General features: G+C 48.4%; 2 protein-coding genes across 2 annotated transcripts; one reads left to right on the forward strand and one right to left on the reverse strand.

The window, feature by feature from the left end:
• The first annotated feature begins 12,314 nt into the window (after positions 1-12,314).
• On the forward strand, positions 12,315-33,007 carry LOC144598192 (di-N-acetylchitobiase-like). Its single transcript, XM_078408082.1, has 7 exons — positions 12,315-12,413; positions 17,377-17,575; positions 19,139-19,335; positions 20,366-20,378; positions 20,455-20,556; positions 24,036-24,193; positions 32,822-33,007. The coding sequence occupies exons 1-7, from the start codon at positions 12,315-12,317 to the stop codon at positions 33,005-33,007; spliced, it is 954 nt and encodes a 317-aa protein (XP_078264208.1).
• A 3,153-nt stretch (positions 33,008-36,160) lies between these two features.
• LOC144598012 (lysophosphatidic acid receptor 3-like) lies at positions 36,161-59,299 on the reverse strand. The gene is made up of 3 exons (XM_078407882.1): positions 59,212-59,299; positions 52,348-53,104; positions 36,161-36,537 (listed from the first exon to the last, which is right to left on the reverse strand). Exons 2-3 carry the CDS (start codon positions 53,081-53,083, stop codon positions 36,161-36,163), a joined length of 1,113 nt encoding a protein of 370 aa, XP_078264008.1. The 5' UTR covers positions 53,084-53,104; positions 59,212-59,299.
• Between the last annotated feature and the right edge of the window lie 12,790 nt (positions 59,300-72,089).

Consider the following 72,089-nt stretch of genomic DNA (forward strand, 5'->3'; position numbering starts at 1 on the left):
ATGTTTCTATGTCTACATCTGGAACTTACAAGAAACGTTTTTTAGTTTAACAATGAACAAATTAAAATCACGACCAGAAACAAGAAGTTTTCTCAAGCCTATCCCAACACACACATTGTAGACTGGTGTAAAACATCAGGAAATGTAGAAAAGTGCAGCATAGGAACAGGCCTATCTGGTCTACAATGTCTATGATGAATTCCTTTAATGTTTGGCCCTTTCACCAAAAAGTTACACTCTCTAGTCCTTGACATTTCCACTCTAGGAAAAAGATTCTGAATGTCTACACTATCTATGCCTCATAAATTTCTATACTTCTATCAAGTCTCCCTCCAACACCCCAGAGAAAACACTCCTAGTTTGTTCACGTTTCCCTTTGGCTACATATATATATATTCCTTTATTTGTCCCACACTGGGGAAATTTACCGTGTTACAGCAGCAAAGTGCATAGCAAGAGATCATTCATTATAAATAAAAGTAAAGGCAAGGATAAATTGTCATCAGTTGTACTGTTGACTCATCTGCTGGGAGCAGTGCTGGTTGTGCAGTCTCACAGCAGCGGGAAGGAAGGACCTCCTATATCTCTCCTTCACACACTTGGGGTGAAGGAGTCTGTCACTGAAGGAGCTACTCAGTGCAGTGACAGTGTCCTGCATGGGGTGGGAGTCGTTGTCCAGCAGCGATGTTAACTTTCCCATCATCCTCCTCTCTCCCACCACCTGCACTGAGTAGAGGGGGCAACCCAGGACAGAGCTGGCCTTCCTGACCAGCTTGTCAAGTATCCTCCCCTCCGCTGCTGAGATGCTGCTGCTCCAGCAGACCACTCCATAGAAAATGGCTGATGCAACCACCGTGTTGTAGAAGGTCCTTAGGAGTGCCCCCTGCACTCTAAAGGACCTGAGTGTCCTCAGCGGATAATGTCTGCTCTGGCCCTTTTTATAACGCATTGGTGTTTTCGGTCCAGTCCAGTTTATTGTTGAGGTAGACACCCAGGTACTTATAAGAGTCCACCCTCCCGATGTCCATTCCCTGGATGTTCACCGGTGTTGTGGGGACCTGGCTGCACCTGCGGAAATCCACCACCATCTCCCTGGTTTTCCCCGGGTTAATCCGGAGGCGGTTCCGCTGGCAGCAGTCCACAAACTCCTTGATCAGTTCTCTGTACGCCCTGTCATCGTCGCCTGTGATGAAGCCAACGATGGCAGAGTTGTCAGAGAACTTCTGTAGATAGCAGAATACTACCACACTAATTCAGGCATCATTCTGAGAAGTCTCCTCTGCACCCTCTAAAGCTTCCACATCAAAACTCTTTAGATTCTGGAGTAATTCCCGAGGACTGGAGGGTAGCTAATGTAACCCCACTTTTTAAAAAGGATGGGAGAGAGAAAACGGGGAATTATAGACCAGTTAGCCTAACATCGGTAGTGGGGAAAATGCTAGAGTCAGTTATTAAAGATGTGATAGCATCACATTTGGAAAGTGGTGAAATCATCCACAAAGTCAGCATGGATTTACCAAAGGCAAATCATGTCTGACGAATCTTATAGAATTTTTCGAGGATGTAACTAGTAGAGTGGATAAGGGAGAACCAGTCGATGTGTTATATCTGGACTTTCAGAAGGCCTTCGACAAGGTCCCATATAGGAGATTGGTGTACAAACTTAAAGCACACGGTATTGAGGGTTCAGTGTTGAGGTGGATAGAAAATTGGTTGGCGGACAGGAAGCAAAGAGTAGGAATAAACGGGTCCTTTTCGGAATGGCAGGTCAGCTGTCGCCGAGAAATTTCTATCTGGACAATTTTTCCGCTACGCGCCGAGATCCGCTACGATTTATTGAAGACTCCTCACGATCATGCCTGTGACACCCCAGCGAATGTTCGGTGACAGCCTAGTCACCGGCAGTCGCCTTAAAATCGCCTAAGTGGGACAGGCCCTTAACTACTTGTGTTGCCATCTTCAGGAAGTTGTGAACTCTGACCCCGATCCCTCTGGACATCAATGGTGTTAACAGTCTTGCCATTAACTATATCCTTTCCTCCTGCATTCAACCTCCAAACTGCATCTCGCTCTTGCTTGGATTAAATTCCTTCTGCAATTTCTCAATCCATTTCTGTAGGTGGTCGTTAGCCCACAATGTACTTTACCTCCATCCTTACTATTTGCAACTCCACTAATTTCAGTGTCATCTGCAAGTGTCCTAACTAACCCATCTATATTTACATTCATTTATATATATCAGAGCTCCCAGCACAGATACATAAGGAACTCCACCTCTCACAGACCTCAAACCACAATATTGCCCTTTCACCACAACATTCTGTTTTCTATGGGTGATCTAGTTCTGAATCCAAGTGGCTAAGTCTCTGTGGATCCCATGCCTCTTCATCTCTGGATCAGCTCCATGAGAGACTTTATCAAATGCCTTTCTAGATTCTATGTGGACAACATATATCTCCCTACCCTCATCGGTCACCTGTGTCACCTCCTCAAAAACTCAGTCTTGGTCATTAGACATGACTACCCACGGACAAAGCCCCGCTGAGGTTGCTGGACCACATGCAGACAGATGTTCAGGAGGTTCAGTGGAGAACTGTAGTGAAAATAGTTATCATATATGACAACTTGACTCTCATATGCGTGTGCATAACAGATAATGTCAGGGTCATATGAATGACATAACAACAGTTGTGATCTTCCTCCAGTCATAATGTTTCCAATCTGTTCCCTGATCAGCAAATGCAACGACCTGAAACAAAGGTAAAACTGAAAACTAGAAAGCCATTTGGAAAAATCAATTGTAGTTCAGCAATTGTAGTTGGGCTGAAAAAGAGAGTTGGGGATGGGACAAAGCCTGGCAAGTGATAGGTGGATGCAGGTGAAGGGATTTGATTAGCAGATTGAAGGCATAAGTCCAGAGATGAAAAGCAGACAACAGGGTGTCAGATAAGGTAAGAAATATAAAGCCAGACGGAAGAATGCAGGTAGAAGGGACAGAGGGGAGGGAGTGATGTGATTGTGGATGAAGTGTTTGAGTATGGAGATGAGGGGGGAAACCTGAAAGGGAGAGGGAGTAAGGGGATATGACTTGCAATTGGAGAATGCAATATTCATAGTTAGTCTTGTTGCTCTCATTTTACCCACTTAATGAGATTGCTCTGAATTATCCTGGAACTCATCCTTTATTTAAGCTGCGTTGTATTTTGCCACTTGATCCTAAATGCTTCTTTAAAGATTTGATGTTTAATTTAACATATTTTTGGTATTTAAGATGAACAAATAGATATGCAAGGAATGCAGGGATATGGATTACATGCAGGCAGGGGAGAACAGTTTAACGTGGCATCATGTTTGGCTCAGCTATGCAAAATGGCGGCGCTGCCCTAGCAGCTGCGGCTCACCTGCGGTCCATTTGTCTTTGTGTTTTTGTTGGTTTTTTTTGTCTGAATTGTAGTTGTGATGTGGTGTTTTTGTGTTTGTGTACTGTGTGTGTATGTGGGGGGGAGGGGGGGGAACTGTAACATTGTAAATAGATGTAAATAGATGTCCCTTCCGAACGGAGACCCGACCTTTGTTTTCTGGGCCGTGTCTCCGTTCCTGCTGCGGCCTACCATCGGCCCAACTCCTGGAGCTGGCGGCCTCCAGGGCTCTGGTTCGCAGAGCCCGCGGATCGGACTTACCATCACCGGAGCCGGCCGTCTTCGGAGGCTGCGGGAGCGGCTGCGGCTGCGGCTGCGACTCGCCTAGGCTCGGGCCGCGTGGATGCCGACATCGGGAGCTCCGGCAGCGGCAGTGGGTTCGCCCACCCCGGATCGCGGGGCATGGGGCGCGGACATTTCACCGTCCGGCGCGGCCTAAGATGGCCGCGGGATATTTCTCTGCTGGACGGGGGCTTCAATGTCGGGAGCCACGACCGCCCCGACGTGCAACAACAGCGGCAGCAGCAGCGTGTTCGCCCGCCCCGGATCGGACTTATCATCAGCGGAGCCGGCCGTCTTCGGAGGCTGCGGGAGCGGCTGCGACGCGACGCGCCTTGGGCTCGGCCCGCTGTGGACCGTCCGGCGCGGCCTGCAACCACAACAACCTGACTGCGGGCGAGGACAGCAGGAGAAGGGAAAGACATTGTGGCCTTCCATCACAGTGAGGAGAGAGAGGACTGGAGGAGACTCACTGTGATGGATGTTTCTTTGATGGATGTTTCTTTTTTTGTGTGTTTTTGGGGTTGGGTAATTTGAATGCCTATTTAATGCTTTTATTGTTGGACTGTGTTTTTGGGGGTTTTGGGGTTGTGTAATTTGAATGCATATTTAATGCTTTTATTGTTGGGCTGTGTTTTGGGGGTTTTGGGGTTGTGTAATTTGAATGCCTATTTAATGCTTTTATTGTTGGACTGTGTTTTGGGAGTTTTTTGGGGTTGTGTAATTTTAATGCTTATTTAATGCTTTTATTGTTGGACTGTGGGTGACTGAATTTCGTCCAATATTGGATGACAAATAAAGCTATCTTGAATCTTGAATCTTGAATCTTGAATCTTGTGGACAAAGTGCCCGTGGCTTAGCTGGTGGAGCTCCTGTGTCTAGTGCCAGACACCCAGGTTTGATCTGGAGTTTGCACCTTCTCCCGGTGACCCTGTGGGTTTCCTCCAGGTTTCTAGCTTAATTGGCCTCTTTAAATTACGCCCAATGTGTCGGGAGTGGGTGAGGGAATGGGATAACATTAAACCAGTGTGAAAGGGTGATCCTGCTGGACTGAAGGTCCTGTTTCCATGCTGTATCTGTTAAAACTAAAACTAAAAATTAAAATAACACAATGCTATATTCCAAACATTTCTGTGCAATGCAATTCGAGAAAGAACTTCCAGTCAATTTACTCTTTCCACGGGGGATTTCAATAACCAGCGGCTTCCACCTCGACTTGGTACTTGATGTCCTGTCCCTGAGGTTAACATCAAGTTGGGTTATCACATTGACATTCATCCAGCTACAGTCCAAAACCAGAGCCCATCCACAGTGTGATTGATCACAGCCAGGACCAGTGTCGGAGCCAAACTCCAGCACATTCTCTCTGCCTCAATTCGAGCAGGGACGGAAGTTAAAAAAAACATCGATGTTCTTCATTTATGGTGGCCCCCATGTCCCTGACGGATAACTCCTATCTCTCAGTGTAAGTGGGAACAACGAACGATTGATGCAAACTATGTGCCGGCAGTTGCAACATTGTAAGAAACATTCACCTCCCTGCTCTCTCTCTCTCTTGAGCAACATTGACTGTTAGTTTAGTTTAGTTTAATATAGTTTAGTTTAATTTAGTTTACTTTATCATTGTCACATGTACCGATGTACTGTGAAGAGCTTTTTCAGACTTCTGTCCTCACTCCAATATAGCCAACATTAATCACTGGGAAAAGACATAAAGTGCTGAAGTAACTCAGCAGTTCAGACAACATCTCCTAGTTTTCAGAGATACGGCGTGGAAACAGGCCCTTCGGCCCATTGAGTCCACGCCGACCAGCGATCCCCGCATATTAACACTTTATCCTACACACAGTGGGGACAATTTACATTTATACAAAGCCAATTAACCCACAAACCTGTACGTCATTGGAGTGTGGGAGGAAACCGAAGATTTTGGAGAAAACCCACGCGGTCATGGGGAGAACGTACAAACTCCGAACAGACAGTACCCAGAGTCAGGATTAAACCCGCTAAAAGTGCTGTAAGGCAGCAAATCTACCGCTGCGCCACCGTGCCGACCATCCCTAGAGAACATCTCAAAATGCTGGAGTAACTCAACAGGTCAGGCAGCATCTCTGGAGAGAAGGAATGGGTGACGTTTCGGGTCGAGAGATTTTGGCTGACCTGCTGAGTTACTCCAGCATTTTGTGATACCTTCGATTTGTACCAGCATCTGCAGTTATTTCTTACACATCCCTAGAGAACATGGTCAGGGGAAGCTTTGGGTCCGGATCCAACTTCAGACTGATTGTGGTGGAGTGCAAAGAAAACTGGGAGAGAGGACGAGCAGGACAAAGCCTGGCAGGTCACAGGGTGACACAGACCAGGAGGGTTCTTTGATAAGCAGATGATTGGACAAAGGCTAGAGATGAAAAGACAGAAGGTGTGAGATAAAAGGATTGAGGTGATGCAGATTGTGAAGCTAGTGGAAGGAATGTAGTTGAAAGAGGAGGGCAGAAAGAGATGCTAGTGGAGGTGAGGCACAGGAGAGAGGGGTGGGAAGAAGGGGGGTGTATATGGAGGAGGAAATGAGTGGAGGAGGATTATGTAGTTACCAAAAATTGGAGAATTCAACATTCATATCTTTGGGTTGTAAGCCACCCAAACAAAATATGAGGCGCTGTTCCACATATTTGCGTGTAGCCTCGCTTGGGCAATTGAGGAGCCCCAGGACAGAAAGGTCAATGGGAAGAGGAGTTATAATGATTAGCAATTAGCAGGTCCTGCAGGCCTTGACGGACCAAGTGCAAGTGTTTGGTGAATTGGGTAATAAAATTGTTACGTGCTACTATCGAAGAATTGGAAGGCTGGGGCTGGTGGCCTGACATTATGAGGGGAGATTAGATTGGCCCGGACTGACAATAGACAATAGGTGCAGGATGAGGCCATTCAGCCCTTCTAGCCAGCACCACCATTCAATGTAATTATGGCTGATCATTCACAATCAGTACACCATTCCTGCCTTCACCCCATACCGCATTACGCCACTATCTTTAAGAGTTCTATCTAGCTCTCTCTTGAAAGCATCCAGAGAATTGGCCTCCATTGCCTTCTGAGGCAGAGAATTCCACAGATTTATAACTCTCTGACTGAAAAAGTTTTTCCTCATCTCCGTTCTAAATGGCCTACCCCTTATTCTTAAACTGTGGCCCCTGGTTCTGGACTCCCACAACATTGGGAACATGTTTCCTGTCTCTAACGTGTCTAATCCCTTAATAATCTTATATGTTTAAATAAAATCCTCTCTCATCCTTCTAAATTCCAGTGTATACAAACCTAGCCGCTCCAGTCTTTCAACATACGACAGTCCCGCCATTCCGGGAATTAACCTAGTGAATCAATCAGTACCCCGTTCCTGCCTTCTCCCCATACCCCCTGACTCCACTAGCCCCTAGAGCTCTATCTAGCTCTCTCTTGAATGCATTCAGAGAATTTCCTCCACTGCCTCATGAGGCAGAGAATTCCACAAATTCACAACTCTCTGGGTAAAAAAGTTCCTTCTCACCTCAGTTTTAAATGGCCTCCCTTTATTCTTAGACTGTGGTCCCTCGTTCTGGACTCCCCCAACATTGGGAACATTTTTCCTGCATCTAGCTTGTCCAGTCCTTTTATAATTTTATATGTTTCTATAAGATTCCCTCTCATCCTTCAAAACTCCAGTGAATACAAGCCTAGTCGTTTCAATCTTTCCTCATATGACAGTCCCGCCATCCCAGGGATCAATCCCGTGAACCTACGCCGCACTGCCTCAATTACAAGGATGTTCTTCCTCAAATTAGGAGACCAAAACTGTACACAATACTCCAGATGTGGTCTTACCAGGGCCCTATAGAACTGCAGAAGAACCTCTTTTTTTCCTGAACTGAAATTCTCTCGTTATGAAAGTCAACATGTTGTCAGCTTTCTTCACTGCCTGCTGTACCTGCACACCAACGTATAGTGACTGGTGTACAAGGACACTCAGGTCACGCTGCACCTCCCCCTTACCTAACCTGACACCATTGAGATAATAATCTGCCTCCTTGTTCTTGCCGCCAGAGTGGATAACCTCACATTTATCTACATTATACTGCATCTGCCATGCATCTGCCCACTCACTCAACCTGTCCATGTCACCCTGCAACCTCCTAACATCCTCTTAGGCTTCATTGTCTGCAGTTCTGGTCACCCCATTACAGGAAGGATATGGAGGCTTTGGAGAGGGAGCAGAGGAGGTTTACCAGAATGATGCTTGGATTCGAGAGTATTTGCTATAAGTGGCTGGACACAGAGAGTTTGATTATTTTCCCTAGAATACCGGAGGTTGAGGGGAAACCATATATATAGATATATAACATTTGAGAGGCATAGATAATGTAGACAACCAGAACCTTTTCCCTAGGTGCAAATATCAAACACTAGAGGGCATAGTTTGAAGGTGAGAAGGGCAGTTTAAAGGACATGCCCTCAACCCACAATGTGTGTGCCGAACATGATGGTAAGACAAACCCTTATCTGCCTGAATGTGATCCATATCCTTCCATTCACTTCATGTCCATGTGCCTATCCAAAGCCTCATTAATGCCACTATTGTATCCATCTCTACCACCACACAGGCAGCGCGTTCCAGGCCCCCACCACCTCCTGTGTCAAAAAACATGCCCCACACATCACCTTTTAACTTAAACCCCTTCCCCATCTGTATCCATCTACCACTCGCCAGGCTCTGTCCCGCAACCACCTCTCTTACACCTTTCTCCCCCCACCACTACAATCAGTCTGAAAAATAGTCCTGACTCAACGTCGCCTGTCCATGTTTTCCAGACGTACATAGAAACATAGAAAATAGGTGCTGGAAGAGGCCATTTGGTCCTTCGAACCAGCCATTCATTATGATCGTGGCTGATCATCCACAATCAGTAACCTGTGCCTGCCTACTCCCCATATCCCTTGATTCTGCTAGCTACGAGAGCTCTATCTAACTTTATTTTAAATTCATCCAGTGAATTGGCCTCCACTGCGTTCTGTGGCAAAGAATTCCGCAAATTCACAACTCTCTGGGTGAAAACGTTTTTTCTCACCTCAGTTTATTCTAAGACCATGGCCCATGGTTCTGGACTCCCACAATATTGGGAACATTTTTCCTCCATCTAGCTTGTCCAGTCCTTTTATAATTTTATACGTTTCTATAAGATCCCCTCTCATCCTAAATTCCAGTGAATACAAGCCCAGTCCTTCCAAACTCCCCTCATATGACATTCCCGCCATCCCAGGGATTAACCTCATCAACAATGCACTGCCTCAATAGCAAGGACGTCCTTCCTCAAATTAGGTGACCAAAACTGCACACAATACTCCAGATGTGGTCTCACCAGGGTCCTATACAACTGCAGAAGGGCCTCTTTACTCCGATACTCAAATCCTCTCATTATGAAGACCAACATGCCATTAGATTTCTTCACTGCCTGCTGTACCTGCATGTTTACTTTCAGTGACTGGTGCACAAGGACACCCAGGTCTCGTTGTTCTTCCCTTTTGTTGTTCTGACACCATTGAAGTAAATTATTATCTCAATGGTTTCAGGTTAGGTAAGGGGGAAGTGCAGCATCATTGAAAGTTGGCGTGTATGTACAGCAGACAGTGAAGAAAGCTAATGGTATGTTGGCCTTCATAACGAGAGGATTTCAGTATAGGAGTAAAGAGGTTCTTCTGCAGTTGTATAGGGCCCTGGTGAGACCGCATCTGGAGTATTGTGTACAGTTTTGGTCTCCTAATTTGAGGAAGGACATCCTTGTAATTGAGGCAGTGCAGCGTAGGTTCACGAGATTGATCCCTGGGATGCCTGGACTGTCATATGAGGAAAGATTGAAAAGGCTTGGCTTGTATTCACTGGAGTTTAGAAGGATGAGAGGGGATCTTATAGAGACATATGAAATTATAAAAGGAATGGACAAGCTAGATGCAGGAAAAATGTTCCCAATGTTGGCGGAGTCCAGAACCAGGGGCCACATTCTGAGAATAAAGGGAAGGCTATTTAAAACTGAGATGAGAAGGAACTTTTTCACCCAGAGAGTTGTGAATTTGTGGAATTCTCTGCCACAGAGGGCAGTGGAAGCCAAATCACTGGATGAATTTAAGAGAGAGTTAGATAGAGCTCTGGGGGCTAGTGGAATCAAGGGATATGGGGAGAAGGCAGGCATGGGTTACTGATTGTGGATGATCAGCCATGATCACAATGATTGGCAGTGCTGGCTCGAAGGGCTAAATAAATGGCCTCCTCCTGCACCTATTTTCTATGTGTCTATACCATTAGGTTGTGAGCTACCCCAGCAGAATATGAGGTGCTGTTCCTGCACTTTGCGTGTGCCCTCACTCTGGCAATGGAGGAGGACCAGGACAGAAAGGTCAGGCTGCACTTCTGGAGAGAAGGAATGGGTGATGTTTCAGATTCAAGGCACTTAAGACATTCCTTCTCTCCAGAGATGCTGCCTGTCCCGCTGAGTTATTCCAGCATTTTGTTTCTATCTGCGATTTCAACCAGCATCCACAGTTCTGTCCACCTTCTCACGGGTTTTGGATTTGCTTTTGTTTTTATGACAAAGGTTCTTTTTTTCTTTTTTTAAATGTTTTGCCGCAGCGCAGTTTTTAAATGTTTTGCAGTGAGCCAGCACTGGTTAACACAAGGCATTATTCACAGATCCAAGATGCCGGTTAAAATTCCTGGTGTGGATCACAAAATGCAAGAGGAACTCAACGGATCGCTGCATCGGAGAAGGGAATTGGAAGATGATGTTTTGAGTCGAGACACTTCTTCGGTCCTCCAGCATTTTGTGTTTTGTTCAGGATTCCAGCACCTGGAATCTTGTGAATAATAGGAAGTGTTGGAGAAACTCAATGGGTCAGGCAGCGTCCATGGAGAACATGAACACTGATTACAGATTTAATTCAGATTAAAGTAATTCACAGGCGCCTGATTATCCCAGAACCCGAAGGATTGATGATATTTGGGAAAGGATACTTTAAATTGTATTCACAGCTTTATCTGTGTTCCAGGTCTTTGCATTTCATGCAAGCGGAAATGTATGGAGGTATTATGATTGGTCGAAGATCACAACTGTTGTTAATGTTGCTGCATATGTTCCTGAGCTTCTGTGTCATGCCCACGCACACAATGTTCGAGTCCTCTATTACGGTAAGTAACTTTGCAACAAAGGGATGAGCACTGTTTGTGATCACCATTGAAAGACTTAATTGAAGTTGCTGTTACGGTTTGAGTTGGCAGCCAGAAAAGTAGATTCATTTGATAAAACACCAAGTGCTGGCGGAACTCAGCTCAGACTATCGTTAATCAGATTTTACTGGACTTTATCTTGCACTAAACGTTATTCCCTTTATCCTATATCTGTACACTGTGGACAGCTTGATTGTAATCATGTATGGTCTCTCTGCTGACTAGAGAGCAACAACAAAAAAGCTATTTGCATAAAAGCTCGTCTCAGTACACGTGACAATAAACTAAACTATGGAAACTATGGAAGGAACGGACAGACGACATTTTGGGTCAGGATCCTCATTCAGATGCCAGAAGGGCCGTGACTCAAAACATGGTCCGTCCGTTCCTTCCACAGATATTGCCTGACCTGCTGAGTTCTAGCACTGTGATCTTATATTTTGTGTTAATTTTTCTAATTTGTTTGCACATTTCTTCCCTTCCACAATCAGGTTGTCTGAAGACGACATCCATTCGTGTGATTGATTTTCTGTTAGCTTCTGTCTTTATCCATATGAATTCCATTTTTGTCTTCTTTTTGACTGTGTACCTAATCCTTTCCCTTCCTTCAGCCAGATCACAGGTACAACTACACCATCATAACCCCTCTGGTGGTAGGTGCTCTGATTTCCTCCCACACGCTAAAGACATGTGGGTTTGTAAGTATATTTCCCTCAGTGTGTAGTAGTTGAGAAAGATGGATAATGTAGAATAACACAATTGGACGATCGCTGGGCGGCGTGGCAGCTTCAGTGGAAGGAATGCACAGATGATGTTTTGGGTCGGGACCCTTCCTTCGATCCTGCTTCGGGACTGTAATAAGGTGCTTACGTACACGCTAAGATACAACGCATCATTTTATTGAGGTACTTACATCATAGGACCTGCAGTACATTATAGCTCCGAGCTGCTACATCTACTGCCTGACGTAGGCGAGTTCTTAATATTATAAAGCACCTACTAGGCGGGACTACTACTAACAAGCACTACGATTGGCTAGCATGCAATAGCCCATCTACATCTCTTCTTGTAGAAATAAAGAAACAACGGTAGCTTAAGCAATGAAAAAACAAAATGTGAAGAATATACTAGCAAAGTTACACAAAATCGCCGTATCTAACGGGTGGCCTACTAACCCGTCCGGCCTTCGTGCGGTAAGAGACCGCCTCACCTCCTTTCTCGGGAGAACAAGGGGAGGAGAGTGGGGACGCAACAGGCGACTTGACAGGACTAGTGGGAGATGACATGGGCGCGCCAGGCACCGACCGACGTGGGGAACCCGCGGCAGGAACAACGGTTGATGGTGAATCAACTGTGGGAGTGAACACGAGATGCGGGGCGTCAGGACCCGGAGTCGCAGGATGCAGTTCCTTCACCGGAAGGACGTGTTGACGGTTGCATCTGTAGATGACCCCATCCACTTCGACCAGGTATGAACATGGCTCCTTAGATACAACGCATCATTTTTTGTGAAATCAAATTCGGAGACGTTGCTCGGTATCAACGCATGCCACGATCTAGGCCTGGTGTTTTTCGGACGCGCTGTCCACAAACTATGCCTCGCTGATGAGCCTACTCAACAACTACTTTCTCACTACAAAGACCTCTTTGATGATGAACTGGGCATGCTGCCTGCCAAATATCGCATCACTGTTGATCCTTCTATCACACCTGTGGTCTGAGCGCCACATCGGGTTCCACATGCCATGCGTGACAGAATACACAACAAACTCAAATGCATGGTCTCAATGGGTGTTATTGCCGAAGTAACTGACCCGTCTGATTGGGTTTCCACCATGATCGTCGCAACTAAGAAAAACAAACAGGAGATCCGCATCTGCATCAATCCCACTGCTGACACCATGTAATAAAGTGCATAAGTCCACGCTAAGATACAACGCATCATTATAACATATAACATATAACAACTACAGCATGGAAACAGGCCTGTCCGGCCCTACCAGTCCACGCCGACCATTCTCCCTGACCTAGTCTCATCTACCTGCACTCAGACCATAACCCTCCAATCCCCTCCTATCCATATACCTATCCAATTTACTCTTAAATAATAAAATCGAGCCAGCCTCCAACACTTCCACCGGAAGCCCATTCCATACAGCCACAACCCTCTGAGTAAAGAAGTTCCCCCTTATGTTACCCCTAAACCTTTGTCCCTCAATTCTGAAGCTATGTCCCCTTGTTGGAATCTTCCCCACTCTCAAAGGGAAAAGCCTACCCACGTCAACTCTGTCCGTCCCTCTCAAAATTTTAAAAACCTCTATCAAGTCCCCCCTCAACCTTCTACGCTCCAAAGAATAAAGACCCAACCTGTTCAACCTCTCTCTGTAGCCTAAGTGCTGAAACCCAGGCAACATTCTAGTAAATCTCCTCTGTACCCTCTCCATTTTGTCGACATCCTTCCTATAATTTGGCGACCAGAACTGCACACCATACTCCAGATTCGGCCTCACCAATGCCCTGTACAATTTCAACATTACATCCCAACTTCTATACTCGATGCTCTGATTTATAAAGGCAAGCATACCAAACGCCTTCTTCACCACCCTATCCACATGAGATTCCACCTTCAGGGAACAATGCACAGTTATTCCCAGATCCCTCTGTTCCACTGCATTCCTCAATTCCCTACTATTTACCCTGTACGTCCTATTTTGATTTGTCCTACCAAAATGCAGCACCTCACACTTATCAGCATTAAACTCCATCTGCCATCTTTCAGCCCACCCTTCCAAAAGGCCCAAGTCTCTCTGTAGACTTTGAAAATCTACCTCACTATCAACTACTCCACCTATCTTAGTATCATCTGCATATTTACTAATCCAATTTGCCACACCATCATCCAGATCATTAATGTAAATGACAAACAACAGTGGACCCAACACAGATCCTTGGGGCACTCCACTAGACACTGGCCTCCAACCTGACATACAATTGTCAACCGTTACCCTCTGGTATCTCCCATTCAGCCATTGTTGAATCCATCTTGCAACCTCAATATTAATACCCAACGATTTAACCTTCTTAATCAACCTTCCATGTGGAACCTTGCCAAATGCCTTACTGAAGTCCATATAGACAACATCCACAGCCTTGCCCTTATCAATTTCCCTGGTAACCTCTTCAAAAAATTCAAGAAGATTAGTCAAACATGACCTTCCAGGCACAAATCCATATTGACTGTTTCTAATCAGGCCTTGATTATCCAAATAATTATATATATTGTCCCTAAGTATCTTTTCCATTAATTTTCCCACCACAGACGTCAAACTAATAGGTCTATAATTGCTAGGTTTACTTTTAGAACCTTTTTTAAACAAAGGCACAACATGCGCAATGCGCCAATCTTCCGGCACCATCCCTGTTTCTAATGACGTTTGAAATATTTCCGTCATAGCCCCTGCTATTTCTGCACTAACTTCCCTCAATGTCCTAGGGAATATCCTATCAGGACCTGGAGACTTATCCACTTTTATATTCTTCAAAAGTGTCCGTACCTCCTCTTCTTTAATCCTCCTAATTTCCATCACTACTCTACTTGTTTCGCTTACCTCACATAATTCAATATCCTTTTCCTCGGTAAATACCGAAGAAAAGAAATTGTTTAATATCTCCCCTATTTCTTCCGGCTCAGCACATAGCTGTCCACTCTGACTCTCTAATGGACCAATTTTATCCCTCACTATCCTTTTGCTATTGACATATCTGTAGAACCCCTTGAGGTTTACTTTTACATTACTTGCCAAAGCAGCCTCATATCTTTTTTTCGCTTTTCTAATTTCCTTTTTAAGATTCCTTTTACATTCTTTATATTCCTCAAGAACCTCATTTACTCCCTGCCGCTTATATTTATTGTATATCTCCCTCTTTTTCCGAACCAAGTGTCCAATTTCCCTGGAAAACCACGGCTCTTTCAAATTATTATTCTTTCCTTTCCACTGAACAGGGACATAAAGACTCTGTACTCTCAAAATTTCACCTTTAAATATCCTCCATTTCTCTATTATATCCTTTTCATAAAACAACAATTTCCATTTCACTCCTTTTAAATCCTTTCTCATCTCCTCAAAATTAGCCTTTCTCCAATCCAAAATCTCAACCCTTGGTCCAGATTTGACCTTCTCCATAATGATATTGAAACTAATGGCATTATGATCACTAGACCCAAAGTGCTCCTCAACACATACCTCCGTCACCTGACCCATCTCATTTCCTAACAGGAGGTCCAACACTGCCCCTTCTCTGGTAGGCACCTCTACGTATTGCTGCAAAAAACTATCCTGCACACATTTTACAAACTCCAAACCATCCAGCCCTTTAACAGAATGTGATTCCCAGTCTATATACGGAAAATTGAAATCACCCACAATCACCACTCTGTGCTTACTACTAATATCTGCTATCTCCTTACATATTTGCTCTTCCAATTCTCGTTCCCTATTTGGCAGTCTATAATACACCCCCATAAGTGTTGCTAAACCTTTCTCATTTCTGAGTTCCACCCAAACAGCCTCCTTAATCGAGCCTTCTAGTCTGTCCTGCCAAAGCACTGCTGTGATATCGTCCCTGACAAGCAATGCAACACCCCCACCTCTTGCCCCTCCGATTCTATCACATCTGAAACAATGAAATCCTGGAATATTTAATTGCCAATCGCAACCCTCCTGCAACCATGTTTCACTGATCGCCACAACATCATACTTCCAGATGTCAATCCAGGCTCTAAGCTCATCCACCTTTCTTACAATGCTCCTAGCATTAAAATATACACATTTAAGGGACCCATCATTTCTTATTCTCAGTTTATTTCTTTTCCCTTCTTTCTCTCCTACATATTGGGTCTGAGTGTTTCCCTTTTCTGCCTCCTGCCTCACACACTGCCTATTAGCTATCTGTGTTTGAGTCCCTCCCCTCAACCGTACTAGTTTAAAGTCTCCGCAGTTATTTTAGCAAATCTCCCCGCCAGGATATTGGTTCTCCTCGGGTTCAGATGCAACCCGTCCTTTTTGAACAGGTCATACTTCCCCCAGAAGAGGTCCCAATGATCCAGAAACTTGAAACCCTGCTCCCTGCACCAGTTCCTCAGCCACGTATTTATCCTCCACCTCACTCCATTCCTATTCTCACTATCGCGTGGCACAGGCAGTAAGCCTGAGATTATTACTTTGGAAGTCCTTTTGTTTTAACTCTCTTCCTAGCCCCCTGAATTCTCCTTTCAGGACCTCTTCCCTTATCCTACCTATATTGTTGGTACCTATATGTACCACGACCTCTGGCTCCTCTCCCTCCCCTTTCAGGATATCCTGGACACGCTCAGACACATCCCGGACACCGGCACCAGGGAGGCAAACCACCATCCGGGTCTCCCGACTGCGTCCACAGAAACGCCCATCTGACCCCCTAACTATAGAGTCCCCTATTACTACTGCTCTCCTCTTCCTTTCCCTACCCTTCTGAGCATATTGAAGCACTTACATCATAGGACCTGCAGTACATTACAGCTCCGAGCTGCTACATCTACTGCCTGACGTAGGCGAGTTCTTAATATTATAAAGCACATACTAGGCGGGACTACTACTAACAAGCACTACGATTGGCTAGCATGCGATAGCCCATCTACAGGGACCATTCTACAGTCCGCACAAAGTTGCAAATCTGAAGCATCACCTGTACATTCCCTCAACAGAAGCTGCCTGACCTGCTGAGTTCTTCCAGCACATTTCGGGTTGGGACCCTTCTTCAATGTGATCATCTCCAGCATTCATTATAATCTCCACCCTTCTCTCACCCACCTGGCTCATCTGCCAATCGACTCCTCCTTACCTGTATCCACCTATCACTTATCAGCTCTTGCCCCAACCTTTCCCTCATCTCTTTCAACCAGCTTTATCCTCCAATACTCCCATCAGTCTGAAGAAAGGCCCTGACCCGAAACATCATCTATCTATACATTTCCCTCCACTTGCAGCAACAGCACATCAGGATTGTTAACACAGTACTCAAATGTTATAAACAACACAAAATAAAAATCTTAAATAAATTTTAAAAACAACATAGTACAAAAAGAAAAACAAATTAAAGCAGGCTTACCTGACCGTCAAACTGTTGCCTCCAATCTACCTGTCAAATGTCCTGACGGTAAATAAATTGGTTAAACAAAACTATCTTCTGGTATCTTCAAATGCCTTTATTAAATTTTAGTATTAGGTGTTTCTAACTGCAAGTGTGACAAGGGTTTTTCAGTGAACCTCCAGCGGAACCAATGCATTCCCATGGGAGACTTGGAATCTGGTTTTAACGTGGCAACCGGGACCTTTCAGAAAGTCAGGGAGAACCCGACTGCCAATACTGTTGTCCCCACTGTCTTTGTATCAGCCTCCCCGGTATCAACATCTTACTTATCCAGTCCCGCTGAAAATCCCACGGCCACTCTTCCTCCCACTGTTGGGAGATCCGAGCCTGAAAAGCGGGAGGCACTTCCTGATATATCAGGTTATTATTGGGGCCCTCACTCTGATGTTGTTGGTCGCAGTTGCGGTGATAATTATCAGAGAATGCCATTACAGAGGTGCCCGTAAAATGCGAAACAATGGACTTCGAATAGAACCCAAACGTGGCCGTGCCAGTGTGTGGAGCTGGGACAGAGCGACTCAAGGAATGATATTGATCAGGCAATTGAATCTGGCAACAAATATCAAAGTGCACTATCCTACCATGTTAGTTAATCTTAAACCACAGAACCATTTAGCCCTGATTCACTCTCTCTCACACACACACACTCTATTCATTGGAATTGAGATATTATATGCAACGTCCTTTTCTTTTTGATGTTTAATCGGTGGAGGAATTGGGATCCGAAAATGACAGGAAAGGATATGTCAATGTCTCCTGTGGTTATTCCACTGTCCGGCGCTTCCTTGTAACCTGCTCCAGTCAGGTCGAAGAAAGTAGACCACTAAAAAGCTGGAGTAACTCCGCGGGACAGGCAGCATCTCTGGAGGGAAGGAATGGGTGACATTTGATGTCGAGACCCTTTCTTCACACTGAGAGTCAGGGGAGAGGGGAAACGAGAGATCCCTGGATGTTGGTAAGGAACAAATGAATGAAAGATTGTATCTTCGGTTTCAATGGGCATCTGCAGCGCACCCGCACGCGTACCTGTGTCCGGTTGACGTTGGTAGTCAACAATGAAATTCATCCGTCCTCAGTACCGGCGACAACCTACCAAACCTGGGGACAGCGTGCGACCGTGCCTGCGGTAAGCTACAATACTTGGCGACAAGCCAGCTGTCGCCGAACAATTTAGAAGTTTGATTTTTCAGAGATAAGCCGAGATCTGCTACGACTCATTGGGTACTGCTCACGATCATGCCCGCGACACCCCGACGAACATGTGGTGACAGCCTAGTCGCTGATAGTCACCTTAAAATTGCCTAACTGGGACAGGCCCTTTAATCATTCACCTACTCTCCTCCAATGTTGAGAAAGGCTGGGCAGACAAGTCATTGGGGTTATCAAGTGGGCTCCTACTTTCATTGATGTTTCGCTGACTGGGCCCACGACGTCTCCAGTAGGCTCGGCAGTGTGTTCTGGCGTCCCAGAACCACCCTCCTCTGCACCTGCCTAGCCGACTTATTTGGGAGACCAGATGGGGGTCTTTCCTCTTCTGCCAGAGCCACTGGTTACCACTCTGCCACCCCTGATGTTTCCTTGTTGGCCTGGCGTAGGGCTTGTCCGCTGATCCCCAGCTCCTTCATCAGTCTTAGAGTTGATGTTGCCGCGAAGCCCTGACATATAACTTCTACCAGGCAGATCTTTACCTCCTTAATCATTGCACATCCCCAATACCTTACCACTCATCACTTTATTTTTATATTTCATGTATTTTGTGTTTTTAATGACTGGTGGTAAATGAACTTCCATCCTGGGATAAATCAAGTTCTATCGCATCGTAACTCAGCAGGTCAGGCAGCATCTTTGGAGAACATGGATAACTGATGTTTCAAGTTGAGAAACCTGAAGAAGAAGGGTTTTGACCTGAAACGTCACCTGCCCATGTTCTGCAGAGATGCTGCCTGTTATTCCAGCACTTTGTACCCTGCTGGTTAATTGATATTGTTTCTTCACCCTTTGTCAGAAGTCATAGTAGAAGCAACCTTCAGACAAAGAAGAGCCGTAAGAAGGTGGTTCGAGAAATCAAAAACTTTATTTCTGGATGGTATCATTTTGGGTTTCGACAGAGCTGTTTCAACAGATGGGGAAAAGTACAATAAAATAAGTGTCTTGATGCAAGACGTCATAAAAGTTTTCCATGAAGAAATACCTGGATCTCTGGTAAAGAAACATGCTTCAACAATTGTGTGAATATCAATAGATTTTAGATATCAATAGATAGATAGATTTTAATTGCAGTTAATGGATGCGTCTCTCTGCAACATTGTTTTTCAGGGTTGAGTTTAGAGCTGTGGCTTAGAAACATAGAAACACAGAAAATAGGTGCAGGAGGAGGCCATTTGGCCCTTCGAGCCAGCACCGCCATTCATTGTGATCATGTCTGATCATGGCTTCTGGTAACACCCTCTTGAGACCGACACCAATCTCCCCTCATTTAAAGACACAATGAATTGTGGATGCTGGCGTTTTGTGTGAAGCACAAAGTGCTGGAGTAACTCAGTGGGTCAGGCAGCATCTCTGAAGAACATGGAAAGTCAACATTTTGGGTCTGGAGGCTTTTTCGAGCAGAAGTAGGGTCTCGACCCAAAAAAATCACCTATCAATGTCCACCAGACCAACTTGGTTACTCCAGCACATTATATTCCATCTGCCTTTATTTACTCAATTAAGCCCTTTCGGTGAGGTTAGGCCAGCTGACAATATAGATGTATACAGTCAGAGGCACAGAACCAAGCCCTTCAGCCTACAATGTCCTTGGTACCATTGTGCGTATCTGCACGAATCCCGTTCGCCCACTTTACGTCAGTAGCATTCTATTCTTTGGCAATCCAAATATTCATAAATGAGCTGTGCCATCCCAAAGCCTTCAGAAATATCCCAATGTTGATATCAGTGTCAGGTTGAGATTTAATGAGGCTGTCTGTTTGGGGCAGAGACTCTTGTAGATCACTGTGATGGTGGGAGGTCAGTACCTATGATGGAGCAGGCAGTATTCACTTTTTGCAATTTCCTTCGTTCCTGGGCTTTCGTGTTAGAAACATAGAAACATAGAAAATAGGAGCATTCGACCCTTTGAGCCAGCACCGCCATTCAATATGATTATGGCTGATCATCCAGAATCAATTCCTGCTCTCTCCCACACCAGGCTGTGATGCAAACATTTAATATGCTCTTTACGACACACCTGTAGAAGTTCAAGACCTGTAGAAAACAGGCAATATGCTGACACCCCGTATAAGAGACTAATTGAAATCCAAATAATTGTTTTTGCTCTTTCAGGTCTCTTTTCCTTTATACAAAAGGGCATTGACCCAAGAAAGATCGTGATGGGAGTTTCATGGTCAGGCTATGACTTCACTTGCAACCACTTTCGTGAGGTAAGTTAGTCCTATCAAATAAACATTCTTTCTCATTTTTATTGTGGCCTTGCAAAGTCCTGGTAACTCTCTTCTTGAGAACTATCTCAGGAGATAGTAACGAAATCAGTTCACTGATCGCTCATTCATTTGGCATGTTGATTGGTCCATAAGAACACCGCTGAATTTTAAGTCAAGGGTGTTTTATTGTCGTACTAGACCAAGCGGACCCGTTGGGCCCAAACCTCTCCTGCATTGGTGCAGCACCCTCCCCCTCCCTCCTCCCCTCCCTTATTCCCTCCCCCTCCCCCCCACTCCATCCCCCTCAACCCCCCTTATCCCTCCTCCCCTCCCTCCCTCCTGACCCCTCCCTCCAACCCCCCCCCCCCCCTCCCTCCCTCCCTCCCTGCATCTTCCCCCCTCCCTCGGAATTAGATTTAAACTTTAAAATTAGCCTGGACATAGGGTGCAAGTTGAATCAAGAGTTAAAATTGGCATGTCGCAAAGGTAATGATACGGTGGTTATGGGAGATTTCAACATGCAGGTAGACTGGGATAATCAGGTTGGTACTGGACACCAGGAAAGGGATTTTGTGGAGTGCCTCCGAGATGGATTATTAGAACAGCTTGTTCATTACAAGGCAATTCTGGATTTAGTGTTTTGTAATGAACCTGATTTGATAAAGAAACTCAAGGTAAAAGAGCCATTAGGAGGCAGTGATCATAATATGATAAGTTTTAATCTACAAATTGAGAGAGAGAGAAGGGAAAATCGAAAGTGTCAGTACTAGAGTTGGACTGTAGAGGGATGAGGAAGGAGTTGGCTGGAAAGAGACCCTAGCAGGGAAGACTGTAGAACAACAATGGCAGGTATTTCTGGGAATAATAATAGAAGGTGCAGGATCAGTTCATTCCAAAGAGGAAGAAAGATTCTTAGGGGAGTAAGAAGCGATCTATGGCTGACAAGGGAAGTCAAGGACAGTATAAAAAAAAAGATGAGTGGGAAGTGAGAGGATTGGGACTGTTTTAAAAGAGCATCAGAAAATAACGAAAATGGCAATACGGGGAAAAAAGATGAGGTATGAGGGTAAGCTAGCCAAGAATATAAAGGGGGATGTGGGTACGCGAAGAGGAAAAAAATAGTTAGGCCAAATATGGGTCCCTTGAAGACAGAAGCAGGTGAATTTATTGTGGGGAACAAGGAAATTGCAGATGAGTTGAACAGGTACTTTGGATCTGTCTTCACCAAGGAAGACACAAACAATCTCCCAGATGTTCAAGTGGCCAGAGATCCTAGGGTGATTGAGGAACTGAAGGAAGTTCACATTAGTCAGGAAATGGTGTTGGGTAGACTGATGGGGCTGATAAATCCTCAGGGCCTGATGGTCTGCATCCCAAGGTACTCAAGGAGGTGGCTCTAGAAATCGTGGACGCATTGGTGAACTTTTTGCCAATGTTCTATAGATTCAGGATCAGTTCCTGTGGATTGGAGGGTAGCTAATGTTACCCCAAATTTCACGAAAACACCAGGAGAGAAAACAGGGAATTATAGACCAGTTAGCCTGACATCGGTGGTGGGGAAGATGCGGGAGTCAATTATAAAAGTAATAATGGTGCGTTTGCAGTAAAAGGATTGGTCCAAGTCAGCATGGATTTATGAAGGGGAAATTCTGCTTGACTAATCTTCTGGAATTTTTTGAGGATGTGACAAGTAAAATGGATGAAGGCGAACCTGGGGATGTAGTGTATCTAGACTTTCATAGAAACATAGAAAACATAGAAAATAGGTGCAGGAGTAGGCCATTCGGCTCTTCGAGCCTGCACCGCCATTCAATATGATCATGGCTGATCATTCAGCTCAGTAGCCTGTACGCTCCTTCTCTCCATACCCCCTGATCCCTTTAGCAAAAAGGGCCACATCTAACTCCCTCTTAAATATAGCCAATGAACTGGCCTCAACTACCTTCTGTGGCAGAGAATTCCATAGACTCACCACTCTCTGTGTGAAGAAATGTTTTCTCATCTCGGTCCTAAAAGACTTCCCCCTTATCCTTAAGCTGTGACCCCTGGTTCTGGACTCCCCCAACATCGGGAACAATCTTCCCGCATCTAGCCTCTCCAACCCCTTAAGAATTTTATATGTTTCTATAAGATCCCCCCTCAGTCTTCTAAATTCCAGCGAGTACAAGCCCAGTCTATCTCGTCTTTCCTCATATGTAAGTCCCGCCATCCCAGGGATCAATCTGATAAGGTCCTGCACACAAGATTAGTGGGCAAAATTAGAGCACATGGTATTGGGGGTAGGGTATTGACATGGATAGAGAATTGGTTGGCAGACAGGAAACAAAGAGTTGGAGTAAACGGTTTCCTATCAGAATGGCAGTCAGTGGCGAGTGGAGTGCTGCAAGGCTCGGTGCTCGGCCCACAATTATTTACAATATATATTAATGATTTAGATGTTGGAATTAAAAGTAACACAAACAAATTTGCAAATGACACAAAGCTGGATGGCAGTGTGAACTGCGAAGAGGATACCAGGAAGTTGAAGGGTGTCTTGGATAGGTTGAGCAAGTGGGAAGATGCATGGCAAATAGACAATAGACAATAGATGCAGGAGTAAGCCATTCAGCCCTTAGCGCCAGCACCGCCATTCACTGTGATCGTGGCTGATCATCCACAATCAGTATCCCATTCCTGCCTTCTCGCCATATCCCTTGACTCCTCTATCATTAAGAGCTCTATCTAACTCTCTTGAACTCATCCAGGGAATTCGCCTCCACTGGCCCACCCCTTATTCTTAAACATTGGCCCCAGTTCAGGACACTGCCAACATCGGGAACACGATTCATCCCTCTAGTGTGTCCAATCCCTTAATAATCTTATATGTTTCAATACGCTCCCCTCTCATCCTTCTAAATTCCAGCGTACACAAGCCCAGTCGCTCCAGTCTTCCAACATAAGACAGTCCCGCCAGTCCGGGAATTAACCTCGTGAACCTACGCTGCACTCCCTCAATAGTAAGATTGTCCTTTCTCAAATTTGGAGACCAAAACTCCCCCCTGGAGCCCTGTTTCTATTGAACATTTTATTTTATTTTGTTTGTTTATTATAATATCTATTGAATACTGTGTTTACAGACCTGTTATGCTGCTGCAAGTACAAATTTCATTCTTCCTCTCACCTTAGTTTGGGCAGCACAGTGGCGTAGCGGTAGAGCTGCTGCCTTAGCGTGTAAATTAGCGTGTAAATTGCCCCTAGTGTGTAGGGAGTGGATGAGAAAGTGGAACGCATAGAACTGGTGTGAACAGTTGATTGATGGTCAGCATGGACTTGGTGGGCCAAAGGCCCTGTATCTTTTGATTAATCAATTGGATCATAGTCCCTAATTGAAAATAAAAAAAACAAACTGAGGAATACCAGACATGGCTTTTGTGCCTTTCAGATCATTGGAGCAGCCAGTTCACGAATAAAAATATTGTTTTTGTTTTTGTGTTTTTCAGACAGACTTTTGTGAATTGGGACAACATTCTGGCACCAAAGCAGTCTGTAGTATACAATCTGCAAATGCCGTGACCTATGAAAAGGTCATGCAGCATCTGTCAAAGTCCATCACGGGCAGACTCTGGGATGATCATTGGCGTAACCCTTATTTTGCCTATCTGGTAAGACAAGTGCCACTTGGGAATAAAATACACAAAGTGCTGGAGTAACTTCAGAACAAAGGGTCCCAGCACAAAACGTCACCTCTCCATGTTCTCCAGAGATGGTGCCTGACCCGCACTGAGTTACTCCAGCACTCTGTGTTATTTTTTGTAAACCAGCATCTGCAGTTTGTTGTGTCAACAAACCTCTGTACTTTTCATTATAATTATGCCAGCATATATTTTACATATATTTCTACCCCAGTCTCTCTCAACCTACATCCCTTTGTCCAGCTTTACATTTCACATCCATCTGCCAATTAAACCACCCTCACTTGTATCCTCCTGTCACTTGCCAGGCTTTGTCCTGCACACATAATCAGTCTGAAGATGGAAGCCAACCTGAAATGTTATCTCTTCATGTTCTCCAGAGAAGCTGCCTGGCCCGCTGAGTTACTCCAGCATTTTGTCTTCTTGTTAACCAAAATCTGCAGTTCCGTGTGTCTACCTAAAGTAAAATGTTAGTATTTACCCATGTGAATTTTAGGAAGTTAAGCATTTGAACATTGGTTGCCCGGATAATGTTTTGCCGGCAAGTCCTCAACTACATTCTGACACCTGGATAATTGTGTTATTAATTTTTCTATCTATTTGTAAGATATTTATGAATTCTCATCCAGTGCCTTTAATTCTATCCGTTCTAATTTCTCTGGTGTCACTTGAACTTATTTCCTTTAATGAAAGACTACAGTGGCACAGTTGGTAGAACTGCTGCCTCAGTGCTACAGACAAGGTTTCAATCCTGACTGATATAAAAGTTTTATTCCAAAGAAAAACATACAAACATACTAAGCAAAATGTGATCAAACAAAAGCCGCCTGTATCGGCAGTTTACAAATGAAACAATTATCACATTAAAATCCCGCCATCTCTGTCAACAATACATTCAACCCCCCGCGGCGACCAGCGTTCCCGGAAGGCCGCCAGAGTCCCCGTGGACACCGCGTGTTCCCTCTCCAGGGACACGCGGGCACGGACGTAAGCCCGGAACAGGGGTAGGCAGCCGACTTCTGTGAGGCCGTCGACTGCCCGCTGCCTGGACCCGCGGATGGCCATCTTGGCCAGGCCCAGGAGCAGACCGACAGGGAGACCCCCTCTTCCCTCCTGACCCTCCCCCCTCTGTACCGGGTGCCCAAACATTAAAAGCGTAGGGTTAAAATTGAGCCAGAACTTGAGGAGCAGTCCCTTCAGATACTGGAACAGGGGCTGTAACCTCACGTACTCTGTATACAAATGGTACACGGTCTCCTCCTCACCGCAGAAGCGACAGGCGGCAGACGAGACCGTGAACCGGCTCAAGTACCTGTTACAGGCTATAGCCTTATGCAACACTCTCCACCCCAGGTCCCCGATGTAAAGCGGGAGGACCCCCTTATAGAGAGACCTCCACTGGGGACTGCTCCCGCCGTCAGGTGGTAACACGGACCGCCAGGGCGTGTCCGGACGGAAGACGTGAGCGAGGAAGTGGAGAGTGTGCAGGAGCAGCCTGTACAAAACGCGCCTCTCCGCGTCACGGAACGGCACGCTGGGCATCTGGGAAAGGCGGCTGATATTGCGTGGGGCCGGCTCTCGGGAAGGGACCCGGGCCGTGGGCCCGATGAGCAATTCCGACGGAGCGGGGGTAAGCCCGGTCGGAATCGCTCCACGCACACGCCTTTCCTCGACACCCACCGTGACAGGGTGAGGACCGGCCCCCCTCACAACCACAGCACCCCCCTCCCCCTGAGGAGCAGCGCCCTAGCTGAAGGTGACCAAATTCCTGGCTCTCGGGAGATCACGGTAAAAAACAGGCAACTCCCGCCTAGCGCGCTGACTCATGCCCGCTACCGGGAGCCGTGATCCCTCCTGGAGGCAGCGCCCCCGGCAGAAAAAGTACGTGGCCAGCGAGTGCCATCTGGGGGGGCACTGGGAGTACACGTACCTCCGCAGGGTCCTGAGTCGGAGGGCCGCCACCTGAGTGCGGACGCAGACCAGCGATTGACCGCCCTCCTCCAACGGGAGACTCAGAACCCCAGCAGAGACCCAGTGGTTCCTCTCACCCCAGAAGAAGTTAACTAACCTCCTGTGTATCATGGCGATGAAACGAGAGGACGGGACCAGAATGGCCAGCCGGTACCACAGCAGAGAGGCCACCAGCTGGTTTATGACCAAAGCCCTACCCTGATATGATAACACACCAAGGAGGCCTGACCAGCGCCCCACACGGGCGCGACCTTCGCCTCCAGCTCCTGCCAATTCGCCTGCCAAGCCCCCTCAGTGGGACTCAGGTAGAACCCCAGATAGAGGAGGTGCGTGGTGCTCCACGCAAAAACTGCCATCTCCTCCAGCAGGGAGTCCACCTGCCACTGACCCACCAAGAGCCCAGCACACTTCCCCCAGTTGATCCTGGCGGGGGATGCGGCTGAGAACACCCGCTGGCACTCACGCATCCTCCGCAGGTCAACCGGGTCGGTGAACATTAGTAGCACATCGTCGGCGTAGGCCGAGAGAACCACCTCCACCCCCGGCCCCGGCAAAGCCAAACCTGCCAGCCTCCTCCGTAGGAGGCACAGGAATGACTCCACACAGAGGGAATAAAGCTGGCCGGACATGGGGCATCCCTGACGAACCCCCCTCCCAAAGTGAATGGGAGCCAACAAAGAGCCATTGACCTTGACCAGGCACTCTGCGGCAGCGTATAGGAGCCGGACCCGGGCCACAAAATGGGGTCCGAATCCAAACGCCCGCAGAGTCCCGAGAAGGTAGTCGTGTCCCACCCGGTCAAACGCCTTCTCCTGGTCAAGGGAGAGAAAGGCAACTGACTGACCAGCCCTCTGGCACAGATGGATCAGGTCCCGGACCAGATGGATATTGTCCTGGATGGACCGACCCGGGACTGTGTAGGACTGGTCAGGGTGGATCACATGGGACAGCACGGGCCCCAGGCGATTGGCCAATGCCCGTGCAAAGTCTTTATAATCCGTACTGAGAAGAGAGACAGGGCGCCAGTTCTTCAAGAGGCGGAGATCGCCCTTCTTGGGCAGCAGGACGACGACTGCCCTGCGCCACGAGAAGGGCATCTCCCCGGTCGCCAGGCTCTCCCCCAACACCTTCACATAGTCGCCCCCCAGGACACCCCAGAAGGCTCGAAGAAACTCCACAGTCAGCCCATCCAGCCCCGGAGACTTGCCTCCCCTGAGCTGGTGCAGGGCACCAGTCAACTCCTCCAGAGTTAGGGGATCATCGAGGCGCTCGGCCACCTCTTTGCACACTACGGGTAAGCCCTCCCACAGCACCCCTTGTGCCTCCCCACTAGATGTACCCTCGGAGAACAGAGTGTCATAGAACGACCAAACTGAGGCACCCATCCTCTCCGGGTCCGTGATGGAGGAGCCATCGTCCGCAAGCAACTCGACAAACTGCCTGCGGGCACCTCGGCACTTCTCCAGGGAGAAGAAAAAGGAGGGGGCGCGGTCCAGATCGTGCAACATCTGGACTTGCGACCTCACATATGCGCCCCGGGACCTCCTCAGCTGCATGTCCCTCAGTGCCCCTTTCTTCTCCTGGTACTCCTCCCACTCACACGAGTCCCCCTCCGTCTGACCCAGGCGAGACTCCGAGTCGAGCAACTCTCTCTCAAGCCGTCCGATCTCGGAGTCCTGCCCCTTGGTCGACCCCCTCGTGTAGTCCTGGCAAAACAGACGGACGTAAGCCTTCCCCACATCCCACCACTGCCTTAGGGAAGGGAAACGCCCCTGCCTTTCCCTCCACTCCGCCCAGAACTGCTTGAATGAATCCCGGAACCGGCGCTCCTCCAGCAGCCAGTTGTTGAAGTGCCAGTACGCGGACCCTGCCCGTGTGCGCGTCGGGATAAAGTCCACTCACACCAGGCAGTGGTCCGAGCAAGGCTCCAACCGCATGGAGGCTGCCGAGACACAGGACACATAGGCCTTAGACACATATACACGGTCAATACGGGAACCACCCCCCTTAAACCTGTACGAGACGGCGCCGGAGTTGGGATGGAAATTCCTCCAAGCATCTACTAGCTCAAAAGAATCCACCAACTCCCTTAATGTCTTTACCGCTGCCGGATCGCGCTGAATGCCAGAGCGATCTCTCGCCTCAAGGGTACAATTAAAATCACCCCCCAGGAAAACACACTCCCCCCGATCAATGGTGTTCAACAGCGCGGTCACTTCTTGTGTTAAACGCGTCTGCATAGCACCGCTCTTGGGGGCGTACACATTAATAAAATGTAACGGCACGCCATCCAGGCGCACGGCCAGATGCAACAACCGGCCTGGTACAATGTCCTGCACCTTGACAATCTCCGGCTGGAAAGATGGGACCAACAGGAAGGCCACTCCACTTGAAATGGAGGTGAGATGGCTCATGTAGACCCCCCCTTCCCACTCCAGGAGCCAGGTGGGCTCGTCACTAGTCACAGTGTGTGTTTCCTGCAGGAAGCTCACCGCTTACCTCCCGTCCCTCAGCACCGAGAGATGGTGAAACCTACGGAGAGACTCCCTGGCCCCATTAATATTCAGGCTGGCTATAGTGAGCTTCATTTTGAAAGCGCACAAGAACTTTTACCAGCCCCCCTTGACGGAATGGAGCCTCCCCGAGCCCTCTGCCCTTTCTTTAGGGACTTAAAAAGCTCTTGGAGCTGGCGCCGCTCATTTTTCAATACACCTGCCACGTTCCCCTCCTCCTGAAGGATGGCATAAATGGACTGCAAGGGTACCGTCAGGTCCGACCAGCAGTCGACAGCCAGATCTGCCTTATTCCTCTTCCCTCTGCTGTCCTTCAGAAACTTCCGGAGTTCCCAGATATCAACAAGCCGAGACACGGGGCTGCGGGTGGGACAGTCCATCAACTCACTGTCGCTGGACTCCACGTCCCCCTCCTCCTCCCACTCAATGTCTGAGCCCGAGTCTGGATAGTTCTGACTCCCAGCCGCCTCGCTCACCCCTCCCTGTGAGGTGGGCGGGTCGGCCACATCACCCGGTCCCTCCTCCGTCACCATCCCACCCCCAGGATCAGTGACGGGGGCAGGTACCGGTACCTCTAACTGTGGCAAGCTGCCTGGTAAATGGCCAGGCTCCTGCACACCCCCACTGCCCTCTGTAACCGGATTGGGGGCAGTGATGTCGGAGGAAGTCTCCGGGGCGGGCAGTGAGAGGGTACGTCTGGAGTCCGACCGAAGGACACGATCCGAAACGACCATGTCCTCCTTCGCACCCAGGGCACCCGCCCCAGCACCGTCACCCAGAGAGTCCCCGTCCCCCACCACCAGGGGAACCACCTCGCTCTGGCCCTCAGGGGGCGATGTTCCCGGAGTCTCCCCTGCTCCCTCAGCCGATGGGGCAGCACACCCCTCAATAGGACTCGTAGCCTCAACGGAGAGCATGGGCTGGGGACCCACCCCCACACTCAAGTCCCCCCCATCAATCTTCCCCTGGTCACCCTCTAAGCCAGCGGACGCAATCCCTGGGGGAACAGCCCCCTCGGGTAGTGTGTCACCACTCTCAGGTGGTCCCTGCACTACAGAGGCATCCTCCTGCCCACAGGAAGCGTGCACTGGGTACTCTGCCTCAACAGGGGAGAAACGCCTCCCTTTAGGTCGCCCCTGACCTTCAGGGCCGTTCTCCGTGTCAGAGGACCCGTGCCTCCTCCTCTTATAACCACTAGCGTGCGGTGGTACAGTCAGCTCCATTGCTGAAGCCTGTTCCTCCGCCCCGCCATCTACCTGCTCATCCTCTCCAGCCTTCAGACCCTCAGGCTCTGAGGCGAGCTCGATAATATCTACTGCCGGGGGACCCTCATTAAGGTGACCTTCTGCCTGGCGTCCCGCTTGAACGTTCTTCTTCTTCCTTTTAGCTTTCTTACTCTTCTGTCTCTCCCAGTGCCCCTCATCCACCCCCCACACTGCACCGGCATCCTCCGCCACAGGTACGGGACATGGGGGTGGTGGGGGAATGGAGGATGGGAGCAAGGGAACAAAGTCATCACGGGCCACCGTGGTAGAACCAGCAGCCCCAGATGGGCCAGCACTGCCTTCCTGGGCCACCTTGGTGGAGCTGGCAGCCCGGTGCTTGGGACAATTCCTGCGGAAATGCCCCACCTCTTTGCATGCATGGCAGCGTGCTTGGCCCGTGTTCCAAAACACGCGATAGCAGAATCCTTCCCATTCAACCTCAAAACTCCCCTCCATATCAATCCCCTGTGCCAGCTGTATGTACACGCGGCGATTGAACGTTAATACATGCTGCATTTTTGGGATCATCCAACCTATGCAACAGTTTGGTGGGCCCAGACCGCACCTCCCCCAGCTTAGTTACATGTGGGAGCAGGAGCGCGTCCGGAACATAAGGGGGAACGTTGGACAGCATGACCGGCAGCACGGGCCGTCCCCATGGGTCCACCGCCATGTAAATCCCAGCCACCGTGATCCCCCTTTCCAATGCGGTAGCCACCGACTGCTCAGTCTTTAGGATGACAACAGCCTTCCCACTGACCACCGCGCCTGCCATTATGGCCTTCTTGCCAACAGTCTCCCCCAGCGCGGTTAGCACAGCCTTGAAGGTAATGTTGCCCTGCAAGGTCACTTTCACCCCGTGTATACGCCCCAACAACTCATGGCCCTTATTCACGGAGACTGCCGACTGTACGGCAGCTGCATAAGTCTTGGGGGCCGCCATCTTTAGGGCGTGGAGCAAAACAAAACGTCTCAGTATTTTATAAGTCAAAGCAGTCTTTCTGCTATTGCTGCACCTCCACGCATTTGCAGCAGTTTAAAGTCTTGTGAAGGCTTTCCTGGCAAAGCAACAGAAGCAGTCTCCTCCTGATAAGATAGGGAAAAGTCCGTGCCAATCCTCCCGTCGTAGAAAATGGAGCTTCCGGAGGCTTCTTCCCCAGGTCTCGGTCGCCCTCCCGGCTTCAACGAAAATCCAATGCACTATTGCCGTACTTACCCGGCACACCTGGACCGGGCAAAGTCGGTGTGGGAGGGAGCTTTCCGATGCTACAGACCACAAACACCGCTCCAGACTCAGCTCCCACCAGTTCAAGTGCAACTTGGCCTTCCGCCAGCCACTGCCGCTCCTACGACTTTCAGAAAACACGAACAAATCCTCCCCAATTAGAGGACTCTTTCAACAAAGAGAGTCTCTGCTTTCCGACAGAAGTCCAAAAAGCAAATTCTGACTGCTTTCGTTTGTCCTCGCCAAACAAATCCTTCGAAAATAATCAAATCCTCACAGCCAGCGCCACACACCCACGTCCGATCCTGACCTCGGGTGCTGTCTGTGCGGAGTTTACACATTCTCCCTGTGACCAAGTGGGTTTCCTTTGATTGCTTCGGTTGCCTCCCTCAACCCAATGACTTGTGGGTTTGTTGGTTAATTGGCCCTCTGTAAATTGCCCCCAGTGTGTAAGGAGTTGATCAGAAACTGAGATAACATAGAATTAGTGTGAACAGGTGATCGATGGTCGGCGTGGACTCAATGGGGTGTAGGAATTGCCGATGCCGGTTTACACCGAAGATAGACACAAAATGCTGGAGGAACTCAGCAGGACAGGCAGCATCTCTGGATAATAGGAATGAATGAGACCCAATTCAGTTCGAAACCCATCGTCAGTCACCCATTCCTTCTATCCAGAGATGCTGCCTGTCCCGCTGAGTTACTCCAGCATTTTGTGTCTATCTTCGGTGTAAACCAGCATCGGCAGTTCCTACACCCCATTGAGACCACGCCGACCATTGATCACCCATTCACACTAATTCTATGTTATCCCAGTCTCTGACTTCAGTGGGCTGCGATACCTCTAATCTGAACTAAAAACAAAATGCTGGAAAACTATCAGCAGGTCAGGCAGCATCTGAGGAAGTTTAGTTTAGAGATACAGTGCGGAAACAGGCCTTTTGACCAATCAATTCTGCACAGTCCAACGTTACCTGGACACTCACTATCCTACAAATTTACAATTATACCAAGCCAATTAACCTACAAACCTGTATATCTTTGGAATGAGGGAGGAAACTGGTGATCCCGGAGAAAACCCATGCAGGTCACTGGAAGAATGTACAAACTCCGAACGCGTAGTCAGGATAAAACCCAGTCTCTGGCGCTGTAAGGCAGCATCTCTGCTGCTACGCACTGTGCTGCCCAAGGAAAAACAAGTTAATGTTTCAGTCCAAAGATCCTATGTGAAAACTGAGAAAAAACATGTTGGTTTTGTGTAGTTCAGAAGTCAGGGAAAGAATGGGGAGAGCAAAAGGTAATATCTCCAGTACCAAATGGGTTAATGTCATATAGCACCGAAGCAGGCCATTCGGCCCAAGTCGTCCATGCCGACCAAGATGGCTCATCTAAGCTAGTCCAATTTGCCCACATTTGACTAATATCCAAACCTTTGAGGAAGCAACTCTACCAGCTGTGCCACCCCGACTTGCCTTTCTTTGCTGAATCTAACCACTCGTCCTTTCTTTGCAGGTTAGATGTGTCTTGAAAAGTTCTGATGTGCAATCTCAGCATTGTGCATGGGACTGTACATTGGCCCAACCTTGCCTTATAATCTATGTAACTCTCTCTGGTTTTACGACAGGATGGCAAAACCTACCACGAGATCTGGTATGACGATCCAGAGAGCATTTCACTGAAGTCAACTTTATTGAAGAAGCTCAAACTACGCGGCATTGGTATGTGGGCTGCAAATGACCTTAACTACAGTAGGAATGCCTGGACCTTGATGCAGACTGAGGCAATGTGGAATGCTCTGTGCCCTCCCTGAGGGTAGTGCAGAGCACTTAATGCCAATTCAATGCTGCAAGTATTAGTGAGCAAGAGAAATGAAAGAAGCATGGATCTGGTCAGCTGTTCAATATTTTATCCGTCAAGCAAACTTCCTTTTAATGAAAGCCATGTGTACTTGTATGTTTGCACAAGAAGATTTACAACTTCAAGAGACCTTACAGTTGCAGTTATTTCAAACTGCATAATCTTCCCCTCACCTAAATTCTTATAACCCAGAGAAAATAATTCACCTTTTCCTTTGGTTATGAGTCCAGATCTGGCATGTTACATCTGTACATATGTACGGTCCCCTTTCCCCTTCCCGCTCTCTCCTTCCACCTATAATCTTCCCTCTGGCTTCACAATTCACTCCTCTTGTCTCCTCATCTCATGGCCCTTTGTCTTTTCATTTCTGACTTTTGACTGCACATTTGCCAATGGAACCCCCAACTTCCCCTCACTTGCAATCACCACCTATCACTTGCCAGGATTTGTCCTGCCCCTGCTTTCATCTAGATTTCTACCCGCTACTACAACCAGTCTGAAGAAGGGACCTGACCTAAAACATTGCATATCCATGTTCTCCAAAGGTACTACCTAACCCAATGAGTTACTCCATCACACTGTGTCTTTCTTTGCAATCTGCCACGAAAATCTGCAGTTCATTGGGTCTATAATTTGAATGCTGTCTTGTATCACTAATCATTTGTGTGTTTTTATGTAAATGGGACTGTTAAGCTGCAGCAAGTAAGAATTTCATTGTTCCTTTACTGTACATACAAAAATTAAACACTTACTTTACAGCTTTAAGTAAGGTGAGAGGGGCAAGATTTAATCGGAACCTGAGGGGCAACTTCACACAGTGGGTGGTGGAATATGTTGCCAGAGGAAGTAGTTGAGGCAGGTACTATAACAAAATTTAAAAGACATTTGGACAGGTACATGGATAGGACAGGTTTAGAAAGAAATGGGCACAATGTGGGATGTGGACATAGCCCAGACCATCATGCAAACCAACCTCCATCCATTGCCTCCATCCACACTCCATGCTGTCTTGGCAAGGCCAGCAGCATAATCAAGGACCTGTCTCACCCTGGTTGCTCCGTCTTCTCCCCTCTCCAATCAGACAAGAGGTACACGCAAACCTCCAGATTCAGGGACAGTTTCTTCCCAGCTGTATCAGGAACTGAATCGTCTTCTCACCAACTGGAGAGCGGTCCTAACCTACCATCTACTTCATTGGAGACCCTCGGACACTACTGGACATTATATTGCACGAAACATCATTAGCTTATACTGTGGACGACATGATTTTGTAATTATGTCTAGGCTTTTGGCTGACTGGATAGCATACAACAAGAAAGCTTTTCACTGTACCTAGGTACATGTTAATAATCAATGTATACATTTATTGTTCACACGCAATACTCCAAATGCAGCCTATCCTGAGTCATACTCGTCCTTGATTATGCTGCTGGCCTTGCCGAGGCAGCGTGAGGTATAAATGGAGTCGATAGAAGGGAGGTTGGTTTGTGTGATGGTCTGGACTATGTCCACAATTCGCTGCAATTTCTTGCTGTGTTGAATGGAGCTGTTCCCAAACCAAGCTGTGATGCATCCTGATAAAATGTTTCCTATGGTGCATCTGCAGGTAGTGAGAGTTGTAGGGGACATGCCGAACTTCCTAAGTGTTAGTGTGCTTTAGTGGTCGTTGCTTCAATATGTTTGGACCAAGAGAAGTTGTTGGTAAAAGTAACCATCTCTACTTCGGCACCGTCAATGCAAACTGGATATGTGTACCACTTCACTTCCTGAAGTCGATCACCATCTCCTGTATCTCATTTGTCTCGCTGACATTGAGAGAAAGGTTGTTGTCTCAATCTCCTTCCTGTGCTCACAAAAGTCACAAAAGACATAAGAGATAGGAGCAGAATTAGGCCATTCTGTGCATTGTCTACTCCGATATTCAATCATGGCTGATCTATCTCTCCCTCCTATTCGAGAATCTATCCATGCCTTGAAAATCCATTGATGTGGCTACTGTGCCAATGCACTCCACAGATTCACCCTCTGACCAAATAAATTCCTCGTTATCTCCTCCCTAAAGGATCAGTCTTTAATTCTGAGGCTGTGACCTCTGGTCCTAGTCTCCCCCACTGGTGAAAACATGCTCTCCACATCCATTCTATCCAGGCCTTTCACTATTTGGTAAGTTACAATGAGGTTCTCCCCCCCCCCCCCCCCCACCATCTTTCTAAACTCCAGCGAGTACAGGCCCAGCGCCTTCAAATGCTCATCATATGTTAACCCACTCATTCCTTGGATCCTTCTCGTAAACCTCCTCTGGATCCTCCAGCACATCCTTCCCCGGATATGGGGCCCAGAGTTGCTCACAATAATGCAAATGGGTGTGACCAGTGCCTTATAACATCAGCATTACATCCCTGTTTTTGTATTCAGTTCCTCTCGAAATAAATGTTCGCATTGCGTTTGCGTTCCTGCAATGACGGACCCAGTGGCCGCTCACGGCCAGGTGCAGCAGCTGGCCAGGTTTGCCGCCATCAGCTGCCGCCTGCACGGGCGGATCGGAAGCCTCCGAGCTCGGCCCCGGAGAGGCGAGGAGGAGGGAGAGGGTGGTGACCACAGACGCGAGGACTGGGCCGGTAGGAGAGGGACCGGGTTATTGCCTCTAGGCCATCAAGGTCGGCTGCAGGAGGTGTCCTCCAGTCGGGCAAGGAGAGGGTCTGCGGTTGGCGGGCCGAGCCGGTCGAGGGTGACGGATGAAACCCTCCAACAGCCTGGGGATCACTTGGATCGGGCACTCCAGTACATCCTGCATGTGGACCGGACTTTGGACTTTCGCTTCCTCTTTTGGGAATGGCGCCAAAATATGGCAATAGGTGCAAGAATTTCACTGTGCATTGTAAACGTGACAATAAAGAACCAGTGAATGAGAAATTCTCAGTACAAAACAATTACAACGTAGAAGTCTTTATTTTTTAGGGGAAAACTTTGCTTGCTCAGCGGATGATTTGGAACAGGTGAGATTCAGTAAGGAGCTCAGACCAATACACACCCATGGTGCCCCAATTATTGCAACGCCCACGAGGTGGTGAGAAATTTATAGAATTTCACACGTCCCTTCCTCAAATTAGCTGAGTGAGAGTTTAGCAATTCCTGGGAGAGATCGACTGGACGTATCGCCAGTCTCCCGAATGGTGACTTGGTGTTCGTTGGCCTTGAAACCATGCCCACTAATTTCAGACACGATGCTTTGCCTGTGTGAGCCCGTGTTTAAGTTGTCGGGCTCCGCGCTAAAAGTCCGCACACAGCCTTGGCACAGCAGTCTTTTAATGCTCCTCCAGATCGCCCGGTCCCTGTAGGAGTAAATGATGGGGTTGATGAGGGAATTCAACAGAGCCAGTAGCAGGAACCATTTCTTCAATCTCTCCAGGTTGCAGCGGGTGCAGTGGAGGCCATCCAGAAGAACGAGGACCAGCCCGGGAGTCCAACAAACGATGAACGTACCTGGAACACAGAGCCAGTGTAAGTGTGGAATCCCACTCCCATTACAGCTTAACAGTGATTTAGTTTTGTTTTGGAATACAGCATGGAAACAGGCCCCTTCGGCCCACCAGGTCCGTGCCGACCAGCGATATCCTACAAACCAGAGACAATTTAACATTTACTCCAAGCCAATTTACCTACAAATCTGTATGTCTTTGGAATGTGGGAGGAAACCGAAGAACTCGGAGAAAACCCACGCAGTTCACGGGGTGAACGTAAAAACTCCGTACAGACAGCACCCGTAGTCAGGATCGAAGCTCAGTATAAGTGACAAACAAATTAAACAATCTCCTCCCACAGCTCCCTCAGTACTGACCCTCCCATAGTTCAATAACTTAAAAACAAACCAATATTAGTGAAAAATAAACAAAGTCCCTAAAGTAACTAAGACAGTTTATGGTACAGTTGGTGCTTGTAGTGTTCAAGAGGGCAGGAGTGACGTCAGAGTGTGGCAGGGGTGGTGTGGGTCCGAGATGATGCTGGCTGCCTTTTTCAGCCCACTTCTACTTCTCCTGCATTTCCCATTCATTTTAAATAACTCCTACTTTGATCCTTCAGATGATATAATCTTGTTCCTGGAATTTACTGTGCTCCACCCATTACGGTTTGTTTTGGCAGATATATCTCGTTGTGAGCTTGCACGATCCTGCCCCGGGCAGTTTTATCTGTTGACAACAACATGCCAGAGTCCCTCTAACATGCTCTGCACACATGGTGGGCTGTTGGCAGTGTGTGTGGATTGTCTCTGGGCCAGTCCCAAGCTGCGTGCAGGAGCCTCCCCGCTGAAGGTGCCGGGCCGACTGAAACTGGTCTGTCTGCCGAGATGTTTCGTGAGGAAAGGAACTGTAGATGCTGGATCACACAAAATGCTGGAGTAACGCAGCGGGTCAGGCAGCTTCTCTGGATGGAAGGAATGGGTGACGTTTCGGTTCGAGACCCTTCGTCAGACTGAGAGTTAGAGGAGAAGGAGACACAGAGATATGGAAGGGTAGAACTCTCGTCAGAGAGAGGAGGAGAACTTCTTCAAAGTAGGCATACCTTGAGGAGATTTCGCAGTGGACCAGACGAAAGGAGTAGGAAGGAACTGCAGATGCTGGTTTACACCGAATATAAACACAAAATGATAGAGAAACCCAGCGGGGCAGGCAGCAACGTTGGATACACAGCCAGGCAGTGAATCACATAACTGTTGGTCCCTAAACATTCCCTCCATGTTTTCCAAGTCTGTTTCAGTGTATTCCTATCCCTCTCTACCCCATTCCCCTGCCTTCTCCCCATAACCCCTGACACCAGAACTAATCAAGAATCTATCAAACTCTGCCTTAAAAATATCCATTGACTTGGCCTTCTACACAGTACTGGGCCTGTACTCGCTGGAGGTTAGAAGGATGAGGGGGAACCTCATTGAAACTTACTGAATAGTTAAAGGCTTGGACAGAGTGGATGTGGAGAGGACGTTTCCACTATTGGGAGAGTCCAGCACCAGAGGCCATAGCCTCAGATTAAAAGGACATATTTTTAGAAAGGAGATGAGAAGGAATGTCTTTAACCAGTGGGTTGTGAATCTGTGGAATTCATTGCCACAGACTACTGTGGAGGCCAAGTCAAAGGATATTTTTAAGGCAGAGATTTCAAGATTCTTGATTAGTACTAGTGTCAAGGATTATGGGGAGAAGGCAGGAGTGGGGTTGAGAGGGAAAGATAGATCAGCCATGATTGAATGGCTGAGTAGACTTGATGGGCCGAATGGCATTATTCCGCTCGTAGAACTTATGAACTATCCAGGTACCTGTCCAAGTGTCTAGTTTAGTTTAGTTTAGAGATACAGCGCGGAAACCGGCCCTTTCGGCCCACCGGGTCCATGCCGACCAGCGATCCCCGCACATTAACACTATCCTGCACACACTAGGGACAATTCTTACATTTACCAAGCCAATTAACCTATAAACCTGTACGTCTTTGGAGTGTGGGGGGCAACCGAAGATCTCGGAGAAAACCCACACAGGTCACAGGGAGAACGTACAAACTCCGTGCAGACAGCACCCGTAGACGGGATCGAACCCGTGTTTCCGGCGCTGCATTCGCTGTAAGGCAGCAACTCTACCGCTGTGCCACCGTGACCGCCCTAATGCAGCAGTAATCCCTCCTCTGGCAGCTCCTTCCATTCTGGTAAAACTCTTCAGCACCCTTTCCAAATCCTCCACATTCATCCTGCAATGGGGCGGCTAGAACTGTATGCAATACTCCAAATGCAGCCTAACCAAAGTCCTATAAAGCTGCATCATGATTGCCTGACTCTTATACTCCTTATGCTCTAACCTATGAGCATAACCTGTACCTGCATGTCACTGAAAGTTGGCGTGCAGGTACAGCTGGCAGTGAAGAAAGCTAATGGAATGTTGGCCTTCATAACAAGAGGATTTCAGTATAGGAGTAAAGAGGTTCTTCTGCAGTTGTATAGGGCTCTGGTAAGACCACATCTGGAATATTATGTTTTGGTTTCCTAATTTGAGGAAGGACATCCCGGTAATTAAGGCAGTGCAGCACAGGTTCATGAGATTGATCCCTGAGATGGCAAAACTGTCATATGAGGAAAGATTAAAAAGACTAGGCTTGTATTCACTGGAGTATAGAAGGATGAGAGGGGATCTTTTAGAAACATTTAAAATTATAAAAGGACTGGACAAGCTAGATGCAGGAAAAATGTTCCCAATGTTGGGCTAGTCCAGAACCAGGGGCCACTGTCTTAGAATAAAGGGGAGGCATTTAAAACTGAGGTGAGAAGGAACTTTTTTTCACCCAGAGAGTTGTGAGTTTGTGGAATTCTCTGCCGCAGAGGGCAGTGGAGGCCAAATCACTGGATGGATTTAAGAGAGAGTTAGATAGAGCTCTAGGGACTAGTGGAATCAAGGGATATGTTGAGAAGGCAGGCATGGGTTATTGATTGTGGACGATCAGCCATGATCACAATGAATGGCAGTGCTGGCTCGAAGGGCTGAATGGCCTCCTCCTGCACCTATTTTCTATGTTTCTTTGTTTCTATGAAAGCTAGCATACCATATGCCTTCTTTACTACTCTATCTACCTGCAGGTAGATAGGCTGCAGGTTTCAGGGAGTTATGAACATGGATCCCAAGATAACTCTGTATACCAATACTATTAAGGTTCATGCTATTAATTGAATATTTTCCCCTTACTTCTAGACTGGGAGCTCAACCATTCTCTGTGTGCAATTTTGACTGGGCCACGTGTGGAGAGAGGTTGTGAAATCGAGGAGCAGAACCAGTTTGGTGGGTCTTTGGCAAAGAAAGGAGAGTCAGTGAGGAGGACAATGAGGAATTTGTTGTGTGAGGACTGTGGCCTGTTGAGGCCTGCAAACATCGAGGGTGTGCCTGGCCAAGACTAGTGACGCATGGTGACACCTGAACTCTCTGGTGCTGAGGGGAACGAACAAGGTTGGAAGATACCACGGACTGTAATAGTCTGCGCTGACTCACCAGGGGCACTGAGGCAGGCGGGAGACTTGGCAGAGAGGTCATCAAGAAGGAAGAACAGCAAATACCTAGCACAGCATCTGAATAATGCAGGATATCAAAGTGAGCCTCGGGGATGGGTCAGGCAAATCCAACATATTCCGGAAACATCACCTTGTCCATTTGTGTTGTCTGAAGAAAGGTCCCAACCCAAAATGTCACCTGTCTATCTTCTCCAGAGATGCTTGCCTGACCCGCTGAGTTACTCCAGCATTTTGTGTCTATCTTTGGTAGAAAACAGCATCTGTAGTTTATTTTTGTTACACCTTGTCTGTCTATATGTCCGGCTTATCGAGTCCGTGCAGATCCAGCTGTGATCACCCCATACACTAACAATACTCTACAGACTAGGGACAATTTTACAATTCTACCAAAGCCGAGTAACCTACAAGTCTTAGGAGTGTGGGACAGTTGTACCGGGCCCTGGTGAGACCGCACCTGGAGTACTGTGTGCAGTTTTGGTCTCCAAATTTGAGGAAGGATATTCTTGCTATGGAGGGCGTGCAGCGTAGGTTCACTAGATTAATTCCCGGAATGGCGGGACTGTCGTATGTTGAAAGGCTGGAGCGATTGGGCTTGTATACACTGGAATTTAGAAGGATGAGGGGGGATCTTATTGAAACATATAAGATAATTAGGGGATTGGACACATTAGAGGCAGATAACATGTTCCCAATGTTGGGGGAGTCCAGAACAAGGGGCCACAGTTTGAGAATAAGGGGTAGGCCATTTAGAACGGAGATGAGGAAGAACTTTTTCAGTCAGAGGGTGGTGAAGGTGTGGAATTCTCTGCCTCAGAAGGCAGTGGAGGCCAGTTCGTTGGATGCTTTCAAGAGAGAGCTGGATAGAGCTCTTAAGGATAGCGGAGTGAGGGGGTATGGGGAGAAGGCAGGAACGGGGTACTGATTGATAGTGATCAGCCATGATCGCATTGAATGGCGGTGCTGGCTCGAAGGGCTGAATGGCCTACTCCTGCACCTATTGTCTATTGTCTATTGTCTATTGAAACTGGAGCACCCGGAGAAAACCCACGTGGTCACAAAGAGAACATATAAACTCCATACAGACAGCACCTGCAGTCAGGATCGAACCGGGTCTCTGGCGCTGTCACGCAACAACTCCACCACTGTGACACTGGGCTGCCCTCATTTGCAGGCTTAGAGGAATAATTTTTTTTTTGCCCCGTGGATGGAGACATGAGGGGCTGGTGGAGGTAGACTCTCACCATATTTAATGCACATCTAGACGTCTGCCTGGGATAGACAATAGACAATAGACAATAGACAATAGGTGCAGGAGGAGGCCATTCAGCCCTTCGAGCCAGCACCGTCATTCAATGCGATCATGGCTGATCACTCTCAATCAGTACCCCGTTCCTGCCTTCTCCCCATACCCCCTCACTCCGCTATCCTTAAGAGCTCTATCCAGCTCTCTCTTGAAAGCATCCAATGAACTGGCCTCCACTGCCTTCTGAGGCAGAGAATTCCACACCTTCACCACTCTGACTGAAAAAGTTCTTCCTCATCTCCGTTCTAAATGGCCTACCCCTTATTCTTAAACTGTGGCCCCTTGTTCTGGACTCCCCCAACATTGGGAACATGTTTCCTGCCTCTAATGTGTCCAATCCCCTAATTATCTTATATGTTTCAATAAGATCCCCCCTCATCCTTCTAAATTCCAGTGTATACAAGCCCAATCGCTCCAGCCTTTCAACATACGACAGTCCCGCCATTCCGGGAATTAACCTAGTGAACCTACGCTGCACGCCCTCCCCATACAGGCAGAACCTTTCACCCAGGGTGGAAGTATCAAAGACTAGAGGGCACAGCTTGAAAGCAAGAAGGGCAAGATTTAAAGGATATACGTGGGGCAAGTATTTTTACAGAGGGTGGTGGGTGCCTGGAACACACTGCCAGATATTGGACTTTGTCTGTGGAACTGATGTGCTATAATGTTGAGAACTATATTCTGCACTCTGTATCTTCCCCTTTGCTCTACTTATTGTTCTCGAGTTTGAATTGATTGCATAGCATGCAAAACAAAGCTTTTCACTACATGTCAGTACACATGACAATAATAAACCTGAGCCTGAACCATAAAGGCGTGGTGGTGAAGGCGAACAGGCAGGTGGACAAGTAAGGAACGGAGGCATATGGATCACGTGCAGGCAGAGGAGATTAGTTTAACTTGGCATCATGTGGGCACGGACATTGTGGGCCGAAAGAACTGTTCCTGTGCTGCACTGTTCCATGTTCTATGTTAGACTGGAACTTGAATTTGCAATGGATCAAGGGCTGGGATTAGGTTTGAAGGGTGGGCTGAAGGGTCGGTTTCTTTTGCTGTGCAACTTTATGACTATTAGGCAGGGTATTTTTAACTAGCTGTCCTAAAACAGGATAGGAAGTGTCCAGCTTCAGTGTTGGGAACTGTTCTCATCAATACCCTGTGCAGTTATAGAGTCCTAGAGTGATAGTGTGGAAACAGGCCCTCTGGCCCCACTTGAGAGTGGATGAGAAAGTAGGATAACATAGTACTAGTCCCACCTGCCTGCGTTTGGTCCATATCCCTCCAAATCTGTCCTACTTATGTACCTGTCCAACTGTTTCTTAAACGTTGACATATTCCTGGCCTCAAGTACCTACTCTGGCAGCTCGTCCCATACACCCACCACCCTTTGTGTGAAAAAGTTACCCCTCAGATTCCTATTAAATCTTTTCCCCTTCACCTTAAACGTATGTCCCTGGTCCTCAATTCAGTTGCAGCAAGACATCTTTGTATTTAATACTTCAGCCCTCTGGCAACATACCATGTGTCTCACTAATTACTGGTGTGTACACATTGCTGTTTTTGTACACACAGAGTCACGTTTATTGTCATATGCACAAGTACAGAAGGCACAGGTACAATGAAAATCTTGTTTGCAGCAACGTCACACACACACACACACACACACACACACACACACACACACACACACACACACACACACACAAAACATAAAATTATACATAAGTTATAGATAGTGAAATGGAAAAAGACTACAAAACAGAAGGAAAACAAGACATTAGCTCAAAACACAATTGGAAATCAACCCACAGTAGTGCAATAGCTGGTCTGTAAAGTTCCGTTGGTGAGGTAGGATTAGGGTTGTGTGTGCCTGTTCAAGAACATGATGGTTGTAAGAATGTAGCTGTTCCTGATGCTGGTGGTGGGGCACGTGAGGCTTCTGTACCTCCTGCCCGATGGTAGCACAGATACATAGAAACATGGAAAATAGGTGCAGGAGGAGGCCATTCGGCCCTTCGAGCCAGCACCGTTATTCATTGTGATCATGGCTGATCGACCCCAATCAATACCCCGTGCCTGCCTTCTCCCCATATCCCTTGATTCCACTAGCCCCTAGAGCTCTATCTAACTCTCTCTTAAATCCATCCAGTGATTTGGCCTCCACTGCCCTCTGTGGCAGAAAATTCCACAAATTCACAATTCTCTGGGTGAAAAAGTTTTTTCTCACCTCAGTTTTAAATGGCCTCCCCTTTATTCTAAGACTGTGGCCCCTGGTTCTGGACTCGCCCAACATTGGGAACATTTTTCCTGCATCCAGCTTGTCCACTCCTTTTATAATTTTATATATTTCTATAAGATCCCCTCTCATCCTTCTAAACTCCAGTGAATACAAGCCTAGTTTTTTCAATCTTTCCTCATATGTCAGTCCCGCCATCCCAGGGATCAATCTTGTGAACCTACGCTGCACTGCCTCAATTACAAGGATGTCCTTCCCCAAATTAGGAAACCAAAACTGAACACTATACTCACATCTCCCGAGATGCTGCCTGACCTGCTGAGTTACTCCAGCATTTTGTGAATAAATCAATTTGTACCAGCATCTACAGTTATTTTCTTATACTATACTCCAGATGTGGTCTTACCAGGGCCCTATACAGCTGCAGAAAAACCTCTTTACTCCTACACTGAAATCCTCTTGTTATGAAGGCCAATATTCCATTAGCTTTCTTCACTGCCTGCTGTACCTGTACGCCAACTTTCAGAGACTGGTGTACAAGGACATCCAGGTCTCGCTGCACCTCCCCCTTACCTAACCTAACTCCATTGAGATAATAACCTGCCTCCTTGTTTCTGCCGCCAAAGTGGATTACCTCACATTTATCTATATTATACTGCATCTGCCACGCATCTACCCACTCACTCAACCTGTCCAGGTCACCCTACAACCTCCTAACATCCTCTTCACAGTTTACACTGCCACCCACCTTTGTGTCATCCACAAATTTGCTAGTGTTGCTTCTAATTCCCTCTTCCAAATCATTAATATATATGGTAAACAGTTGCGGCCCCAACACCGAGCCTTGCGGCACTCCACTCGCTACTACCTGCCATTCTGAAAAGGACCCGTTTACTCCTACTCTTTGCTTCCTGTCTGCCAACCAATTTTCTATCCATGTCAACACCCTACCCCCCAATACCATGTGCTCTAATTTTGGTCACCAATCTCCCGTGCGGGACCTTATCAAAGGCTTTCTGAAAGTCTAGATACACTACATCCACTGGCTCCTCTTCATGCATTTTACTTGTCACGTCCTCAAAAAATTCCAGAAGAATTAGTCAATTTTACATGGTATGTAAAAATTCTTTCAGTTCCTCTACCCCCCTAGATCCTCTGAGCTCCAGTACATCTGGGAGATTGTTTGTGTCTTCCTTCAAGTTTGCTGATGACACTGTGGTAGTGGGCCGGATCTCCAACAACGATGAGAAGGCCTACCGGGAGGAGGTGGCTGATCTGGCACTCTGGTGTCAGGATAATAGCCTCCTCTTGAATGTCACTAAAACAAAGGAGCTGATTGTGGACTTCAGAAGGGCTAAACATCCAAGGACGTACACGCCACTGGAGATAAATGGGTCTATTGTGGATAGGGTGAGCAGTTTCAAATACTTGGGAGTCCGCATCGCAGAGGATCTGACGTGGGCAACGCACATTGCCGCACTGGTGGGTAAGGCTAAGCAGCGCCTTTACCACCTTAGACAACTGAGGAAATTCAGAGTGTCGCTGAGGATCCTTCATTGCTTCTACTCTGGGGCTGTAGAGAGCATCCTGTCCGGCAACATTACAGTCTGGTTTGGGAACAGCTCTGCCCAGGACAGGATGGCCCTGCAGAGAGTAGTGCGTTCGGCAGAACGCACCATGGGAACTACACTCGTCCCCCTGCAGGACCTATACATCAGGAGGTGCAGATCCAGAGCAAGCAAGATCATGAGGGACCCCTGCCACCCCAGTAACGGACTGTTCCAGATGCTACGGTCAGGCAAACGCCTCCGCTCTCACGCTGTGAAAACGGAGAGGATGAGACGGAGCTTCTTCCCACTGGCCATCAGGACTGTCAACTTTGATAACCCCAGAGACTAAATTTTTGTCGACACTTTTTGTGCTATGTTTAGTAACTTATTAACTTCATTTATATGCTGTAACTGTAATTCTTTTTGTGCACAACCCGCAGGCATTGCCACTTTCATTTCACTGCACATCGAGTATGTGTATGTGACAAATAAATTTGACTTGACTTGACTTCGTGAAGACAGATCCAAAGTACCTGTTCAACTCTTCTGCCATTTCCTTGTTGCCCATAATAATTTCACCCGTGTCTGCCTTCAAGGGACCCACGTTTGACTTTCGCTGTGGTAAAAGCCAGCTTCTTCCAACTTCGAACCATAGCTAAAATCAAACCTTTCCTCCAATTCGACGACACAGAAAAAATCATTCACGCTTTCATCTCCTCCCACCTAGACTACTGCAACTCCCTATACACTGGGATCAGCCAATCTTCCCTGTCCCGCCTGCAACTGGTCCAAAACGCCGCAGCGAGACTCCTGACGGGTACCCGTAAAAGGGACCACATCACCCCGATTCTGGCCTCTCTCCACTGGCTCCCTGTACGGTACAGAATCAACTTCAAGCTCCTCCTATTCACGTATAAAGCCCTAAATGGACACTCCCCCCCTTACATCAAAAATCTTCTAACCCCCCTCTCTAACTCCAGGTCCCTCAGGTCGGTCGACTTGGGGCTACTCACTATCCCGCGGTCTAGGCTTAAGCTCAGGGGTGACCGCACTTTTGCGGTTGCAGCTCCTAGACTGTGGAACAGCATCCCTCTCCCCATCAGAACTGCCCCCTCCATCGACTCCTTTAAGTCCAGACTCAAAACCTATTTCTACTCTCTAGCGTTTGAGGCTCATTGAGGAGGCGCTGTGAACTGTTTGCGTGCTACTGTATGTTTCATTTTTTTTTCCATTGGAACCTAATCAGATGTACAGCACTTTGGTCAACGTGGGTTGTTTTTAAATGTGCTATACAAATAAAATTGACTTGACTTGACTTGACTTGACTTTGCTACTCTTTTTCTCTTAACATATCTAAAGAAGCTTTTACTGTCCTTTATATTCTTGGCCAGCTTCCCCTCGTACTTCATCTTTTCAACCCGTATTGCCCGTTTTGTTTGTAGTGAGCAGAGGGCAAGGCCCGGATGGTGGAGATCCTTGGTGATAAGATGCCGCCTTCTTGAGGTAGCACCTCATGTAGATGCTTTTGATGGAGGGGAGGGCTGTTCCTGTGATGGACCGGGCCGAGTCCACCGCTCTACAGCATCTTGCGTTCCTGTGCATTTGTATTACCGTACCAGGTCTTGATGCAAACAGTCAGGATACTTTCTCCAGTGCATATTCTTCATGAATACATCGATGTGTCGAGCCCAGCACAGGTCAAGTGAGATGTTAATGCTCTTGAATTTGAAGCTACAAACCCTCTCCACCGCTGCCCCACCAATGAAAGCTGGCGCAAAGTCTTCCAACTTCCCTTTTTGGAACCCGGTGATTAATTCCTTGGCTAACTCCATGGGTTGTTGGCATTGAGTGAGAGGTAGTTGTAAAGGCACCACTCCCCCATGAGTTCCATCTTTCTCCTAACTCGTCACCACCCACCATTAGGACAACAACGACGGTGTCATCAGCAAACTTAGGAGTAAATATCATCAGCAACTTATCCTGGAACAGCAACTTATCCTGGACCAACCGCATCGAAGCAATGGCCAGGAAAGCAAACCAACACCTCTACTTTTTAGACGGCTTAGAAAGTTCTACTGCCCCAACTATGGTCAACAACTTCTACAGATGAGCCACACAAAGCATTTTATTGGGATGCATCGCAACCTGGTTTGGGAACAGCTCCACCCAAGACTAGAACAAATTGCAGAGAGTTATGGATGCAGCCCAGACCATCACGCAAACAAACCTACCTTCCATTGACTCCATCTACACTTCACGCTGCCTCGGCAAGGCCAGCAGCATCATCAAGGACCAGTCTCACCCCGGCCACTCCCTCTTCTCCCCTCTCCCATTAGGCAAGAGGTACAGAAGTGTGAAAACGTACACCTCCAGATTCAGGGACAGTTTCTTCCGGGCTGTTATCAGGCAACTGAACCATCCTACCACAACCAGAGAGCAGTGCTGATCTACCATCTACCTCATTGGAGATCCACATACCATCTTTTATTGGACTTTGCTGGACTTTATTTTGCACTAAACATGGTTCCTTTTATCCTGTATCTGCACACCGTGGACGGCTTGATTGTAATTATATATAGTCTTTGTGTTTAGTTTAGTGAGAGTTTAGTGTTTAGGGAGAGTTTACTTTAGTTTTAGTTGAGAGTGTAGCCTGGCACAACTCACTTGGCAAGGTACAGTAAAAAGGTTTTGTTGTTGCATGCTATCAACTTAGTGAAAAGATTATGTATTTTATATATAGACTGCACGTGACAATAATAAACTAAACAATAATAGATGGCATCGGAGTTGTGCTAGTCTACACAGTCATGGGTGTAAAGAAGGTAGGGCAGGGGGCAAGAACGCAACCTTGTTGTCAGTGAGAGGACATGTTTGTTATCAAACCACAGATTGAGATTTCCGTTATCATGTATCTGCACACTGTGAATGGCTCGATAGGAATCATGTATTGTATTTCCGCTGACTGGAAAGCATGCAACTAAAAGCTTTTCACTGTACCTCGGTACACCTGACAATAAACTAAACTGAATTAAAGGAAGTCAAAGATCCAGTTACAAAAGGAAGTGCAGAGATCCAGTCTTGGTGATGTTTGGAGGGGGTGATAGTGTTGAGTGCTGAGCTAATAATCAATGAGCAGCAGTCTGATGTATGTGTTCCTGTTAGGCAGTTGGTTCAGACCACAGTGGAGAGCCAGTGAGATAGCAACTATGTTGGTCTGTTACAGTAATAGTGGAATTGTAATGGATCTGGTCATTTCTGAGGCAAGTGTTGATTCACGAAGCACTTCATAGGGTGGATGTAAGTGCTGATGGACAGTAGTCAATGAGGCTCCTCTTGCATATCCTACAAGCCCTTTGAAAGAGGTGGGAACCTCAGACTGCTGAAGCAATAGTTTAGTTTAGTTTTAGTTTGTGGATACAGCATGGAAACAGGCCCTTCGGCTCACCGAGTCTGCGCCGACCAGCGATCTCTACACACAGGCATGATCCGACACACACACTAGGGACAATTTACAATTTTCCCCAGCCAATTAGCCTAAAAACCTGTATATCTTTGGTGTGTGGGAGAAAACCGGAGCACTTGGAGAAAACCCATGCAGGTCACGGAGAGAACGTACAAACTCCGTACAGACAGCACCCGTAGTCAGGATCGAACCCGGGTCTCTGGCGCTGTGAGGCAGCAGCTCTACTGCTGCACTACCGAGAGGTTGCAGTAGCCTTGAATAGTCCCCCAGTTGGTCCACATGGGTCTTTAGCTGCCAGGTACACCGTCTGTACAGGACACTTTGCTTGGATTCACCATCTTGAAGGATGCTCTGACGTTTGGCCTCAGAGACGGTCGGGTCTGTGGGGAGCCGTATTGGTCCGGCATTGTTCTCCCTTTCAAAGTGTGCGTAAATGGCAGAGCTCTCTGGGAAATAATGCCTCTTAGGCAAGATGGCCTCAAAGCCAAGCAACCCTGTGTGCTGATCCCTGAAGTGGATCTGCAATCATTCATTCCAAACCAAGCCCACACTTTCAAATCTTTATTTCACCGATGGCCTTTCTTACTCTCACCTGTATTAGACAATAGACAATAGACAATAGATGCAGGAGGAGGCCATTCGGCCCTTCGAGCCAGCACCGCCATTCAATGTGATCATGGCTGATCATTCTCAATCAGTACCCCGTTCCTGCCTTCTCCCCATACCCCCTGACTCCGCTATCCTTAAGAGCTCTATCTAGCTCTCTCTTGAATGCATTCAGAGAATTGGCCTCCCCTGCTTTCTGAGGCAGAGAATTCCACAGATTCACAACTCTCTGACTGAAAAAGTTTTTCCTCATCTCAGTTCTAAATGGCCTACCCCTTATTCTTAAAATGTGGTCCCTTGTTCTGGACTCCCCCAACATTGGGAACATGTTTCCTGCCTCTAACGTGTCCAACCCCTTAATAATCTTATACATTTCGATAAGATCTCCTCTCATCCCCTTTGTACAGATTTTCTCTCATGACTATCGATAGAATTTTTATTATTTTGTGCATTCAGAATATTCAATATTCTTGTTACCTAAGTGCAAATGAAATAGAATAACAGCTTGATTGTAATCCTTTTGCTGACTGGATGGTACACCACAATAAACCTCGGTACATGTGACAATAATAAACTAAACTAGACCAAGTGGACCAGTTGGGCCCAAACATCTCCTGCATTGGTGCATCACCCTCTCCTATCCCCCTCGCTCCCCTCCTCACTTCCCCTTCCCCCTCCCCATCCCCCTCAACCCCCCCTTATCCACCCTCCACCCCCCTCCCTCCCCCCCACCTCCCTCTCCCTCCCTCCCTCCCTCCCTAGGAGATAGATTTAAACTTAAAAATGTGAATAACTTTTAAAATATAACACCGATTTCAATAAAACTACTTGCTTTACCATTAAAGCGATGACGGTGAGTAAGGTGGGCCTAAAATTGTCATGCTATCATGTACCGTTTTGGCTGTAGTTCGATCACAAATAAACAAACAAACGAGAGTTTTAGTATATAGATGAATCCTTGTAGCCTGCAAGCCCTGCCACAGCCATCCAACACCCACCTGTCCAGAATTGTCTCTTCACCTTTAAGAGGTCGCATCTTGAATTGCCTGCCCTACACACCAAAGATCTAGCCCATAGCAGATTGCAAACGGAGGTTGCTCTGAACTCCATTAGAACAACTGGGAGTACATTCACCCATTCCTAGGGGGCTCACACAAAGGCTCGTCCGTCAGTGGGATTGGGCACCCACCCGAATGCTCGTTGGTCGGCCGTCGTAACGGGGAGGGAGCAGGAAACGTCGGACGCTAGGAGTGTGCCGGTAGGAGGGTGAACCAGGGTAAACCCTCCAGCGGCTTCAAGGTCGGCTTCAAGGACACAAAGATGGACGGGCGAAGAGGGGAGAGGGATGCTAGTTCGTGGGAACTGCTCCAGTATATCGAGCATGCGGGCCGAACGGACTTTGGACTTTGAATAATGGCGCCAAAATGGTGGCATCTGCATGTGTAATATATGCAGATTGACTGTGCAGTGCATCTATGAGGCCCTTTGGTCAGACTGAGAGGCAGGGTCAAGGGAGACACAGAGATATAGACAGTGGTGTAGAAAGATATAGAACAAATGAATGAAAGATACAAACATAGAAACATAGAAAAGAGGTGCAGGAGGAGGCCATTTGGCACTTCGAGCCAGCACCGCCAATCATTGTGATCATGGCTGATCATCCACAATCAGTAACCTGTGCCTACCTTCTCCCCATATCCCTTGATTCCACTAGCCCCTAGAGCTCTCTCTAACTCTCTTTCAAATTCATCCAGTGAATTGACCTCCACTGCCTTCTGTGGCAGAGAATTCCACTAATTCATAACTCACTGGGCGAAAAGGTTTCTTCTCACCTCAGTTTTAAATGGCCTCCCCTTTATTCTTAGACTGTGGCCCCCTGATTCTGGACTCCCCCAACATTGGGAACATTTTTCATGCATTTAGCTTGTCCAGTCCTTTTATATTTTATACGTCTCTATAAAATCCTCTCTCATCCTTCTAAACTCCAGTGAATACAAGCCCAGTCTTTTCAATCTTTCCTCATATGACAGTCCCTCTATCCCAGGTTCTATGTCATAGTTAGAGAGTCATACAGCATGGAAACAGGCCCTTTGGCCCAACTCATCCATGCTGACAAGATGCTTATCTATGACCTCCCCACCATCGAAGGGATTTACAGGAGTCTCTGCCTCAAAAAGGCAGCCAGCATCATCAGAGACTCACACCACCCTGGCCACACACTCATTTCACCCCTGCCATCTGGAACAAGGTCCAGGAGTCTGAAAACTGTAACGTCCATGTTCAGGAACAGCTTCTTCCCAACAACCATCAGGCTATTAAACACTACAACCTTCAAATAAGCTCTGAACCACATAGCCTATTATTGTTTTTTTATATATGTGTATATATGAGTGTGTGTCTATATGTGTGTGTGTGTGTATATGTGTGTATGTGCATATATACACACACACTGAACTTTTTGCACGTTTATTATATTGTTTGCAGTGTACTATGTTTACATATTCTGTTGTGCTGCTGACCTTTCACTGCCCAGCGGCGGCTTCAATATCGGGAGCCCCGACCGCCCCGACGTGGCAAATCCAACAGCCTGACCGCGGGACAAGACGGCAGGGAAGAGAAAAAGACATTCTGGCCTTCCATCACAGTGAGGAGGGACTGGAGGAGACTCACTGTGATGGATGTTTCTTTTTGTTTGGTGTTAGTTGTGATTGTATGTGTTATTGCATTTTTATTGATTAATCTTATTGGTCTTATTGTTCAACTGCGGGTAATGTTTCATTTTACTACACATTTATGTGTATGTAACAAATAAACCACTATTGACTATTGACTATTGAAGTAAGAAATTCATTGTACTATCTGGGACATATGACAATAAAACTTTCTTGACTCGTGGTTCCATTTGCTCGTGTTTGACCCATATCCCTCTAAACCTGTCCCATCCATGTATTTGTCCATATATAATGCTGCACCTGCCTCACCCACTTCCTCAGGCAGCTCATCCCATCCTCCTCCAGGATTGTAGGCTGTACAGACTACGAGCCTACGAGATTCTGCTTAGGAGATGATACAGTTTGAGTGAAATAAATGACTTACCGAGCACGGTTACAATGGTCTTCACCAGCTGCATTGGCAATTTCCTGCGTTTGATGGAGCCGATGGTGTGGGATGATATATTGGACGTTTTTTTCCTCACGTAGACGTAGAGGCGCACGTATATCACCACAGTGACGCAGAGCGTAAGGAGGTTGAGGAGGGACCAGAAGATCAGGAAGCTGCGGCTGTAGATCGGTGCCAGTGTTGAGCAGGTGCTAATGTTGCAGATGCAGTTCCAGCCCATGTTGGGAATGGCGGTCATGAAGACGGCCACCGCCCAGATGCCGAGGATGAGGCAGAGGACCCGGCGCTTGGACAGGGTGCTGTGCAGCTGCATCTTTATGATGGAGCAGTAGCGCTCGATGGCGATGACTAGCAGGTTGTAGATGGACGCGCTCAGACTGACATCCAGCAACGCCTGGCGGAGGAAGTAGAGCTGCACCGACAGCTTCCTGGCCGGCTTGCCCGTGTGGAGCAAGAGGAAGATGTAAGCCAGGCTGGCAAAGACGTCTGACGCTGCCAGGTTGGCCAGCAGGTAGTAGAAGGGAAAGTGGAACTGTCTGTTGAGCACAACCACAAAGATGATGGAGGCATTGCTCAGGAAGATGAGCAGAATGCACACGGCACCAATGACCAGTGCAATGTAATAGGCAGTCTCCGAGTTGTCCTCTTGGCCAGCAGTCCGGCTCCGGCTGTAAAAGAACTGCATGGACTCGTTGTAGTGGCAGGTGGACATCTCTCTTACTGAGGTGCTTATCTGTGAACAAGAATTGCAAACAGATTGTAGCCTCTCCAGAGATGATGCCTGACCTTCTTTAGGTACGCTAAGAGAAAAAGATGAGCAAAGAAAAATATGGGTCCCTTGAAGGCAGGCACGGGTGAAATTATTATGAATCACAAGGAAATGGCAGAAGAGTTAAACAAGTACTTTGTATTTATTCACAAAATGCTGGAGTAACTCAGCAGGTCAGACAGCATCTCGGGAGAGAAAGAATGGGTGACGTTTTGGGTCGAGACCCTTCTTCAGACTGCCCGTGACCTGCCTGGGTTCTCTTTGGGTGCTCCGGTTTCCTCCCACACTCCAAAGATGTACAGGTTTGTAGGTTAATTGACTTGGTATAATTGTAAATTGTCCTGAGTGTGTGCAGGATAGTGTTAGTGTACTGGGATCGCTGGTCAGCATGGACCCGGTGGGCTGAAGGGCCTGTTTCTGAGCTGTATCTCTAAACTGAACTAAAATGATCACAATGAATGGCGGTGCTGGCTCGAAGGGCTGAATGGCCTCCTCCTCCACCTATTTTCTATGTTTCTATGTAAAACAAAACTAAACAAAAATATAAAACACTTAGCCCCTGACCCTGTGACTCTAAAACCTCTTTACTTCTTTGTCGAGAGAGAAAACAGGGAATTACAGACCAGTTAGCCTGACATCGGTGGTGGGGAAGATGCGGGAGTCAATTATTAAAGAAGTAATAACGGTGCATTTGGATAGCAGTAAAAGGATTGGTTCAAGTCACCATGGATATATGAAGGGGAAATCCTGCTTGACTAATCTTCTGGAATTTTATGAGGATGTGACTAGAAAAATGGATGAAGGAGAGCCAGTGGATGTAGTGTATCAGGACTTTCAGAAAGCCTTTGATAAGGTACCACACAGGAGATTAGTGGGCAAAATTAGACCACATGGTATTGGGGTGGGGTATTGGTATGGATAGAGAATTGGTTGGCAGACAGGAAACAAAGAGTAGGAATAAATGGGTTCCTGTCAGAATGGCAGGCAGTGGCGAGTGGAGTGCTGCAAGGCTCGGTGCTGTGGCCGCAACTATTTACAATATATATTAATGATTTAGATGTTGGAATTAAAAGTAACACAAGCAAATTTGCAGATGACACAAAGCTGGGTAGCAGTGTGAACTGCGAAGAGGATACGAGGAGGTTGCAGGGTGACCCGGACGGGTTGAGTGAGTGGGCAGATGCATGGCAGATGCAGTATAATATAGATAAATGTGAGGTTATCCACTTTGGTGGCAAGAACAAGGAGGCAGATTATTATCTCAATGGTGTCAGGTTAGGAAAGGGGGAAGTGCAGCGAGACCTGGGTGTCCTTGTACAAAGAGCATGATTATTTAACAGTGTTGGTAGACAACCTGACTCATGGTATTCAGTGCAGATCAGCCTTGGGGTTCGATACATAGAGTCGTGGAGTCAAAGAGTCATACATCACAGAAACAGTAGCTTCGGCCCAACTTATCCATGCTCATCAAGATGCCCTATCTACGCTGAACATCTGGTTAAAGTTGAGTGAGTGGGTAGATGCATCTGGACAGGTTGAGTGAGTGGGTAGATGCATGGCAAATGCAGCATAATGTAGATAAATGTGAGGTTATCCACTTTGGTGGCAAGAACAAGGAGGCAGATTATTATCTCAATAGTGTCAGGTTAGGAAAAAGGGAAGTGCAATGAGACCTGGGTGTCCTTGTACACCAGTCACTGAAAGTAAGCGTGCAGGTACGGCAGGCAGTGAAGAAAGCTAATGGCATGTTGGCCTTCATAACAAGAGGATTTGAGTATAGGAGTAAAGAGGTCCTTCTGCAGTTGTACAGGGCCCTGGTGAGACCACATCTGGAATATTGTGTGCAGTTTTGGTCTCCTAATTTGAGGAAGGACATCCTTGCTATTGAGGTAGTGCAGCATAGGTTCACAAGGTTAATCCCTGGGATGGCGGGACTGTCATATGAGGGGAGATTGGAAAGACTTGGCTTGTATTCACTGGAATTTAGAAGGATGAGAGGGGATCTTATAGACAATAGACAATAGGTGCAGGAGTAGGCCATTCGGCCCTTCGAGCCAGCACCACCATTCAATGTGATCATGGCTGATGATTCTCAATCAGTACCCTGTTGCTGCCTTCTCCCCATACCCCCTGATTCCGCTATCCTTAAGAGCTCTATCTAGCACTCTCTTGAAAGCATTTAGAGAAGTTGCATCCACTACCTTCTCAGGCAGAGAATTCCACAGATTTACAACTCTCTGACTGAAAAATGTTTTCCTCATCTCTGTTCTAAATGGCCTACTGCTTATTCTTAAACTGTGACCCCTGGTTCTGGACTCCCCCAACATTGGGAACATGTTTCCTGCCGCTAACGTGTCCAACCCCTTAATAATCTTATACGTTTCGATAGGATCCCCTCTCATCCTTCTAAATTCCAGTGTTTACAAGCCTAGTGGCTCCAGTCTTTCAACATATGACAGTCCCGCCATTCTGGGAATTAACCTAGTAAACCTACGCTGCATGCCCTCAATAGCAAGAATATCCTTCCTCAAATTTGGAGACCAAAACTGCACACAATACTCCAGGTGCGGTCTCACTAGGGTCCTGTACAACTGCAGAAGGACCTCTTTGTTCCTATACTCAACTCCTTTTGTTATGAAGACCAACATTCCTTTGGCTTTCTTCACTGCCTGCTGTACCTGCATGCTCCCTTTCAGTGTCTGATGCACGAGGACACCCAGATCTCGTTGTACGTCCCCTTTTCCTAACTTGACACCATTCAGATAATAATCTGCCTTCCTATTCTTACCACCAAAGTGGATAACCTCACACTTATCCATATTAAACTGCATCTGCCATGCATCCACCCATTCACACAACGTGTCCAAGTCACCCTGCAACCTCATAGCATCTTCCTCACAGTCCACACTGCCCCCCAGCTTTGTCATCTGCAAATTTGCTAATGGTACTTTTAATCCCTTCATCCAGGTCATTAATATATATTGTAAATAGCTGTGGTCCCAGCGCCGAGCCTTGCGGTACTCCACTAGTCACTGCCTGCCATTCTTCTTGAAACATGTGAAATTATAAAAGGACTGGACAAGCTAGATGCAGGAAAAATGTTCCCAATGTCGGGGGGTTCCAGAACCAAGGGCCACAGTCTAAGAATAAAGGGGGGGCCATTTAAAACAAGATGAGAAAAAGCTTTTTCACCCAGAGAGTTGTGAATTTGTGGAATTCTCTACCACAGAAGGCAGTAGAGGCCAATTCACTGGATGAATTTAAAAGAGAGTTAGATAGAGCTCTTGGGGCTAGTGGAATCAAGGGATATGGGGAGAAGGCAGGCACAGGTTACTGATTGTGGATGATCAGCCATGATCATCCACAGTCAGTGGATGGCGGAATGGCGGGACTGTCGGATGTTGAAAGACTGGAGCGACTAGGCTTGTATACACTGGAATTTCGAAGGATGAGATGGGATCTTATTGAAACATATAAGATTATTAAGGGATTGGATATGTTAGAGGTAGGAAACATGTTCGTAATGTTGGAGGAGTCCAGAACCGGGGGCCACTGTTTAAGAATAAGGGTTAGGCCATTTAGAATGGAGACGAAGAAAAACTTTTTCAGTCAGAGAGTTGCAAATCTGTGGAGTTCTCTGCCTCAGAAAGCAGTGGAGGCCAATTCTCAGGATGCTTTCAAGAGAGCTAGATAGAGCTCTTAAAGATAGTGGAGTCACAGGGTATGGGGAGAAGGCAGGAACGGGGTACAGATTGTGAATGATCAGCCATGATCACATTGAATGGCGGTGCTGGCTCGAAGGGCCGAATGGCCTACTCCTGCACCTATTGTCTATTGTCTATCACAATGAATGGTGGTGCTGGTTCGAAGGGCCAAATGGCCTCTTCCTGCACCTATTTTCTATGTCTTTGTCCCTATTGACAACAATGAAATACACAAAACAAACAGACCATCAAAATATCTGGATTCAGACCCAAAGTATTTGGAAACTGGTTGAACAACTGTTGCATTAAACGTGACGTGAACAATGCCAACATATGCACAGAGTTGTTCCAGTCAAAACTCCAACATTTCGCAAGCACTGGTCTACCTATTTACTGGAATTTCATCAGCAACAGAGTGCAATTATCACAGTTATTAACACGGAAACAACCTGTAAAACATGTAGTCCAGAGCTGGTGGGGATTTATATTTTCCCACCTCATATGTCACTCTATCGAAACTGCAGTTTCTCACTTAAAATAGAACTCCACTGTAATTGAAGTAATCACCTGTAATTTTAATCAAATTATAATGTCGTAATTTGATGACTGACACAGATAGGCAGAGGTATGGATTGTGTGCAAGGTGTGTTTGGACTGTGTTGCTCTGGGGCAGTGGAGGAAGAAGGTGTTAAATCAGACAGGGACATTGTAATTAAGGCTAATCATATCTGGTGTGATGTTCCTGCAAAATTTCACCATAAGACATAGCAGCTGAATTGGGTCATTTAGCCCATCAAGTCCACTCCACCATTCAATCATGGCTATCCCTCTCAACCCCAATCTCCTGCCTTCTCCCCGTAACTTGTGACACCCTTACTAATCAAGAATCTACCAATCTTTGCTTTACAAAATACACAATGTCGGCCTCCACAGCAGTCTATGGCAATGAAATCCACAGGCTCACCACCATCTGGATCAAGAGATTCCTCCTCAACTCCATTCTGAACGTACGTCCTTTTATTTTGAGGCTGTGCCCTTTGGTCCCAGACTCTCCCACAAGTGGAAACATCCACTCTGTCCAGGCCTTTTATTATTCGGTAGGTTTCGATGAGATTAGCACTTATCCATTTAAACTCCAGTGAGTAGAGGCCCTTCAAATACTCTTCATACGTTAACCCAACCATCCAGTTAGTTTAGCCATGAGCTCACTGCTGTCCGGGGAGGGTGATGGGTGGCCACCAGAAGTCATGGCTGTGGATGATCTTGGATTGGCCTTGAGATGATGGTTAAGACCAGAGGAGCAACTCATAGCGTGGAAAAGAGTGAGGGGTAAGGAGAAACTCACCGCGCCACGGCCACACTCTGATGATAGCAACCCCCATCTCTACGGGTGTCAAGGGTTATGGGGAGAAGGCAGGAGAATGGGGTTAGATGGATCAGCAGTGCAGTGTAGGTTCATGAGGTTAATCCCCAGGATGGTGGGACTGTCATATGGGCAAAGATTGGAAAGACTAGGCTTGTATTCACTGGAATTTGGAATGCGAGGGGATCTTATGGAGACGTATAAAACTATAAAAGGACTGGACAAACTAGATGCAAGAAAAATGTTCCCAATGTTGTTGGAGTCCAGAACCAGGGGCCACCTTTCAAAGAATAAAGGGGAGGCCATTTAAAACAGAGAAGAGAAAAAACTCTTTCACCCAGAGTTGTGAATTTGTGGCATTCTCTGCCACAGAAGGCAGTGAAGGCCAATTCACTGAATGAATTTAAAAGAGAATTAGATAGAGCTCTAGGGGGTAGCGGAATCAAGGGATATGGGGAGAAGGCAGGCACGGGTGACTGATTGTGGATGATCAGCCATGACCACAATGAATGGCGGTGCTGGCTAGAATGGGACAAAAGGCCTCCTCCTGCACCTATTTTCTATGTTTCTATTAAAGAGGGTGACCCTTCTCCAGTTTTCTCTCACACCCACTTTATCAGTCTGAAGAAGGGTCCCGACCAGCATTTTGTGTCTTGATTTGGAAACTGGCACCTGCAGCTCCTTGTACCTCCACTAGTCCAACTCACTCAGCCTGAGGAACAAGGGTCCCTCCACAGATGCTGCCTGACCCGCTGAGTTCCTGCAACACGTTGTGCTTTGCTCCAGATTCCTTGTATCTCCTCCCCCTGCCAGAACTCCAAGCCAAGCAGAGTCTATCTATCCCCTGTCCCAAAGAAAGCAGACAGCAAGTTGGAGTTAAGGTAGAAGGGGGACTCGGGTGCTTTTCGAAGATTTGGCGCAGTTAGTTAACTCCTGGGACACGGACAGAGATTTGAATTTAAAACGACCGTGGGAAGTCGAGGTGCGGCGCGGAGGTGACTCACCTGGACAGGTAGAGAAGGTCGCTCCTTCACCAGCGGCCGTGGCGAGGCGAGGCGGTGCGGGGGTCGGGAGTGTGAGGCTCTGGTCGCCCTTTGAAAGCCTCTGAAGACTCCCCTTGTGTGTGTGTGTGTGTGTGTGTAGTCTGACTGCCGGGAGTGTGTGAGCTTGAGGAAGTGCGGGCTGGGACATGGTAGGTGGCTTCGCCCACACACACATCAGGGCGGGAGGGCGGGAGGCGAGGCGGTGTCAGGACAACCTGTTGAACGGGGCGCAGACATCCCCCGAGGTGCCGCTTCATTGGGCAACAGTCCGATTCACTCCTCCAGATGAAAGAGGAGTGGAGGATTAAAGTCGAGTTTACTGACAGAGGCACAGGGACTGTGGGGCTAGGGAGGAAGACAATTCCCAAATTTGATTAGGTCATAAGGTCAGAAGGGATAGGAGTAGAATTAGGCCATCCGGCCCATCAAGTCTACTCGCCAATCAATCATAGAAACATAGAAACATAGAAAATAGGTGCAGGAGTAGGCCATTCGGCCCTTCGAGCCTGCACCGCCATTCAATATGATCATGGCTGATCATTCAGCTCAGTAGCCTGTACCTGCCTTCTCTCCATACCCCCTGATCCCTTTAGCAAAAAGGGCCACATCTAACTCCCTCTTAAATATAGCCAATGAACTGGCCTCAACTACCTTCTGTGGCAGAGAATTCCACAGACTCACCACTCTCTGTGTGAAGAAATGTTTTCTCATCTCAGTCCTAAAAGACTTCCCCCTTATCCTTAAGCTGTGACCCCTGGTTCTGGACTCCCCCAACATCGGGAACAATCTTCCCGCATCTAGCCTCTCCAACCCCTTAAGAATTTTATATGTTTCTATAAGATCCCCCCTCAGTCTTCTAAATTCCAGCGAGTACAAGCCCAGTCTATCTAGTCTTTCCTCATATGTAAGTCCCGCCATCCGAGGGATCAATCTGGTGAACCTTCTCTGTACTCCCTCTAAGGCAAGAACGTCTTTCCTCAGGTTAGGAGACCAAAACTGCACACAATACTACAGGTGCGGTCTCACCAAGGCCCTGTACAACTGCAGCAGAACCTCCCTGCTCCTAAACTCAAATCCTCTTGCTATGAATGCCAACATACCATTCGCTTTCTTCACTGCCTGCTGCATCTGCATGCTTGCTTTCAATGACTGGTGCACCATGACACCCAGGTCACCTTCCCTTGCATCTCCCCTTCTCCCAATACTCTGCTTTCCTGTTCTTGCCGCCAAAGTGGATAACCTCACATTTATCCACATTATATTGCATCTGCCATGCATTTGCCCACTCGCCTAATCTATCCAAGTCACTCTGCAGCCTCCTAGCATCCTCCTCGCAGCTAACACTGCCACCCAGCTTCGTGTCATCCGCAAACTTAGAGATGTTGCATTCAATTCCCTCGTCCAAATCATTAATATACACTGTAAATAACTGGGGTCCCAGCACTGAGCCTTGCTGAGTCCCACTAGTCACTGCCTGCCATTCCGAAAAGGACCCGTTTATTCCTACTCTTTGCTTCCTGTCCGCCAACCAATTTTCTATCCACCTCAACACTGAACCCTCAATACCGTGTGCTTTAAGTTTGTACACCAATCTCCTATGTGGGACCTTGTCGGGAGCCTTCTGAAAGTCCAGATATAACACATCGACTGGTTCTCCCTTATCCACTCTACTAGTTACATCCTCGAAAAATTCTATAAGATTCGTCAGACATGATTTGCCTTTGGTAAATCCATGCTGACTTTGTCCGATGATTTCACCACTTTCCAAATGTAATGCTATCACATCTTTAATAACTGACTCTAGCATTTTCCCCACTACCGATGTTAGGCTAACTGGTCTATAATTCCCCGTTTTCTCTCTCCCTCCCTTTTTAAAAAGTGGGATTACATTAGCTACCCTCCAGTCCTCAGGAACTACTCCAGAATGTAAAGAGTTTTGAAAAATTATCACTAATGCATCCACTATTTCTGAGGCTACTTCCTTAAGCACTCTGGGATGCAGCCTATCTGGCCCTGGGGATTTATCTGCCTTTAATCCATTTAATTTACCTAACACCACTTCCCGACTAACCTGGATTTCCCTCAGTTCCTCCATCTCATTAGACCCCCGGTCCCCCGCTATTTCTGGCAGACGGTTTATGTCTTCCTTAGTGAAGACAGAACCAAAGTATTTGTTCAATTGGTCTGCCATCTCCTTGTTCCCTATGATCAATTCACCTGTTTCCGACTGCAAGGGATCTACATTTGCCTTAACTAATCTTTTTCTCTTGACATATCTATAAAAGCTTTTGCAGTCTGTTTTTATGTTCCTTGCCAGTTTTCCCTCATAATCTATTTTCCCTTTCCTAATTAAGCCCTTTGTCCTCCTCTGCTGGACTCTGAATTTCTCCCAGTCCTCTGGTATGCTACTTTTTCTGGCTAATCTGTATGCTTCATCTTTTGTTTTAATACTATCCTTGATTTCCCTTGTTAGCCACGGATGCACTACCTTTCCTGGTTTGTTCTTTTGCCAAACTGGGATGAACACTTGTTGTAGTTCATCCATGCGACCTTTAAATGCCTTCCATTGCATGTCCACCGTCAACCCTTTCAGCATCAATCGCCAGTCTATCTTGGACAATTCACGCCTCATACCCTCAAAGTTACCTTTCTTTAAGTTCAGAACACTTGTTTCTGTATCGACTTTGTCACTCTCCATCCTAATGAAGAACTCTACCATATTATGATCACTCTTGCCCAAGTGGCCTCGCACAACAAGACTGCTAACTAACCCTTCCTCATTACTCAATACCCAGTCTAGAATGGCCTGTTCTCTCGTTGGTTCCTCGACATGTTGGTTTAGAAAACCATCTCTCAAACATTCCAAGAAATCCTCTTCCTCAGCACCCCTTCCAGTTTGGTTCACCCAATCTATATGTAGATTGAAGTCACCCATTATAACTGCTGCGCCTTTAGTGCATGCATTTCTAATTTCCTGCTTGATGCCATCCCCAACCTCCCTACTGCTGTTAGGTGGCCTGTACACAACTCCCACTAGAGTTTTCTGCCCCTTAGTGTTTCGTAGCTCTACCCATATCGATTCCACTTCCTCCAAGCTAATGTCCTTCCTTTCCACTGCTTTAATCTCCTCTCTAACCAGTAATGCAACCCCACCTCCTTTTCCTTTCTGTCTATCCCGCCTGAATATAGAATATCCCTGGATGTTGAGCTCCCAGCCTTGGTCACCCTGGAGCCATGTCTCCGTAATCCCAACTATATCATAATCATTAATAACTATCTCCACATTTAATTCATCCACCTTATTACGTATACTCCTTGCATTGAGACACAAAGCCTTCAGGCTTGTTTTTACAACTCTCTTACCCCTTGTACGATTATGTTGAAAAGTGGCCCTTTTTGATTTTTTTCGGCTGATCCATCTCTCCCTCCCAACCCCATTCTCCTACCCTTTCCCCCCATAACCTCTAACAACCCATATTAATCAAAGATTAGTGCGGGTGTCAGGAGTCATGGGGAGAAGGCAGGGGAATGGTGTTGAGAGGGAAAGATAGATCAGCCATGATTGAATGGCGGAATAGACTTGATGGAGCGATTGGCCTAATTCTGCTCCAACAGAGTCATACAGCGTGGAAACTGGCCCTCCAGCCCAATTTCCCCGTGACAACCAAGATGTCCAATCTACACTAGCCCCGCCTTTAGTTTGAGTTTAATTTAGAGAAACAGCGTGAATACAGGCCCTTTGGCCCACTGAGTCTGTACCGACCAGCGATGTCCGCATTTTAACTCTATCCTATACTAGGGTTGATTTTTACATATATACCAAGCCAATTAACCTACAAACCTGCACATCTTTGGAGTGTGGAAGAAAACCGAAGATCTCGGAGAAAACCCGCACGGTCAAGGGGAGAACGTACAAACTCTGTACAGACAGCACCCAAGGTCAGGATCGGACGTGGGTGTCTGGCGCTGGCTGTGAGTATTTGATTATTTTCGAAGGATTTGTTTGGCGAGGACAAACGAAAGCAGTCAGAATTTGCTTTTTGGACTTCTGTCGGAAAGCAGAGACTCTCTTTGTTGAAAGAGTCCTTTAATTAGGGAGGATTTGTTCGTGTTTTCTGAAAATCATAGGAGCAGCAGTGGCTGGCGGAAGGCCAAATTGCACTTGAACTGGTGGGAGCTGAGTCTAGAGCGGTGTTTGTGGTCTGTAGCATCAGAAAGCTCCCTCCCACACCGACTTTGCCCGGTCCAGGTGTGCCGGGTAAGTACGGCAACAGTGCATTGGATTTTCGTTGAAGCCGGGAGGGCGACCGAGACCTGGGGAAGAAGCCTCCGGAAGCTCCATTTTCTACGACGGGAGGATTGGCACGGACTTTTCCCTATCTTATCAGGAGGAGACTGCTTCTGTTGCTTTGCCAGGAAAGCCTTCACAAGACTTTAAACTGCTGCAAATGCGTGGAGGTACAGCAAAGACTGCTTTGACTTATAAAATACTGAGACGTTTTGTTTTGCTCCACGCCCTAAAGATGGCGGCCCCCAAGAATTATGCAGCTGCCGTACAGTCGGCAGTCTCCGTGACTAAGGGCCATGAATCGTTGGGGCGTATACACGGGGTGAAAGTGACCTTGCAGGGCAACATTACCTTCAAGGCTGTGCTAACCGCGCTGGGGGAGACTGTTGGCAAGAAGGCCATAATTGCAGGCGCGGTGGTCAGTGGGAAGGCTGTTGTCATCCTAAAGAATGAGCAGTCGGTGGCTACCGCACTGGAAAGGGGGATCACGGTGGCTGGGATTTACATGGCGGTGGACCCATGGGGGCGTCCCGTGCTGCCGGTCATGCTGTCCAACGTTCCCCCTTATGTTCCGGACGCGCTCCTGCTCCCACATGTAACTAAGCTGGGGGAGGTACGGTCTGGGCCCACCAAACTGTTGCATAGGTTGGATGATCCCGAGATGCAGCATGTATTAACGTTCAATCGCCGCGTGTACATACAGCTGGCACAGGGGATTGATATGGAGGGGAGTTTTGAGGTCGAATGGGAAGGATTCTGCTATCGCGTGTTTTGGAACACGGGCCAAGCACGCTGCCATGCATGCAAAGAGGTGGGGCATTTCCGCAGGAATTGTCCCATGCACCGGGCTGCCAGCTCTACCAAGGTGGCCCAGGAAGGCAGTGCTGGCCCATCTGGGGCTGCTGGTTCTACCACGGTGGCCCGTGATGACTTTGTTCTCTTGCCCCCAACCTCCATTCCCCCACCACCCCCATGTCCCTTACCTGTGGCGGAGGATGCCGGTGCAGTGTGGGGGGTGGATGAGGGGCACTGGGAGAGACAGAAGAGTAAGAAAGTTAAAAACAAGAAGAAGAACTTTCAAGCGGGACGCCAGGCAGAAGGTCACCTTAATGAGGGTCCCCCGGCAGTAGATATTATCGAGCTCGCCTCTGAGCCTAGCTCAGGGAAGCCTGAGGACCCTAAGGGTCTGAAGGCTGGAGAGGATGAGCAGGTAGATGGCGGGGCGGAGGAACAGGCTTCAGCAATGGAGCTGACTGTACCACCGCACCCTAGTGGTTATAAGAGGAGGAGGCGTGCGTCCTCTGACACGGAGAACGGCCCTGAAGGCCAGGGGCGACCTGAAGGGAGGCGTTTCTTCCCTGTTGAGGCAGAGTACCCAGTGCACGCTTCCTGTGAGCAGGAGGATGCCTCTGTAGTGCAGGGACCACCTGAGAGTGGTGACACACTACCTGAGGGGGCTGTTCCCCCAGGGATTGCGTCCGCTGGCTTAGAGGGTGACCAGGGGAAGATTGATGGGGGGGACTTGAGTGTGGGGATGGGTCCCCAGCCCATGCTCCCCGTTGAGGCTACAAGTCCTATTGAGGGGTGTGTTGCCCCACCGGCTGAGGGAGCAGGGGAGACTCCGAGACTGAGGGCCAGAGCGAGGTGGTTCCCCTGGTGGTGGGGGACGGGGACTCTCTGGGTGACGGTGCTGGGGCGGGTGCCCTGGGTGCGAAGGAGGACAGGGCCGTTTCGGATCGTGTCCTTCGGTCGGACTCCAGACGTGCGGTGGGGGTGTGCAGGAGTCTGGCCATTTACCAGGCAGCTTGCCACAGTTAGAGGTACCGGTACCTGCCCCCGTCACTGATCCTGGGGGTGGGATGGTGACGGAGGAGGGACCGGGTGATGTGGCCGACCCGCCCACCTCACAGGGAGGGGTGAGCGAGGCGGCTGGGAGTCAGAACTATCCAGACTCGGGCACAGACATTGAGTGGGAGGAGGAGGGGGACGTGGAGTCCAGCGACAGTGAGTTGATGGACTGTCCCACCCGCAGCCCCGTGTGTCGGCTTGTTGATATCTGGGAACTCCGGAGCTTTCTGAAGGTCAGCAGAGGGAAGAGGAATAAGGCAGATCTGGCTGTTGACCGCTGGTCGGACCTGACGGTACCCTTGCAGTCCATTTATGCCATCCTTCAGGAGGAGGGGAACGAGGCAGGTGTATCGAAAAATGAGCGGCGCCAGCTCCAAGAGCTTTTTAAGTCCCTAAAGAAAGGGCAGAGGGCTCGGAGAGGCTCCACTCCGTCAGGCTGGTAAAAGTTCTTGTGCGCTTTCAAAATGAAGCTCACTATAGCCAGCCTGAATATTAATGGGGGCAGGGGGTCTCTCCGTAGGTTTTACCATCTCTCGGTGCTGAGGGATGGGAGGTACGCGGTGAGCTTCCTGCAGGAAACACACACTGTGGCTAGTGACGAGCCCACCTGGCTCCTGGAGTGGGAAGGGGGGGGTCTACATCAGCCATCTCACCTCCATTTCGAGTGGAGTGGCCTTCCAGTTGGTCCCATCTTTCCAGCCGGAGATTGTCAAGGTGCAGGACATTGTACCAGGCCGGTTGTTGCATCTGGCCGTGCGCCTGGATGGCGTGCCGTTACATTTTATTAATGTGTACGCCCCCAAGAGCGGTGCTATGCAGACGCGGTTAACACAAGAAGTGACCGCGCTGTTGAACACCATCGATCGGGGGGAGTGTGTTTTCCTGGGGGGTGATTTTAATTGTACACTTGAGGCGAGAGATTGCTCTGACATTCAGCGCGATCCGGCAGCGGTAAAGACATTAAGGGAGTTGGTGGATTCTTTTGAGCTAGTAGATGCTTGGAGGAATTTCCATCCCAACTCCGGCGCCTTCTCGTACAGGTTTAAGGGGGGTGGTTCCCGTATTGACCGTGTATATGTGTCTAAGGCCTATGTGTCCTGTGTCTCGGCAGCCTCCATGCGGTTGGAGCCGTGCTCGGACCACTGCCTGGTGTGAGTGGACTTTATCCCGACGCGCACACGGGCAGGGTCCGCGTACTGGCACTTCAACAACCGGCTACTGGAGGAGCGCCGGTTCCGGGATTCATTCAAGCAGTTCTGGGCGGAGTGGAGGGAAAGGCAGGGGCGTTTCCCTTCCCTAAGGCAGTGGTGGGATGTAGGGAAGGCTTACGTCCGTCTGTTTTGCCAGGACTACACGAGGGGGTCGACCAAGGGGCAGGACTCCGAGATCGGACGGCTTGAGAGAGAGTTGCTCGACTCGGAGTCTCGCCTGGGTCAGACGGAGGGGGACTCGTGTGAGTGGGAGGAGTACCAGGAGAAGAAAGGGGCACTGAGGGACTTGCAGCTGAGGAGGTCCCGGGGCGAGTATTTGAGGTCGCGAGTCCAGATGTTCCACGATCTGGACCGCGCCTCCCCCTTTTTCTTCTCCCTGGAGAAGTGCCGAGGTGCCCGCAGGCAGTTTGTCGAGTTGCTTGCGGACGATGGCTCCTCCATCACGGATCTGGAGAGAATGGGTGCCTCAGTTTGGTCGTTCTATGACACTCTGTTCTCCGAGGGAACATCTAGTGGGGAGGCACAAGGGGTGCTGTGGGAGGGCTTACCCGTAGTGTGCAAAGAGGTGGCCGAGCGCCTCGATGGTCCCCTAACTCTGGAGGAGTTGACTGGTGCCCTGCACCAGCTCAGGAGGGGCAAGTCTCCGGGGCTTGATGGGCTGACTGTGGAGTTTCTTCGAGCCTTCTGGGGTGTCCTGGGGGGCGACTATGTGAAGGTGTTGGGGGAGAGCCTGGCGACCGGGTAGATGCCCTTCTCGTGGCGCAGGGCAGTCGTCGTCCTGCTGCCCAAGAAGGGCGATCTCCACCTCTTGAAGAACTGGCGCCCTGTCTCTCTTCTCAGTACGGGTTACAAAGTCTTTGCACGTGCATTGGCCAATCACCTGGGGCCCGTGCTGTCCCATGTGATCCAACCTGACCAGTCCTACACAGTCCCGGGCCGGTCCATCCAGGACAATATCCATCTGGTCCGGGACCTGATCCATCTGTGCCAGAGGGCTGGTCAGTCAGTTGCCTTTCTCTCCCTTGACCAGGAGAAGGCGTTTGACCGGGTGGGACACGACTACCTTCTCGTGACTCTGCGGGCGTTTGGATTCAGACCCCATTTTGTGGCCCGGGTCCGGCTCCTATATGCTGCTGCAGAGTGCCTGGTCAAGGTCAATGGCTCTTTGTTGGCTCCCATTCACTTTGGGAGGGGGGTTCGTCAGGGATGCCCCATGTCCGGCCAGCTTTATTCCCTCTGTGTGGAGCCATTCCTGTGCCTCCTACGGAGGCGGCTGGCAGGTTTGGCTTTGCCGGGGCCGGGGGTGGAGGTAGTTCTCTCGGCCTACGCCGACGATGTGCTACTAATGTTCACCGACCCGGTTGACCTGCGGTGGATGCGTGAGTGCCAGCGGGTGTTCTCAGCCGCATCCTCCGCCAGGATCAACTGGAGGAAGTGTGCTGGGCTCTTGGTGGGTCAGTGGCAGGTGGACTCCCTGCCGGAGGAGATGGCAGTTTTTGCGTGGAGCACCACGCACCTCCTCTATCTGGGGTTCTACCTGAGTCCCACTGAGGGGGCTTGGCAGGCGAATTGGCAGGAGCTGGAGGCGAAGGTCGTCGCCCGTGTGGGGTGCTGGTCAGGCCTCCTTGGTGTGTTATCATATCGGGGTAGGGCTTTGGTCATAAACCAGCTGGTGGCCTCTCTGCTGTGGTACCGGCTGGCCACTCTGGTCCCGTCCACTCGTTTCATCGCCATGATACAGAGGAGGTTAGTTAACTTCTTCTGGGGTGAGAGGAACCACTGGGTCTCTGCTGGGGTTCTGAGTCTCCCGTTGGAGGAGGGCGGTCAGGCGCTGGTCTGCGTCCGCACTCAGGTGGCAGCCCTCCGACTCAGGACCCTGCGGAGGTACGTGTACTCCGAGTGCCCTCCCAGATGGCACTCGCTGGCCACGTACTTTTTCTGCCGGGGGCGCTGCCTCCAGGAGGGATCACGGCTCCCGGTAGCGGGCATGAGTCAGCGCGCTAGGCGGGAGTTGCCTGGTTTTTACCGTGATCTCCTGAGAGCCAGGAATTTGGTCACCTTCAGCCAGGGCGCTGCTCCTCAGGGGGAGGGGGGTGCTGTGGTTGTGAGGGGGGCCGGTCCTCACCCTGTCACGGTGGGTGTCGAGGAGAGGCGTGTGCGTGGAGCGATTCCAACCGGGCTTACCCCCGCTCCGTCGGAATTGCTCATCGGGCCCATGGCCCGGGTCCCTTCCCGAGAGCCGGCCCCACGCAACATGAGCCGCCTTTTCCAGATGCCCAGCGTGCCGTTCTGTGACGCGGAGAGGCGCGTTTTGTACAGGCTGCTCCTGCACACTCTCCACTTCCTCGCTCTCGTCTTCCGTCCGGACACGCCCTGGCGGTCTGTGTTACCACCTGACGGCGGGAGCAGTCCCCAGTGGAGGTCTCTCTATAAGGGTGTCCCCCCGCTTTACATCGGGGACCTGGGGTGGAGAGTGTTGCATAAGGCTATAGCCTGTAACAGGTACTTGAGCCGGTTCACGGTCTCGTCTGCCGCCTGTCGCTTCTGCGGTGAGGAGGAGACCGTGTACCATTTGTATACAGAGTGCGTGAGGTTACAGCCCCTGTTCCAGTATCTGAAGGGGCTGCTCCTCAAGTTCTGGCTCAATTTTAGCCCTACACTTTTAATGTTTGGGCACCCGGTACAGAGGGGGGAGGGTCAGGAGGGAGGAGGGGGTCTCCCTGTCGGTCTGCTCCTGGGCCTGGCCAAGATGGCCATCTGCGGGTCCAGGCAGCGGGCAGTCGACGGCCTCACAGAAGTCGGCTGCCTACCCCTGTTCCGGGCTTACGTCCGTGCCCGCGTGTCCCTGGAGAGGGAACACGCACACGCGGTGTCCACGGGGACTCTGGAGGCCTTCCGGGAACGCTGGTCGCCGCGGGGGGTTGAATGTATTGTTGACAGAGATGGCGGGATTTTAATGTGATAATTGTTTCATTTGTAAACTGCCGATACAGGCGGCTTTTGTTCGATCACATTTTGCTTAGTATGTTTGTATGTTTTTCTTTGGAATAAAACTTTTATATCAAAAAAAAAAAAAAAAAAAAAAAAAAAAAAAAGCCAGGATCGAACCCGGGTCTCTGGTGCTGTAAGGCAGCAACTCTACCGCTGCGCCACCCTGCCTGTGTTTGACCCACTTTTCCATACAAAGAGTACAGTAGACTATTGCCATACTCCTGAAAAAATGGCGGCGCACACAGTTGCAGCGGCTCGATGTCCTCCCGGTCAGTGCTCGTGTTTTTTTGTGTATGTGTATGTGTATGTGTGCGTGTTGTTTTGTGCCCTGTGTACTTACTGTCGGGCGAACAACGTCTACGGCCGGCAGGATCTTCTTAGGATTGGAGCCGGTCGCGAATGGGGGGTTACCGCCGAGTTTGTCCGCTCATACAAGATCCCGGCGGACATAGCGAGGAGCCCCGACTCTCCGTGGATCACCATCCCCGCGGGGAGGAGGCGAAGGCGGCGCAGAGAGAGAAGGCAAAAGCGAGGCGGCAGGGCCGGCGCTCTGGTCAGGCTACGGAGGCAGCCACTGAAACCACCGCTTCCCAGCCTGTTTCTAACGAACGCCAGATCCCTCGCTAACAAGATGGATGAACTTAGGCTGCAGACTGCAGCTAACAACGCCGTGAAGGACAGCTGTATCCTGTTGATCACGGAGACCTGGCTTCATTCTTTCATTCCGGACTCTGCTATCGAGCTAGCAGGCTACACAGCACAGCGTCATGACAGGACAAGAGACTCTGGTAAGAGCAGAGGTGGAGGGCTCTGTGTGTACGTGAACAACACCTGGTGTACAAACACAGTGACTGTAGACAGTCACTGCTCCCCGGACCTGGAGTATGTGACTGTTAAATGCAGGCCCATTTATCTCCCTAGAGAGTTTACTGTTGTCATGATAACTGCTGTGTACATACCACCGGATGCTAATGCTAACTCGGCTATCGGATATTTGTATGGTAGCACTAGCAGTCAACAGAGCATATATCCTGACGGTGTTCACATCATAGCAGGGGACTTTAACCACGCGGACTTGAAGAAAATGCTCCCCAAATTCTATCAGCATGTTAAATGTGCTACAAGAGGAGCTAACACACTGGACAAGGTCTACTCCAACATCAAGCTGGGCTACAGGGCTAGACAACTACCACACCTGGGTCAGTCGGACCATATGTCCCTGTTTTTAATTCCTGCATATGCCCCCCTCAGGAAAACCGCTCCTACCATCACAAAGACCATCACAACTTGGCCTGATGGTGCATCTCAGCAGCTGCAGGACTGCTTCGACAGGACCAACTGGGATGTGTTTGAACACCGGGACCTGGAGGTGTTCACAGACAGTGTACTATGTTACATTAAAAACTGCATGGACACTGTCACAGTGGACAAACGCATCCGGGTCTACCCCAACCAGAAGCCCTGGATGACCCGGGAGGTCCAGCGGCTGTTAAAAGAGAGGAACACTGCTTTTAGGTCTGGCGATAGGGCTTTATACAGCATGGCCCGAGCTAACCTGAAGAGAGGCATCAGAGAGGCCAAATTAGACTACAGGAGGAAGATAGAGGACCACCTGGACAGTAACAACAGCAGGCAGGTGTGGCAGGGGATCCAGTATCTAACCAACTATAAGACCAACCTTGGAGCTGCTGAAGGTGACGCCTCGTTGGCAGAGGAGCTGAACCTCTTCTTTGCTCGCTTTGAAGTGGAGCCACCCGAGACAGCCATATCACACCACATGGTCCACAGCAGCCTAACCCTCAAGATAGAGGAGCATGAGGTGAGGCGCACGCTGCGGGCCATCAATCCAAGGAAGGCTACTGGACCCGACGGCGTCTCTGGACGCGTGCTGAAGGACTGCGCTGACCAGCTGGCTGGAGTCTGTACGAGGATTTTCAACCAGTCTCTGGCCCAGTCCACTGTTCCATCCTGTCTGAAGTCCGCAATCATAGTCCCCTTGCCCAAAAAACCCCACATTTCCAGCCTCAACGACTACCGGCCAGTCGCACTCACACCAGTGGTGATGAAGTGTTTTGAAAAACTGGTCCGGGGTCATATCACATCACTCCTGCCCCGAAGCTTTGACCCCCACCAGTTTGCGTACAGAGCGAATAGATCCACAGAGGACGCTATAGCCACAGCCCTCCATGCTGCACTGTTCCACCTGGAGCAGCCGGGGAGCTACGTGCGGATGCTCTTTGTGGACTACAGCTCTGCCTTTAATACCATCCTTCCCCATAAACTGGTGGACAAACTGGGGGACTTGGGACTTCCACACTCCACCTGCATGTGGATAAATAGCTTCCTGTCAGCTCGCAGCCAGAGAGTCAGAGTGGGCCATCACACATCCACGGCCCTCAGCCTCAGTACCGGCTCTCCACAGGGCTGCGTGCTGAGCCCCCTGCTCTACACCATCTATACACATGACTGCACCCCCGCCCACCACAGCAACACCATTGTCA

The sequence above is a fragment of the Rhinoraja longicauda genome, chromosome 11 (genome assembly GCF_053455715.1).
Source record: "Rhinoraja longicauda isolate Sanriku21f chromosome 11, sRhiLon1.1, whole genome shotgun sequence".
NCBI lineage: Eukaryota > Metazoa > Chordata > Chondrichthyes > Rajiformes > Arhynchobatidae > Rhinoraja > Rhinoraja longicauda.

Bases quoted from the DNA above. Each gene is read 5' to 3' on its own strand.
- LOC144598192 (XM_078408082.1), top strand. From the start codon at position 12,315: ATGCGGGGCGTCAGGACCCGGAGTCGCAGGATGCAGTTCCTTCACCGG. The intron at 12,414-17,376 runs GTATGAACATGG...TCTTTGTATCAG, and splicing joins ACCCCATCCACTTCGACCAG to CCTCCCCGGTATCAACATCT. The intron at 20,557-24,035 runs GTTAGTCCTATC...TTTTTCAGACAG, and splicing joins CAACCACTTTCGTGAGGTAA to ACTTTTGTGAATTGGGACAA.
- LOC144598012 (XM_078407882.1), bottom strand. From the start codon at position 53,083: ATGTCCACCTGCCACTACAACGAGTCCATGCAGTTCTTTTACAGCCGG. The intron at 36,538-52,347 runs GTAAGTCATTTA...TCTGTGTTCCAG, and splicing joins GACCATTGTAACCGTGCTCG to GTACGTTCATCGTTTGTTGG.